Source organism: Choristoneura fumiferana, chromosome 12 (assembly GCF_025370935.1).
Source record: "Choristoneura fumiferana chromosome 12, NRCan_CFum_1, whole genome shotgun sequence".
In the NCBI taxonomy this organism is placed as follows: Eukaryota; Metazoa; Arthropoda; class Insecta; order Lepidoptera; family Tortricidae; genus Choristoneura; species Choristoneura fumiferana.
The window spans coordinates 968895-1040983 of record NC_133483.1 but is presented as its reverse complement, the minus strand read 5'-3'; positions in this window follow the sequence as shown (position 1 = coordinate 1040983).

Here is a 72089-nt window from a genome sequence, read left to right as displayed (position 1 = left end):
CGTAGCATAGGAAATCCTCCAACCAGATGGGCAGATTACATTATTTAGATAGTTAAACTCGCACGTATCTAGATACAGCTTCCAACCGCACCAACTGTAGGTCTATGGGGAGACCTAAGTCCAACAGTGGACATCCTACCGTCTGATGATGAGTGTATCAAAAAATTATTAAATTGGATATCGTCGTGATACTAACCGGTTAGTTAGTTTGGGATTGTAATACCGGATCCAACTGCTTTTCCTAAACGTAGGACCCGTTACGTTTAATATTGATGGACGTAATTTCATTAAATATCAAAAATATGAACCCCTACTTCGTAACTTTCGGAAGTGATTATCTAAAATGCAGAAAGTTCAAGTACCTTAGTTTAATTATTACAATAATTTAGGCGACTGAGTTTCGCTCGGGCTAATACTCGAATACACGTGTTTTCCAAGGATAAGATTAAGGGGCTGTTTCACCATCCATTGATTAATGTTAACTGGCGGTTAGGTGTGATGCCGTCTCTATTTGTTTTGTTCGAATAGACGGAGACGGCATCACATTTAACCGTCGGTTAACACTAATCAATGGATGGTGAAACAGCCCCTAAACGAACTAGATCTATATTGTCGCTCCCAAACGCTACTAGAGGGTGTCTATTAGAGCGATTCCGGGTTTTCCGAAATAATTAAGTAAATAAACAAAAAAAAAAACGCATTACTAATTTAATGTAGATTTTGTAATTAAAAGGTTTTAATGCACAGTTTAAATAAACACACACCAAGTCTAAACTTAGGTTATTTTACGAATAACGATACGAACGATATTTATAACGTGTGATTACCACACACATATTGGAAGATTTTTGTACGATGCCTTATTAACCTATCTGATGGAATTTTAAATAATAGACACAAAAACGTGTTGGACTTGCGCAACGAATCGAATTACCAATCAAAATCTTCATCTAAATATTCATAGATTTCTCAGCTTCTAGCGAATTAAATTTAAATTAATTAAATCGATGCCAAATTAAAAATCGATTGTATCTATTAAAGAAATAGCGCGTGAGGAACTCTATTATTGAATTTGAATTGAAACAGTGATTAGTACAAAGATCAAAAGATTCAATGTCAAAAATCAATAATTAGTACTCTTATGTAAAGATATTGCGTGATACATAAGACTATGACCAACAATTTGAAATAATTACATGAAATCATGTAGTAGCAAATAAAATTACAATACAGATTATCATTAACAAATCAAAAACATACGAAAAGCAATTCTAAATCGACGTGTTTGAGTCCACTACAAAAGATTAAGATGTAATAGAGAATCTTGTTCAAATGTTGAAGCCAAATGGAAACCAACTTAAAGGCGACGGTTAGAGAATCATTATGAGAGTGGCGTGGGGAACGCCTGCGCAGCCTTCACCTAGTATCTCGAAATGGCGTGTAAAGACAATAGATTCGTTTGTATACAGATGGTGACCAGTCGGTACGCAGTTTATAGTAAACCAGCTGCTGCTTGTAACATCGTCTGCAAAGAATCCGTTTATCGTCTATGCTGTGCGAGTCAAATCTTGCAAGTTGAATTTGACCCACTTTCAGTAGTCCGATTGACTTGAAATCTGGCATACTTGTAGATCTGGATGTATTATACATAATCATCAGTGACATTCCGGTAGTCCAGCCATGATCAGACTACGCAGTACGGAACTCCTCAACGGTTATTGGCATCGGTTTTAGGCATTTCCGTATCTGGATAACAATGCAAGTACCAGCAAAAAAGCTCGTTTGACCAAAATGAAATCTCTAAGAAAAAACTTATTTCGAGATAAAATCTATCTTATGTCCTTCCCAGGGTCTAACTATCTCCAAACAAAGTTTTATCTAAATCAGTTATGCGGTCTAAGCGTAAACAGGTAACAAATAGACTGATAGAAAGTCAGTCAAAATCGTTTTAGGTGTTATTATTATGCAAGAATATTTTCACAGATACGAAATTTGTTGTAACGAATAGTATAATCTTATTTTGGTCATATCAAGTTTTCGTTTTTTGAACGCGTTGTGGAAGTTTTATGATATGAGTGTAGATATAAATGTTTATTGCGAAAACAGCAGTAAATGAAAAAAACAAGTAGGTACTTATCGAATTTGCTTTCATATTGAAGTGACTACAACAGAAAATCTTAACCTTTCAAAATATACAGGCTGTTTAGAATACAGGAACACAAGTTCTTCGACCTTATTGCACGAGACAATGTACAAGATGTTTATTGTGAAAAAAGTATCATTCCAGCACGCATGCGCAGTGAAACGCTCGCGATCGAGAAATCCATAATTACTGGTCGACTTAGCAATTTGTTGGTAATATTAAGTAATACTTATGAGTTTAACATTCATTTCTCTGGTTCGTGTTGGCACGAGCGTTATAAATTTTCTTTCGTTGTTGATTGTACTGTTCCAAAGAGTAGATCTTTGTTAAACAGTGGACGTCCTTCTGGCTGCTGATCATTTGCATTTGGCATGTCAGACATGCCGATCGGTTGGCAGGCCTTACACCAGGTGGATGAATGATATCGCCAGAGTTGCGGGCAGCTGGTGAATGCAAGTGGTGAGCTGTCGTTTATTGTGACATTCTAAGGGGGTCTTGTTCAATTGTGGATGTCGTCTGGCTGATGATGATGATGATATTATCTAGGCAAGATAAGGCACCTACTACCTACCTTTATACTAAATAGTAAAAAGTGCCAAATGTGATCGAATTTAACGTCACTGCGGATGTGAAATACGAATAACGCAAAAAAAAGAAAGAAAATATATTCTATGTACTGGGACCGACATTTAAAGTACAGTGAGCAACCACTGTGGCTACACAGACAGACAGAGGTTTTTCTCATAATTATTGCGTGTGGGTAATCTACGTTTGGCTCTGCAAAACCCACCCACATTTACCGATTTTGCATGTTGTGGGAGAGCAATAGTTTATATGTCTGTTTCATGTTCCCTAGTTTAGTTTCGTATATAAGTAGGCTCATGTCACATTAAAGCTGCTACAAACCTGAAGCATTATTTCATTTGGCTTTACATCCTCTGCCACGGTACACGTACCTCAACAACCAGTAAAAAATATTATTATGGTGGTGACACCAATATCACCGAAAAAGCCTGTCCACTCAACACCAGCTACAGCAAGCAACGCTGGTTTTAGTGGAGCTCAAATTTATGTTACGCGACAGTACCAGTTGCTACATACATAGGACTAGGATTACAAATAACATAACAAACATTTTAACGTTATAATCTCTGGAACAGTTATTGCGATATTCTATCGTTGGCTGGTAGTCTCACGATACCCTCTAGGTTAGTTTCGGCGTGTCACGAAAGAGACTTAAGTCACAAGCGGGTAAAAGATAAAACGGCTTGTCTTTCAAACAGTGCAGTGGTGTAGTGCTGAATTGTTAGTTTTATTACTCTTTAGTTACTAAGCCGGTGGTTTTGCAGGTGGTGCAAGGTCCGCCCGGATTGCTACCACCATCTTGCTCGCTAATCCTCCCGTGAAGCAGCAGTGCGTGCACTGTTGTGTTTCGGCGTGGAGAGTAAGACAGCCGGTGAAATTACTGGCACTTGAGGTATCCCATCTTAGGCCTCTAGGTTGGCAACGCATCTGCAATGCCTTAGGTGTTGCAGATGTTTATAGGCGGTGGTAACCTCTTACCATCAGGAGACCCACTTGCTCGTTTTCCACCCAGTCAAATAAACAAATAAAAATAAAAAAGTTATGTCTTTGTTTTGAAGAATAAAGATTATACTTATCTATCTATCTAAACGCATCTTTTTTTCATCTTCAACATTTTATCTTGCTTCTGTGCCATTAAAGGGCAACACACACAGAAAGCGTGCGCGGGTCGGGTCGTGTCCGCCGCGTGAGCCGCGCGGTTCGTTGTATTCACACAGAGAGCGGGTCGGACCCGCGACGGGCCCGCGGCGGCTATCAATGTTGCCAGTTTAGTGACTTACAGCCTTATTCATAAAAAGTTAGAGCCTCCTTGAAGGCTCCTTGAAGGCCCGATGCTAAAAAACATGATTCATAAACGTCTGTTAGCGCTAATCAGTCGATCAAGGCTCTGCTAAAGTTAGAGGACCGTAGACCCTCCTTTATCTCCCTGCTAAGTCACAAAATGGCCGCCACAAGTTTGAACAGCTGACTTTGACAAGAGCAAAAAAACCATACCGAAGATATTTATAGTGAAGGCAGGGCTACGCAAAGATTAAAAAAAAACTGGAAAAATTATTTTCAGGAATTTGTATTTAAAAATCCTCTAAATTAGCAACAATAAATTAACAATAAATATGAAAAAAAAAATAGGATGATTAACATAATTATGGCTTTTTACACAACATAAACATGCGGATCGGAAATGGCGGGAAAACAAACATCTCGCTTTTTATTTTTTTTCCTGCTAATTTGCTGTCACTGCTGTCAATTTTTTTTTTTTAATTATCGATTAGGCCATTTTTTGTCTTTGATTTGTCAAGGTGGCCAACATAACGCGTCTAATCCGTCTATCAGCAGCTCAACAACTAGCAGACTGCTAGCAAGTGTTTATGAATCATACTTCTTGACAACCGTCTATTAAGCTTAATCAGTCTGCTAAGTAACAGACCGATCAAACCTCAATTAAGGTTTTTTTATGAATAAGGCTGTTAGTCCCTAGAAGTGACGACTTTTGCTTAAATCTTAGCGACCGCAAAAAAGTTTTGACGACAGAAATGGTTTAGGTATCTGGCGACTTTTGGAGTACAAATTAAAACAGTTCTAGAACCAATAATAGATACGACATTTTTGTCAACTCGACACAGAATTATACAGTGCCGCGAGATATATGTGGAAAATGACAACGCGCTTGCGCACCAAGGTCAAACTTTATTTGCTTACTTAATTAAATCCAATTTATGTAATGATGGGCGATGGATGAAATTTTTAAAAGTGGCTGATTTTTTTTTATAGACAGGAATAAGCTTATACTAGTCAATGGAAAAAATAACAGATTTTTCTGTAGTACCTACCAATTAATTAAAAAAATAAAATTAATTTTATTCTCGCCTAAATGAACTAGCTACTGCGCATGAATACGGTTTTTAGGGTTTCGTAGCCAAAATGGCAAAAACGGAACCCTTATAGTTTCGCCATGTCTGTTTGTCTGTCAGTCTGTCTGTCCGTCCGCGGCTTTGCTCAGGGACTATCAATGCTTCAAAGCTGTAATTTTACATAGATATACTTATTATGAAAACTATCCCAACAAAATGATACAATGAAAAATTTAAAAAAAAGTTTTTATGGGTACCTCCCATAGAAACCCTCATCCAACCCTATAGTGTAGGGTCTTTTATATTAAAAGCATTAGGGGGTTACTATAAGATGATTTTTCGATTCAGTATTTTTTTTGCGAAATATTCAAATTTAAAGTAAACATTTTCATTAAAAACGAGTTTTAGGGGTTTTTAACTTAAGCTTTAGGGATAAATATTTTTGAGAGTTGGTAACACTGCGCTCGGCTCGCGCTGTTTGTGACGACGGGCGACGGGCGCGGGCCCGCGCACGACCCGCGCCCGCGCCCGCGTTCTGTGTGAAGGCGTCCATATACCGCCATGCAAATACGCCCGTCGCGGGCCCGCGCACGACCCGCGCCCGCTCTCTGTGTGTGTTGCCCTTAAACGTTCACACAGCTACGTCCGTGTAACACTACAATATGGTAACATTCAGAACACACTGATAAACACAGGATGGGCGTTCATAATCCTTTTAAAAATTATGATGATGCTGAATAAAAAATTCTTGCCGTGCCCAGTTTTGCATTAGGACGAAGATATCTCTCCGTCTGGATATTATAAAAGGCAACTCAGGATCCTCATGTGAGGGTGAACAGCAGCGCTATCTGTCAAACTAAGAGCTTTAAAACTCCAGCACTCCGCAGTTTGGATGGATGACATGGTTTAAGCCACAATCACGGTGGATGCAAGCCGCTTCCAACCGAAGCAACTGAAGGTCTATGGGGCGCTTATGTCCAACAATAGACGTCCTGCAGCTGATATGATGACGATACTGTTTGGAAAGCTAGGGCAAACCCACACTATTTACCCAAGATACTTTTTTATAAGATAGTCGTCATTACCAAGCTTTTGGAATTGACAGCACTAGGTGCAATCACGCTTTGCTTGTTCCTTGGACCGGTCCAAAAGGGCTAACGGTGCAAGCCACAATGCACCGTACTAATGTTTGACGTAACTCAGTGTAACGGTTCGCGTCGTGCCTGCTTGTAGACGAGTTGATATACTTAAATAACCAGTGTACTCAAGGGCCTATTTATTTAGCCTATTTTGAGGGTCCCCCCCTCCTCTAAAATCTAAACCGGTGGGTGGAAAAATTTGAAAAAAATCAGGATGGTAGCATGTACATCAAACTTACAAGGAAAACTATAGTAGTTAAGATTTCTTGAGAATTTATTAGTAGTTTAAGAGTAAATAGCAGCCTAAGGTATAAAATATACTTAAACTTGAAATAATCCGTACAAAATACGAAATCCTTAGAAAAGTATTACTTAATTTTTTCGCAATGGCCAAGGTATTTTGGGCGTGTCCGACACGCTTTTGGCCGGTTTTTTTAGAACGGATTGTTGCCTCAGACATCTTTTACAGCTTACCGGCGAGAGGGCGAGCTGCCAGATGGGCTGCTCAGCAGTGGGTTGATTAGCTGAGCATGCCAAAAACTGCTCCTATGGAACTGACCTCGGACTTTGGACGCTAAGGGAGAATTTTGCAATCAATCGGCATTTTTATTCAATTTTTTTTTCGTACATCGTTTCAGAAAGACTACGTTAGCCCCGACTGAGAAGAAATGACAAGAAATAGTCAAGTTGAGGTAGGATTGGTAGGCATGGAGCGCGTTGGAAACAAAATTAACTGGCTTACCTTACTTCCGAACTACCATGCCATTCATTATGTTTACATACATACATTTATTTATTTAGCCCTTGTTAAGATTGGCTTTTTTAGAATATTTTTGTATTTTTTATTTCAATTCCAATTTTTTTTTTACTTATCGGTCATATCGTAAAACCTAAATTGAAAAAAAAAAGTTGATTGCTTAAGTGGCTAAATAAGAAAGTAACAAGCAGATATGTGGTGCATAGGGGAAATTCGTGTCTTTATCGTTTTCCAGCAGTGGTGTAACGGTATAGCACGCGGCACGGAATGCCGGACCTTGGTTCGATTCCCAGTGCTGGTCTTATTTTTCTGGTTTTTCTGTGCATCTATGTTTCAGTTTGTATTTTCAATTTAGCCCTTGTTTCACCCCATGACGGGACTTAGCTGGATTTGGCATTTGCAACTTTAATAATTTCCGTTTTCCACGGAAAGTTCCACCGTTTCTTTCACCCGTAGTTCAATGTCTCCAAAACGGCTGAACCGATTATTTCACCGCAAGCAAACTTGCTTTTACGTAAAGAAAAACGCATCAAAATCCGTCCACCCGTGTTTGAGAAGCACGATGCAACAGACGAACCAAATAGTTTTGCCTAGACAGTCCCATCCCAACTCTTACTGGGCAGGTTTAATTTTAAACGGAAGTTTTCCGTCTAAAATGCTAGCTGGTATAATAATGATCTTGTTTGGAATAATTATTTTTATATTCGTAGTTGTTCAAACACAAAACACGTTTATTTACGTTTCATCTTTGATAATCATTAGATCAAAGATTATTTCATTTAAGCATGTGTTTGCCATTAAAACTGTCTGGGTGGTCTATAAAAAGGAAAAAACATTGCGGTGACATGAAACGAATATTTAAGAACAACATTATGGGATTTTTAATACAAAAATCCATAACATTAAATGAGGAAAATGGAAAATTATATCAAGATAGTCATCAACATACCTAATTTTCGAGAAAATAGACAAGAAAATATGCGTGGAATATGATAGATATTAAAGATGAATATTACCGTATTTCACTACTTTGTGTTCAGTTTCTATTATCTTATCTGACAGTTGTTTAAGATGCGCGTCCTATCTATTAAACAGAGACAGTAACACCTCTATTAGGTTAAATCCTATCAGATCGATATCTGTCATTTATTAGGAACCTAACAGAGAATAGTGAACCGGAAATAATCCAGTTAAATTATCAACCAAACACATTCAACTTAACCTTTACTGTACAGTTTTCGCAACACGGTTAAAAGTAAAACTCATTTGACTAAATTAAAACCCTTAAAACCGTTCGCCTATTTAATTATTTTTAATTACTTCTCATTTAAACCGAGACAGCAATAAATTAATAATTACGATTCCGACGCCTATTAATTATACACCTATCAATTGTTTTGGTTCTGACGACTATAATGACTATTGCATGTCAAGGTCTTTACCATGTCTAAACCATGACGGTAACTTCGTCCAGTCATTAATAGTAGTAATTTAACGGTACGATCTTTGACATGACGTTGGGTCATAAGTCATCATCATCTTCAGCCTATATACACCCCACTGGTGGGCACAGGCCACGATCCTCTGCTTGAAGGGCCATAGGTCAAACTATGCTACCACGGTTTTCGTGACGTCATATTATGAGTATAATCAACAATGTTACGTTCTTGTGTATAACCGATATATTTTTACTACGCACTAGCCTGTTACCCGCGACTCCGTCCGTGCAGAATTCGTTTATCCCTATCCCGCGGGAATTATGTAGTTTCCCGGTATAAAAACTATTCTATGTCCTTCCCTGTAAGTCAAACTATCTGTGTACCGAATTTCATCTAAATCAGTGGTTTTGACGTGATGGAGTAAGAAACAAACAAACAAACAGACTTACAAACTTCGCATTTATAATATTAGTGGCTATCTAGTAATAGATATCCTAAAATGTAAAAAATAGCCGCAACTCTTGACAACTCACTAGTTACGGGAGGCTAAGAGGTGGCAACCCTTTTTTCGTTCCAGTTTTTTTAAACTAGTATCTCTTCTATATCTGTGGCACTTAATTTAACTTTCAGACAGATGAGTGCCATTATAAATAATCATCTTAAGTAATTATAGTAAAGACAATTGCGTCAATATTCTGCTAGAGTTGCTAGACGATTTTGCGGAGTTCTATGACCTCCTACGTGGATTGTTTTATGATGAGTTCTTACAACATAATGTTATACCGAAACCCAGTCCGTTTTGGCAAAGGCGTAAATAAAGAGTGAAAAAGACCACAAGTACAGTTAACCAATTTGATTCCTAGCTAAGCCACCACAGAACCTTACCATTTTGACATTTTACGTCATCCAAGAAGCATTGCTATAGGTATAGACAAACCAAAATTATTTGCTACTAGTGTTCACCCTCGGCTTCGCACACGTAAATCATTAGATACAGCAGCTGAATTGAAATTTTAGAATTTTTAAAATTCCCGTGGTAATTCCCGAAAATTAAATCGTGGTTTCCATTCACGTTACATTAAAAATCTTGTCACATTTCTTGACTCTAAGCCCAGCGGTTGCTGTTTCGAGATTTTATCCCTATCCCGTGGGAATATCGGAATTAGAATAAGCCTATCTTTTATTCCAGATGTCCAGCTATCTACATACCAAATTTCATCCAAATCCATCCAGCCGTTTCAGTGTAAAGGAGTAACAAACATACTCACTCATTCACAAACTCACATTTGTAATATTAATAGGATAGCAAAATTATTTACTATAGTGGCCTAGGAATCAAATTGGTTGACTGTACATACTCGTAGATGTTCCCATAGCCATATAAAGCTTAGTAAAACTAAGCGATAGCAAACGCCGGTCGTTGCGCAAACGCATAAAGATCGAAAGCTGCGTAAAAGCCCGAAGGCTGGGAAAATAGGCTCTTGCAAGCAACTGGCTGTAAAATGGAACTTACTTTTCACACATTGAGTTTAGGAGTTTTAGGTTTACTTAATTATAGTGGTTGGGAGTGAAGTTATAGGGAGGTCGAAAATGACCTGAAAGGATGGTACGGCCGTGCCCCCAGATAGGAAATAATTGCTAATCCACACAGGTGTTAATTAGGAGAGCAAAGTGAACTGTGTTTAGAAGAAGTTAAGAATCATCCGTAAACTATTTTATTTATCTTATATATTATATAAGGGTGGTCAAATTCTTCGAAATGTTCGGGTATTAAAACCATGAATACGTGGTTGACTGGTGTGCATGCATGCTTTTATATCGACGCTTGAAAGGTGAAATTGACTAAGCGAAATTTTTTAAGATAGTGAATTATAGACATGTTTGGAATCAGTAAAATTTACTTATATTTTACTGATTCCAAATATGTATACAACTCACAATATTAAAAAAAAATCGCTTTGTAAATTTCTCCTTTCAAGCGTCGAAATGTATTCGTTATTGCTTGTGTTCGGGTAGCTTCGCAATGTCTTTTCGTCCAAATTACCGCAGTGTTTGAAGTCAAAAGTCTTTGACCAGTGTGTGTTTCCAGTGATGACTTACAGATCTGAGACGTAGGCGCTAACGATGGACCTCATGAGGAAGCTCAAAGTCACCCAGAGGCCTATGGAGAGGGTTATGCTCGCGGTTTCTCTGCGGGATAGAATCAGAAATGATGATATCCGCAGTAGAACTAAGGTTATCCGACATAGCCCGAAGAATTGCGAAACTGAAGTGGCAATGGGCAGGGCACATCGCTCGCAGGACTCATGGCCGATGGGGTCAGAAGGTTCTCGAATGCCGTCCACGGACCGGGAGACGAGCTGTCGGAAGGCCTCCAACAAGATGGAGTGACGACCTGGTTAAGATCGCCGGATAGCGATGGATCGGTCTGAGTGGAGAGCCTTGTCCAGCAGTGAACGTCTATCGGCTGACATGATGATGATGATGATTGCTTGTACGTTCGTGAGTCATTTTAGCGCTCAACTGACCAACTCGGACGCATCTAACTGGAGCGGATCTATGCAGCGCGCGCGCCGGCCGCTCACTGCATTCACTACTCGTTATTACTCATTGTGGGGTAACACTAGAACACTACTCATCCTGTAAAGTAAAATGTGAATAACCTAACCAATTAAAAAAAACTTGAACGACCCTCGACATAGTTATTTCGAAGTAAAAGTAAACAACAAGAATAAACAACTAAATGTTGAACATATTTCAAATATTTATTTGTCAAACATGAGTTCCTATATACAATTATTAAATAGATTTTATTGTACTGGAAATGTTAATTTATCACCAAATTACAAATCATGATTATTATTATTATTAATTATTATTATTATTTCAAATTATGTTTTCTCCTTGGTTAAGTTTGAAGTTTTATTTTGTAATAAATGCATCATATTATTTTACAAACAACAAAAGAAACATTTAGCTGAAAAGGCATATCTGAGCGTTCTGATTATTTAGACCGTATGTAAACTGGGTTTGGGAAATTACTTGTAATTTTTTTCCTCTTCTTCTTACAGTACCATCTTCTGTTTTCAATGATCGTCAATTATCATCATAGCTATACATATACTGACCCTGGAGAAATCAGCACAGAATACTGTTATGTTTCCCCCAATTTCACACACAGGCGCAACATTCAACAAAAGTAATAATGTCTTAAAACTAATTAACTAATAGTTAGATAGTAAGCGTACATCTGGCCAGAATTAGTGAGATGACATAGTACTGCTCTCCTTGCGCAAGATTATCATTTGCTAAAGAAACTATTCGTTTGAAAGTTGTCCTATTAATTGGTGGAAGTGAAATAGCAATATCTGATTAGAATAATTCCGCAGAGCTCGTTGAAAACACTTCTTATTATAAATGTATTCTGTCTTTTCGGCAAAATATATTCCCTCTGAATATTTCCTCTGAAACCGTATGTTTTTTTGAACTTTTATAAAAAAACCTTACCTAACCTACCTACTATGTTCTATAAAACCATAAGAAAATACAATGACAAAAATTGTTGGTTTCGGAGAAGATAAAAAGTCGAAACTTTAAACTGTTTAAAGACGAATACAACAAAAAGCAGTTATTTAATGCGAGAAAGTCATTTCCTTCACAGACATAAAAATCAAGTCTTTTCACAGTCTATGATTCCCAGTAAACCTAACATTATTCTAATTCATATTAGACAATGCAACTAGTTCTTGCTGTATGCGGAAAGTGAAGTCCACACAAACACTGTGGGAAAATACTAAGCAATGGCTTTAGCAATGGTCCCGGATAAGTACTGTTCCCATGTTTTTATAATCGTTTAAATTTAAGAATAAGACTGTTGTAATAAACGGAGACTGGAATTTCCGTGTCACTTTTGAACTATCATGTCATCGACGTATCGAACTATGGTCGGTTCCCTATACGTATTTACGTTTTCATGCTAGTGTTCTTTAGAGTTAAGTATATACGTCCTACTGCTCGGGGACGGGCCTCCTCTCAGAATGAGAGGTTTTGGGCCGTAGTAGATTGGGAGCCCTCACATTTCGGCCTAAATACGCCGAACTGCAGGGCACAGGTATCCTCTCAGAATTAGAGTAGGCCTGAAGAAGCTACAGGTTTTAAATTTAACGCTTCAGGTATTTGTCGTACTCGTAATACATTGATTTTATAACAATAAACCCTCTTGAAGGGGGTTAAATAAATGATAAAATATTGGCGCAATAATTTCGGAGATAAAAGGGAGTGATAATATTTTTTTCGGCTTGGACGAAGTTGCGGGAAAAACCTAGTCATTACAATCATCACCATCCCAGCCAATATACATCCCACTACTGCGCACAGGCCTCCTCTCAGAATAGGAAAGCTTGGGCCGTACTTCCCACGCGGGTCCAGTGCGGTTAGGAAACTTCACACACACCATCACCATACCAACTCAGCACCATAGCACGTCATTACTACATGTACCAAATCATTATTACCTTATATGACAATTTAACCACAGGAACTGGGTGCAATGTGCAAATCCATTTTGCCACATTTGACCCGATCATTGCATATAGCCGGTAAAAGCTGTGTTTATGAAGTCTAAGATTTGTGCTTAATTTCCTTTCATGCAATTCGCTAGCTGCGTTTGCGCATGTGCGGTGAGGCAATGCATAGGCTGTGTGACCCCGTTGCCGGTCACTAGCCCAACTGCTACCGAGATATCAATACAACCATAGAACTTATCGGCCTATACAAGTATTATCAATATAACCATAGAACGAATTGGTTCCTATCGAAAATACAAACTGAAACATAGATGCACAGAAAAACCAGAAAAATAGACCAGCGCTGGGAATCGAACCCAGGTCCTCAGCATTCCAAAAAGGATTTTAACAAAAAGAGATGAAATAGAAATAGTTCTAGATGAATTAAAAGACAGCGGAAACTCTCTCAATGTAATCTGTTTCTCCGAAACATTTCTATGCTCTGGATCTGAAAATAACCTTTTTTTTAAAGACTACGAACTTGCTTCATTTTTCTCAAGAAAAACAAAGAAAAGGGGTGGAGTCGCAATCATTATAAATAAACATTTAAATTTTAACGATATGCCGGAAGTACAAAAACTTGCTTGTGAAAAGGAGTTTGAATGCTGTGCCATCGAGATTGCAACCTATAATTTAATAATTGTTTGCTTATATAGAACTCCAGACTCGAATATAAATGTATTTTTTGAAAAATTGGATAAGCTTCTGGCTGTTCTGCGAAGTAAGCGTAACAAAAGAGTTATTATATGCGGGGACTTAAATATAAATACACTGGTTCAAAATACTATAACCAGGGAATATTTTACTTTGCTTGCTAATTATAATATGTGCAATCATATTTCTCAACCTACACGTAAAAATAACTGCATTGATCACATAATTAGTAACATTAAAACCGCAAAAGGCGAAACACATCAGTTAGGACTATCAGACCACGACACGTGTCAAATAATAACATTCCCAGTGTATGTAAAAAGTGAGAAACAAGAATTTTATATTTCGAAAAGAGACTATTGTACTGAAAACATACAAAAGTTTAAAAATTGTATTAAAAACCTGACATTCTCAGAAATGTATGATGAGAAATGTTCAGACAAGGCTTTTACTGTTTTTCACGACTTACTTATACTATTTCATAATTTGTGTTTCCCCATAATTAGAACAAAAAATTCTACTAAAAACAAAAGAAAAATTTGGTTGACTAAATCTTTGAAACGTGGTTGTGCTGTCAAAAGAAAATTGTATTACCAGTATCAAAGATGTTCAAAAGATAAGGAGTTGAATAAAATCAAACTAATTAATTACACTCGAACTTTAAGAAAATGCATTGTCCACTCCCAAAGGTTATGTAATACAAAATTGATCGAAGGGGCAACGAATAAATGCCGAGCTGCTTGGAACGTTGCTAAAGGTAACTTCAACCAACAATCCAGGAAGGAAATTTCATGCATCGTAGATCGAGACAAAAACCTATTACGCACTCCCCAATCAATAGCTGAAGAATTTAATGATTATTTCATTAATATAAATAGCACACCTTTAAAAAGTAATCAGCTGCCTTATAAGAAATCTACATATGCATTTCCGAAAAGCATTTTTCTTGTGCCAACGGACCCTTACGAAATATTTAAAATAATTCGTTCTCTGAAAAACACACAGTCCACTGGCTATGACGAAATCCCATCCAAAATATTAAAATCAATATCATCTATAATATCTGTGCATTTATCGTATCTTATTAATTTATCTTTCGAACAGGGCATCTTCCCACGGCACTAAAAAAGTCAGTGGTGAAACCGATATTTAAAAAGGGGGATAAACTAGAATTAGGTAATCATAGGCCCATAACATTAATTCCTGTCATATCTAAGATATACGAAAGAGCAATGCATAATAGATTAGAATCCTTTCTTGAGAAGCATGATATTTTAAAACCTGAGCAAAATGGGTTCAGAAAGAAAAAATCAACAACATTAGCATGCTTTAAACTAAACAATAAAATAACGGAATGCATTGACAACAGTGTACCGATAGGAGTGCTATTTCTTGATATGTCCAAGGCCTTTGACACCGTATGTCACAGGAGCCTACTGGATAAACTAGATAAGCAGGGGATACGAGGACCTGCTTATAATTGGCTTAAGAGTTACCTACACGAACGAAAACAATATACTCAAATAGATAAAATAGAAAATAACAGTCTCACTTCTTTTAAATCTAGATGCAAAATAAATTCATATGGCGTGCCTCAAGGCAGTATCCTGGGGCCATTATTGTTTATTGTCTATATTAATGATCTGACTGAATCAACTAGGCATGACTGTATCTTATTTGCAGATGATACAACGGTAGTAGTTAAGGGTACAGATCCAAATAATTTTCAATATGACTTAAATACAGCACTAAAGGATGTGACCAATTGGTTGAACAATAATAATTTAAAAATAAACTTGAATAAAACCAAATTCATGCAGTTCTTATCGTACAAAGGTAAAACACAAAAACTAGTTATCAAACATAATGACATCGGTATTGAGGAAGTAAAAAGCGCGGTATTTTTGGGTATAACTCTAGACTGTCATTGTAACTGGAAGGAACATGTTGAAGGAGTATGTAAAAAGATTGGTAAATTCGTATTTGCATTGTGGCGAATTAAACAAACTGTATCGGAAAAAACAGCTCTAATGGCCTATCACGGCTACATTCAATCAGTTTTGAGATACGGCATACTTATGTGGGGAAACTCTGTTAATGCAGACCGGGCTTTTGTAGCACAAAAAAATGCGTCAGAACGATAGGCGGGATTGGGTATCGAGAAACATGTAAAACTCTATTTATTAAACTTAATTTACTTACGGTACCCTGTCTCTACATATACGAGGCCGCTATATTTGTAAAACTCAATACTGAGCTGTTCCTCTCGGCAGACAAGCCAACAAATAGACCCCATAGACGATACCAATTAGTACTACCTAAACATAGGTTGGTTCTAAGGAAAAAAAGTGCATACTATATGTGTATTAAAATTTATAATAAAATTCCTGCTACATATAAAACATTATCCAATACCGAATTTAAGGCGAAACTGTACAAATTCTTATGTAATGCCTGCTTTTACAGCATTGATGAATTTTTTAGCTATAAGTTTTGATTTGACATTTAAATACATAAAATTTAGAAATTTATTGTAATGATGAGTATAATGATAAAAATATAATAATATTACAATTAAAATTAAGTTCTACCCAATTGTATTCCAAATATACTTGACATGTATGGTTGCTGTTAAATTTAAATGATGACGGCAATTCTATGCTATTTTGACACTTTAATCTACTGTTCTGTCTTCAATCTCTAATTTTCACATGCCTGATGGCCGAACATATTACGGATCGCTAATAATACTGTGCCTACCTTATGTATATGTACCATATGTTCTGTGAATAAATATTCATTCATTCATTCATTCATTCATTCATTCATTCATTCATTCATTCCGTTCCGCATGCTATACCGCTACACCACCACTAAACAGGAGTTCAGACACGAATTTCTCCTATCCACCACATATCTCAGCTTGTTTGTTTCTTATTTAGTCACTTATAAGCAGCGACACTAGCGATATCTATGCTGTAGCCCTCATCGAGAAACTTTCAGCACTCCATTGAAACTAACTGCTCACCCGGACAAGAGATGACGTTATTAAGCAATCAAATTAAGATTGGTTTTGGGGAGTCTTTTTGTATTTTTTATTTCAACTCCAAATTTTGTTACTTTTACGGTCATCCCGTAAAACTCATATCGAAAATGTATGGGTTTTACGGGATGACCGTAAAAGTAACAAAATTTGGAGTTGAAATAAAAAATACAAAAAGACTCCAAAAACCAATCTTAATTGGTTCCTCTCAAAATGAGAGAGCTTAAATTTTACATACTCCATTGACTTTGTTCAGAGGTGCGTGAGGGGTTTGTCACAATGTTATCCTTGACTTAAAGCTTTTGTAAAACTACATAAGGTAAACGTCCAAGTGCTCGACACCGACACGCTAATGCCCAATAGACGACACCCTGCTGTCATCTCTATTGCTAATGACATAAGATTAAAGATGCCAACTATTAAGACAGTGACCAGCACTCGTACGTTTACCTTAATATGTAGTAGGTAAACTATATTTGAAGCGGAGACGATTTCATAAATTCTACCTTATAAGGTCGCGGGTGAGCAAAGTTTATTGATGTCATCCGCAAAGTAACGTCTGATTTAAAAAAATAGGAATAAATTCATACAATTTCTGCGCACACTTTCAAAACTTTTAAAACAGAGACAACCGAGCCACTTTATAACAATCCATCTCTGACCCACGTCATTCCTTGACAGATAAAACAGTTTAACAAGTAACCTTTTTGCAATTATTTTAACAAACTATACATATTTCACGCGCTTCTGACATGCATCTACGAATTAGACAGATCAGACACATACGAAATAATCCATCATAGGAACGTGACTTCTCACTGAATCAAGCCAGGGTGTATACAGTCACCTGCATCTGTCACAGCGGAGCGTGCGAAAATATATGACAGGCCATACCGGCCTACCGGTCTATTTCTAGAAATAGAGTCGTGTCAGATATCTAATATTATAAATGTGAAAGTGTGTATGTTTGTATTTTTTGATTTTTGGCATAGAGATAGTTTATGGGCCAGAGAGTGGCATAGGCTACTTTTTATCCCGGAAAATGCACAGTTCCCGAGGGAACAGCGCGATAACCGAATTCCATGCGGACGAAGCCGCGGGCAAACGCTAGTATAAATATAAGCAAGCTTTGTCGCGTCAGATATTAGTGCTGGTGAGTGTACAGACAAAGCCAATGGTAGTTCAGTCGTTTGACCGATGGCCTCTCAAGCAGAAGATCGTGGGGTCAAACCTGGTCAAAACCTCTCAGTTTTTTGTAATTTTACCATGAGCTTTTTGGTGAAGGAGAAGATCCTGAGAAAATATGCATACAATGGTGCGTGTGAAGTTCCCAAAACTCTCTGATTTCTAATTTAAGGGTAGATTTTTTTATCTGATTACGACGCTGCCTGTGCTATACTTTTTATTCTAAGTCCTCCTTAATAACTACTTATTTTTTAACATTCCGTTCTTTTTAACTCCCGGTTCAGTTCATGACCGATTCGAGTCTAAACTCACTCCCGATCTTAAACATTGTTTCGGTCGAAGCTGCTCGAAACTAAAGGAACTAAAAGACCGAACTAGTTCATTTGACGGATTGGCCGAGACCGGAGCGCTCCCTTTCAGGACCAAGCGAGCGCAACTCTAGAGGGTACGCCTATCTCTAGTAGTGGAACTTACAGCGTTTTCACATTATCCGATCCGATATCGGTATCGGACGACGATAGAAAACATCCGATAGCCGACACCATGTGCTGCTTTCACATATGTAGGTATTTCCGACAAAATATTTTCGTCACGGCCGGCTCAAAATGGCCGCCACGCATCAAGCTCTGCGCATACAGAGACAATTTAGATACACGCATAGCACACCTGGGCGCCAAATCCTTGAGACAAGAAATGAAGAAAGAAAGAAAAAAATGCTACTCATTGGCGGTTTTAACAGTTTTTCTCAAACACTGAAGGGAGAGGGCGCCACCATCAAGATTTTGCCCCGGTTCGAAAAAATCGACGATCCGGGCCTGCAGATAATGATAAAGCTTCTTACTTTAAAATGACACTTCTGCTACGAATACCGGTTCTTAAAGGACCTTTCAACCCTCAACTAACAACACGTATATTTATTTACGTAATTATTCAGCATGTGCACACAAACAGGGTCAAAGATCAATTACTCATTGTTCGGATGCACGCAGATAATCTTCATCTTGAATCGCCTGCGCAGGATAATTGTCAGATTTAAAATGCGGATAGATTGCTGTTAACGTGGACGTTTTATTTCTGAACTTGGAATCGCTTTGTTTAGTAACTACCACGTTATTACCATATTATTATTCGGGCACATAATAAACAAGCCTAAAGGTTCGCCTTTGTCGGACACGACATGGAGGACATCATCATCATCATTACCATAAAACTAACTGCAACTTTTTTTAGGGTTCCGCTAGGAACGGAAGCGGAATTCTATTACGGTCGCTTCGCCGTCCGCCTGTCTGTGGCAGGGTGCATTTTTTTCGCTTTAAAAACAAATAATATAAATTAAATAAAAAATATTTTTAAGTAAAAATTAAATAATATTTTTAATTATTAAATAAAAGTAAAAAAAAATATTTACAAAGTATAAATATTTTCCCTTAAAACCGACTCATAAGTACTCGACCGATTTTTATTGTTTGTTGACATGCAGTATATTTTCCTCTATTTCTCGTATCATTTCGAGTTCGAGGTTTGTATATTTAACCGTTACAGAGATCGAATGCACACGAAAAAATAAGAGAGTGTCATACAAGAACTGCTAATAAGATTTCATTTTCAAAGCAATACAAAGCATAGAAGAAAAATAAAAGGATAACAATATGGACCTCCTTTAAATAATTTTCCTCTAGCTGCTTAGGTCAACAAATAAAGGTTGTAGTGTTGACAGCTACTAGGTAAGTTACTGTGCTATTTTTTTAGATCGAAAATACAAACTGAAAATATAGATGCACAGAAAAACCAGAAAATGACCAGCGCTGGGAATCGAACCCAGGTCCTCGGCATTCCGTGCCGTGTGCTATACCGCTACACCACCGCTGGACGACGATACAGACACGAATTTCTCCTATGCACCTCATATCTCAGCTTGTGTTGTTACTTATTTAGCCGCTTAAGCAGCGACACTAGCGACATCTATGCCGTAGCCCTCATCGAGAAACTTTTCGCTACAAAAAGACTCCAAAAAACCAATCTATTTTTTTTAGCCCAACATATCCCATGTAACAAATCACTGTCTTTGTTTCAAATGCATTCCATTATTCCTTAAAAAATTCAAAAGTTAAACTGGTTTCATTACCATTTTTGTAACAACCGGGATGAAACATCGCCAACACAACTGAATAAGGACAATTGATTCTAAAACTATTTGAATGTAACACATGCAAGTTAAAGATTTATTACAGCAAATATGAAATTCCCAGCGAACTGGTGCGTTGAATTAGCATAAAAGCTTAGTAGGACATTTTCCTCAACCAAGTACCTATTATGAGATGTTTCAATACATATTTTACTATAATACGTAGTCAACAAAGGTTGGAACAGTGTATTTAAATGATCTTAAAAAATGAAGACCAGGGCCTAAAGGGGAGGGCAACCCACAAAAGTGGGGCCCCGCAAAAGAGACGTCCACTCCTTTGTTACCCCAAAACCTCCAGACATCTAAATCCGGTCCTGATGAAGACGCAAAAAGACTTAAAATTTTACTAAAAAACGGTTAATTTTTCTTCGGCCGCGTGATTCGACAAAGTTATCCATTGTTGGTATCTATTGTCGCGTAATATTTATTTTCATCACACTTGCTCGTAAACAGTGTCGTAACATGCAGGCTAACTTGCTTGCAACCCCCCAAATAATACCCTCGACCTTAATGTAGGTACTTGTCATGAAACCCGTGGTCGGAAAATGAGTCATTTCCCGTACTAATTTTCTTGTCATGAAGCCCAAGGTCGGTAAATGAGTTTTTTACTGCATGGTGTGCTGCAGCGCCTGCAGCAGCCAAGAGCGCAGTCAGCAGTATCGGCAATTTTTTACAAATATACAATTTTACTCGCAAATGTTTGTCGCACAATCATTGTATGTCGCACGGGCGGTACTAGAATTACGAACATCAACTTATTAAAGCCCTCAGTCTTCGATTTCGGGCTTCTTATAGACCCTCGTTCGTAATTCCTTATTTACCGCCCTTAAGACACAATGTACTATTATATTCATCAAAAATACTTTTCGTAGATGGATCTAAAATTGTTCACCATTTGAAACCTCTGAGCCCTAATAGCTGTGCATACGCATTGCAACCCGACGCACGTGATCCAATTGGCGAGCAGCGTGTGTGGGAATTGCTGCTTGCTAGTGTTACTGGAGACTAAATAGTATTTAGTATATGTTTTCAGTTAAATTAAGCTATGTGCTTTACAGAAATATATTACTTTTTTGGGTTCCATACCTTAATCGGCAAAAACGGAACCCTTTTAGGTTGTCATTCGTTCCTTCTGTGAAGACCATTTTGCTCTAGACCGCGTGAAAGTATCAAGCTGAAATAAATATTAAATACTCAGATCTGCAAAGATCTAAATATTGATAGTTAAATAAAAGCTTAGAAAAACAAAACTTATTTTTTTATGCACCATTACTAAGATTAAAACGACTCTCATATGCAAATTATGATCATTACCTGCCACAGAAAAAATGGAAAGGAAATGACAATAGCACAAAGGTTAATCGCAGTACATCATTACCATCTCACTTTACGCATGTAACCACAAATATTTTACGAAACAGTCATTCTTATCTTGGACAAGACAATTCGCCATTATTTAAGTACATGTTTTAATTTAACCTCACTTTCACTCCGCCATATTGTTTCCGTCAATTATGGCTGTGAACTCAATTTCACGCCAATTATTGTGTTAAATTTCCAAAACAACTTGACCCGACGTTTGAAAGATACCACAGTAACACGGGTTCCAAATTACGATGGCGGATGAGAACATCTTAATTTCTATAAGTTTTAATGTCAGGTAATGAATGACATCTGGTGAAATTGTGTTGAAGTTTGGAAATGACGGTGTTATGTAAATGTTTGAATAAAAGGTTACATTTAACAATTATATTGTTATTAGTTTTTTAGGGTCCCGTTCCTGTAAAAGCAACGGAACTTAATTTAAACCATTTTGTTATTTATTACCACTATTTACTTTGAAGTTATAGAGTTGAAATTAGTGATGAAATAGGTACGGTCAAGGACTTTAATTCATGAGCCACCATGGAACCATTTCACAGTAAACGTCATAGTGACATCGCATTAATTGACAAGGAAAATCGTAATGATTTTTTCCCTTGAAAAGTTTCCATGGTGTCTCATGAATTAAAGTCCTTGAGCGTACTGAATTTGGACCACTTGATGTCATAAAAAATTAAGTTCCTGAGTACACAGGAACCAGGAGGTGGTAGGACCTTGTGCAAGGTCCGCCCAGATTGCTACCACCATCTTGCTCGCTAATCCTGCCGTGAAGCAGCAGTGCTTGCACTGTTGTGTTTCGGCGTGGAGAGTAAGACAGCCGGTGAAATTACTGGCACTTGAGGTATCCCATCTTAGGCCTCTAGGTTGGCAACGCATCTGCAATCCCTTGGTGTTGCAGGTGTCTATGGGCGGTGGTGATCTCTTACCATCAGGAGACCCACTTGCTCGTTTGCCATCCAGTAGAATAAAAAAAAACACTGTCAAAAGACACGACCTTTTTAATTTGTGTTTACAAACTAAAACTGCGGGTATCAAAACCTTCAAGATACTTCTGGTTGACATATAATTTGTATAGAAATACTAACTGTTATATACAAAGTTGTTTTAGCTAGCTTTTAAATTTGTACGGATCTTTAGTGCGCGAGTCCGACTCACACTTGGCTGTTTTTTTTCGCTAAGTAAGATTTTCATTTAATTGAGTAGCGGCCGACTAAGCAAACAAAATACAGTATGTATTACCGTTGTGTAAGGTTATATAATATGCGTTTGTGTCAAATATGTGTCAATGTATTTCTTTATTTTCTTTGTGCGACTTGAATGGCCGCTTTAGAATTTGTTATAATGCTTTCTCGATGTCATCATTGTTTAGCACTCATTCATTTTGTCAATACCTGCTGAAGTCGAAATCATCGCAATAGTTTACATACATACAAACTTAAACTCTTTATTCCACATAACAAGTTGAAAATACAGTAGTGAACATATCATGAATAATTTTTCCAATCAAACTGGATTAGTTCATGTTTCTAATGTATTGAAATATCATTTTTTTTCACATTTCGTTCTTTTTAAAGCATGTTACTGTACAAAGCTGGAGTAAAACGGATCATTTAATCTCTAGGGAGTAAAAAATGCCTACTTTTTATCAATTTATCATCTAGCTTAGACAAAACAAATGCAACCTGTCTTCTAAATTCTTCCTGAATATTTTAGTAGGTGGTTGGGTCTTTCACTTATCATCACCATTATCATATCAACCGTAGGACGTCTACTGTTGGACATAGGCTTTCCCCGTAGACCTCTGCAATTCACTTTCCAACCTCGTAAATATATTTTCGACTTTTTAATTACAGTTAAAAAAATGTTTCTATAAATTGATTGACGTTCAAAGTGTACCGCTTCAAAGGTATGTAAGACCCATATGACCATACATTAAGTCGAAAATTCAGATGAAAAACTTTAGAGGGGCATTCAGTCTAATTAACCCATGTCAAGAGGTTATCCTCTTTAACTATAATTAATTAATTAATTATTTGAAATCATTATTTATAGTAATTGAAACAGCGCATAATATTTCTAAGTAAACGTAAAAAACTGTGAAAATATCAAATAACATAGGTTTAAAGATCATTTATTCTCATTAAGAATTTATAATTCACTTATTATGATAATTTAAAATGTATGCAAAAACCACCATTCTAAAAAGGTCAATGTATTTAAAAACCTCAGAATGCAAATGTATCACAGTCAATAAATACCTAAGGACGTATACCAGTCTATTTACATAATAGAATGTACGGGTGCGGTTCTTCCGCTATTGTTCTGCGGTTTGTAAGTTAAGACCGACAGACAAACATACTTGTCACCGTTGTTTACCATGTGTGTAATGATAACATCATTAATTATGTTTGATTGACTGCTTCATTAGGTGTTGCTGTGATGATTTACAGTGCCCTCTGGCAGGGCAGTTGGATAAAAATGGTACAGGAAGTATGAATGTGAAAATCGGCCAAGTTTTTTGTCCGTTTGCAGTTAACCTCTGATGGTTTTTACAGCTTTTTGTGGACTGTCAAATAAGCCGCTTAGATATTATGCTTTATTGTTTAACACACTTGGAAAGAGAATCCTTTTCACCATTTCTTTCTATCATAGGGTGTAGGATGAGTAAAAAGATGATTAATGCGATCACAAAAGCCCGGGCGTTACACAATATGGCCACAGTTTTAATTTAGCATGCCATGCCATTCCTATCAGTGACGTAGCAGCTCGTAGATAAAGTCTCTTACCTCATGCAGATACTGCGGCGTGTGTCATTAACACGACTGCATATAATACAGACAGCATGTGAATAATTATCATTACCAATCTCTAAGAATACACTTCCATAAAATCGGGGACGAACAGAATTGACCAATCTGATTAATTGAAATCCACGTCACATTTTCATTATCAGGCGAACGAGGTCGTGGATTTCAACAGTGGTTGGTAGAATTCTGAAACAAGTGAACCACTTCCTGCAAGGCCGGCAACGCATCTGCAGTCCTGACGGTGCTGCGGATGTCTATGAGCACCGGTAATCACATAACATCAGGTGAATCGTCTGCTCATTTGTCTGCTATTACATAAAAAAAAGCTTATGATCCCAGCCCATATACGTTATACTGCTGGGCCTGCTCTGTAAAAGAGAGGGGTGAAGTGGGGATTGTGAGCTTCACACACGCCATTGAATTGCTTCACTTTTTGCGCAGGTTTCCTAACGATGCTTCTTCTTCACTGTAAAGCTCATGGTAAATTTCAAATGACATGAAGAAAAACAGAAATTTACACGCTGGTATATACTTCCATTTCCAAAATTTGTGAAACGGTTTCGGCGTGAAAACTTAACAGATAAAATACTTCCACACTGATCTGGAACTTATTTTATGCGTCATTTACTTCTGATTGATTCACTAACTGTACATTTATCAGTTCGTGCCCTATCGCCCTTTACTGCGCCGACTGTCACGCTTTCTGACTTAACATAGCATAGAATCCGCTTTCTGAGATCATGTATAAATTTAAACATGAATGCAATCATGCTGTCATATTTTAAATTTATTTATTCGATACACATAAAAATACATAATAGCGATAACAGATTCATATACAAAAATAAAACATTAATCATAATTATAATAAAAAAAACAGTTACTTATACAATAAAAAAAAAGACAAAAATCACAAAAAAAAGAGAATAAATTATATAATAAAGTAAAACAAAAACTACTCCATACCCGTCCGCATCGTACTTGGCCCAAACGTACCCATTACTCCAGCGGCATAGCCCCGTTGTATGGCCAACGAGACCCGCTGGACCAAGTACGACCCAGAACGGGGGTCATTACCATTTGTTCATTAAATCCGCCAATATAGCAAAACTACAATGGAATGTAATGGATATGAATTACGTGAAAAAAAAATGGAGACCGTCACTCAGTCAATCAATAGAATAATTTTCATTTTATTTCTCATACTCTTAATCTTCGTCTTTAGGTTGGATCTAGGCGATACAAAATCAGTTAAGTCAATATTTTTAGCCCTTTCTTATTTGGCTATTTTATAAGAGCTATCTTCATAACAAATTTTCAGTTTCTAGTACAAGTGGAAGTATCTACCTATTTTTTGATTAAGACTATTTGTATAGCGTCGATTTATAAGTTTGTTTTTTTTTCACTGCTTCAAACTTGAGTACCTATTTAATATTCATTTTACATCGATACCTCCACGCATTCCCGAGAAAAAGGTCTTAACGGGCCAACAAGTAAGTGATCTCATAAGGATTTTTTTTTTTCCTTTATAGGTACGGAAACCTAAAAAAGCTAACTCACCTTTAAGTGGGTATGTAATATCAAATCCAATTAGTTTAGATTAAATCAAGCTCAAGATTATTAGGTACGATTTTTTACTCTAAGTATTAGAGCATTGAAATACAATGAAGGATTCGTCAGAACTTAAAATAGGCTACGTGAATGTTAATGCACCCGCATATTTCTGTTATCTCTGTCATTCATAGCAATAAATGATTTGCCTTATAAAGTAAAACATGGTAAACAATGTGAGATGCGATATACCTACTTAAGTGATACTTTTATAAATTTGTTAACAATAAAAATATCGGACTCTTCAAAACTAAGCGAACTCAGTAATAGTATTCAAATGTTTAACATTTTTAATGCTTAAAGAAAATACTGACTAAATGACTGACTCATCAACACCCAGGCTATCCCATCTAGTACCTACAAATCAAAGCGAGTTCAAATTTTAGCATTTTTGAAAATTCCCACACGATAAGAATATCTGCAACGCTGGCTAAGTCTTTAAATACTTATATCTAAAAAGATTTCTTGCTGACTGACTGACTCATCATCGTCCAGCCCAAATTTTTGGAAACACGAAATTTGAAATTAGGAAAATGCCACAGGATAGGACTGAAATGAAGGCGTACGCTTTTAGTATGAACAGAAACCGGTTAAAATTTACAATTGCCTCATTATCCAGGAATGTATGGTAATAAACAATCAATAATTCTAGCCTACCTAGAAAGGTTACAGCTGTTTAAGATGCCAGTATTGCATGCAATAGACTTTATTTATACCACGCGTGATACCGTCCGGATTGCTTTAGATTGAATTGTTACTAGGTTTTATTTCTGTAAGCGATCGATCGAACACGTCAATGTAATGTAACTCAAACGATACTGTCGCGATCTGTGACTATGGCTGTAGGCGTAGTCAGTCAGACCTGCCAGTAACCTTTGCTTTGTGCTATCCATCTGACAGCACACCGCCCCTTTGTGATATGTGGCTCTGGTTGAGAAATTATTATGTGGGACTCCTGTTTGATAATATGTTTGTAAGCTTGTTTATTAGTTGCGGGCGTGGTAGATGGTAATGAATTGCAAACGTGGCCAAAAACTTTCAAATGTTTATATCATTACCAGTTATAATTTTATTAACGCTTTGCGGCATTAAGAAGTAGAAGTTGCTGCGTTTGAACCCAATGGCAATACAAACAAACTTATAATGTGTATTATTAGATACTAAACACTGAATGACTATCGCCAGCGGCGAGGCTGTATTCCATTAAAGGCCATATTGTCTTAAGCGCTCAGAATCACAATCATATTTACGATTTCTTTCTGTCTGTAGGATAATGGTAGAATGAGACGGTCAACAAGATTGCAAGCGCTTGCAGTAAATCTAGCAATTGTCTCTGAGACCTATTGTCTAGCACGCTGACCATCTCTTTCTAACCTCGTCTGTTCCAATTGTGTTAAAGACAATAAAGCCTCTGGGTTTTTAATCAGTGCAGACACGCTATCCGAAGCAATAGCATTTTATAGCATAGTGTTCACTAGTACTAAATGTATTTTATTAAGTATATGTCGAAATCCTGGGAGTTTAGTCCATGGACGAGCGCCTAGGACGGCTTTCTAATTGCCTCTAGATTTGCAACAGTTGACGTTTATTAAGTTCCGAAGTAAGTTAAGAAAATTGTTACGCAAGGATCAGTATTATAATGCAAAAATATTCCTTTCAAATAATTTATAACATTTGCATGCTAGTATATGTTTATATAATAAAATTAAATAATACTTATTGCAGAATAAGTTCCAAACAGTAAGTCATAATTATAATCAACCATCTTTTTGACTGTATTATTCTGTGCAAATAAAGAAGTTTAAAGTTAAATTAGATATATTTAAATATAACACAGATAAATTTATACCCATAGACAAAGGGATGAAAGACATAGTCGAAGATCGCGAGATCTAAAAGTTTGGTCTGTAGAGTCACAAAAAACAAGTTAAAATATGGCATCGGAAAATTAATTTAAAGTCAAAAATTAACATTCAGAATCCGAATACAATCATGGCATACAATGTGTGGCTATTTTTGTAACAGAATTGGTAACAAGAAGACGGAAGACACTGTGTACATTGTTGCATTGGACAATTTAACAATTCTATTGTGCTGCCACAGCTGAATGTACAAAATACGTGTATGCAGAGAAACACGTCACACTATTTATTTATCTTTTGTGATTCAGACAGCCATTATTTATTAAAATCTCTAAAGCGAAACATAATATTTACAAAACGTCTGTTATATCAATAGCGTTCGACAATACCCATAAATCCATAAGTACTTTAACCGTAGCTCTTTGCACTTGATGTTTAATTGAGATTACTTTTAAGCTAAACGTCCTATTGTTTGACATACTATTGCCCAATAGATGACACTCTGCTGTCACCTCTATATCTAATGTCATAAAATTAAAGAAGATAACTACTGGGAGTAACTACAATCAACAGCGTTCGGACTCGGACGTACATATACCTTATTATCAGGATAAAATGGCACGTTTTAGAGGATTTTTATATTCAGCTGTGTCAAAGCAGTGCAAATAATCATAAAATTGTGGAGTACAATCACGCTTAAATTAAAGTAGTAATATCAAGTTCTTTGATAAAGGCAAAAAGTACTAGAGAAGCTCTTTTAAATTATCTATACTTTTAAATATAGCATACGTCTATTTCGAAGCTTGTTTATAAATAAGCGACGTCTTTAAGAGTTTCTTAAAAAAAACACGCTAGAACAAAACGGTTTAATGACAAAAAATACAAAACATGCACGCAACTAATCATTTTTTGTAATAACCAATATTAGCGAGTTAGTTTTTGGCACAGCGGAAATGCTGCGTTACCACCTCTTGGTATAGGTGCTTTGTATTACAAATATTATTACAATGAACCTCATAAATTGTGCCTAGCTACTTCCTACAATCCTTTATAAATTCAAGAAACAAAGTCTGGCCTCCACACAACCATATTTTAAAATAATTATTCGTGTCACCTGAAGCGAAAAGCAACAGAGATTTACGAAAAATTGTGACCGGTAATGACAGCGTCAACCAGTCATTACCATCCCCGTCCTCTTCAACCTGTCATTATTCCTGTCATCATCAGCGAAGCGAAAACTTCCTCTCGATCGCGTGGAGGTTATCTTTCCCGTCCGTTTGAGTTTCTATTCATTTGGATGAAACGAAGTAGAAAGCCATGACAAAAAACTTTATTAATGATCGGAAAAACGACTGTAATTCGTTTATAAATGGGTCCTAAATTTTTGCCAAGTAAAGTGACGAATTTTTCAGCTTTTGCTTAATAACTGTAATACGCTTAAATGAACGTTTTACTAAATTATCATTACCATTTCACTTCTCTCCAACATCAACTCTCTTTGCCAACATTTGACTTGAAGCAATTTGAGCGAATCATTTGAGTTGTCTAACAGCTTCTAGTTCCATAGATTATTTTATTATAATGTCAAACTCTACTTAAGTCAATGCTTAAATCAATGTCGCATGTTTCTATTTTGATACCCATCAAGAATAAATTAACACAGGACGAGTTTGAAGAATGCAATACAAGGTCTGAATGGTCCAACAGTAAGAAACTCGAAACGCATTAGACAATGTTCTTGTCGAGATAAACAATATAATCGACATTTCAATCTGAGTGACAGTTCTTGTATTTATTTGCATGTGATTTGCTGAGAGCTGCGGGCATTTAGGTACCAGGGAGGAGCCTTTGTGCTGCTAATTTCATGTTCACATTTGCCAAAGAAATCATTGTAAAAATGTTTAAGAAAAGGTTCCACCCTGGAACGTGATTGGTAGAGAAGAGACTTATTGGGTATACTGAGCTGTTAATAAACTAACGTCACATCAGTGTGCTCTTAGGGCTCCGTACCATAAAAAGAAAATATAAACCTTTATACAGCGTGTATTTTTTATATAAACGCAAAAAGTAACCAGACTCCAAAGATCGTAATTATTATGGTAATCATTATTTTTAATTTTTTCGAGCACCAATGTAATGTTTACCTACAATAATTTGATATGAGAGAGAAGCAGATCTGTGACAGCTGTTACGTCAGCAAGTGCGACGTTTCAAATAAAAACAAAGTAGTGATCACCTAGTGATACTGATACATTGCGTTCAAATTTATTTTTTAAGGAAAAAAATATTTTATTTTTGCTAAAAGATATGAAAGTATGTTTATTAGGATCTTTAAAGTTTGTGGTTGTAACCTTTCTGTGACGGGCTAGTTGGCGACGTGCTAGTTGATCGTAGTGATGGTCGACTCGAGTTACTAACTCGAGTTAACTCGGGTTGGGCTTAACTCGAATCAACTCGAGTTGAATTCTCTCCAACTAGAGTTTGAAAGCCGAATGAAACCTACATGAAGCGAAGTTTGCCGATCATATGAGACTGCATAAATAATATAAAAAATGAAAGAATTTAAACATAAAAATATCATTTGTTTGTCTGCTCTATTTTTTTTTAACTATTAGTGCGAATGTGAGGGAATAAATTGGTAAAAACTTTGAAAAATCTCTGTTTCATCCGGTTAACTCGAGTTACTCACCTCAAGTTCAACCCGAGTTACGTGAATTTTAACTCGAGTTAAATCGAGTATTGTTATTCCCGAGTTGGCACATCACTAGTTGATCGTAAGGTCCGTTTAACGACTTTGACATTTGCGTCACGTATGCGATTGGTTAAATAACTAAATGAGCCAATCGCAAGCAAGACCGTAACGTCAAACGAACCTCACGATACTAACGCCATCTAGCGATATTTCAGCTGTCAAAAAACCGTCATTACCATCATTTAAGGTAATAATATAATAATGTTTTTCTTTTCAAATTCAAATTCAAATTCAAATGATTTATTCAGTAAATAGGCCGCAATGGGCACTTTTACACGTCATTTTTTAAACTACCAGCGCTTTCGGAAAGACCGTCATTGCCAAGAAGAATGCGCCGCAAGAAACTTGGCAGAAAGTCATTTTTTCATAATAATATAATTACAAATAAAATACCTTAAAACTTAACTTACTTAACAATTATAGAAAAAAAAATACAAAAAATAATAATAATAAAAATACAGAGATGTATGGGGTCCCTTAGTTACAATACTAAACACTAACTATATCTAAACTATATCTACGTTCAGTGGAAGTGTAGAATGCTTCCACCGTCATAAATTTTAAAATAATAATAACAATAATTTAGTTCTGAAATATACATTTCAGGTCAAGTAACCATTAAGCTTTTGGATTTCGAAGGCAAGTTCACGTCTGCAGTCTGCAATGTTTTCAATCAATAACCCACAAACTGGCAGCTCATACACAACTCATACGCAACTCTTTAGCATCAGATCACGGCTATATGTAAATTGCTACTTTTCGCGCCTTTGTTGTGCCCTCGCATGACTTCAGGGTTTAGGTTTTGAGGTTAGAAATAATTGTATGCAGTTTTAGCACGCCATATATTTATAATAATGCGTGAGATTAATTACGATTGTTTGTTTGTTTTTTAAAATTTATACCCTTGTCTATCGTTTTTTAGGGTTCCGACGAAGGATCTAAAGGGAGACCTATTAAAAATAAAATAAAAATAAATATAACGGGACAATTCACACCAATTGACCTAGTCCCAAAGTAAGCTTAGCAAAGCTTGTGTTATGGGTACTAAGCAACGGATAAATATAATTATATGGATAGATACATACTTAAATACATATTAAACACCCAAGACCCGAGAACAAACATTCGTATTTTTCATACAAATATCTGCCCCGACGCGGGAATCGAACCCGGGACCTCAAGCTTCGTCTATTGCTGTCACTCACGTCATTATTTTCCTCGTCTGTCTGTTAATAGAAAGATAATGTCACTTTGGTTTTACATCCAAACGGTCTTCAAATTTACACAGTATAAGCATCATGTTGACCCGAAGCTATATAATAATTTATTTATGTGACAGACAGATAGACACATTAGTGGACAGCAATAGAGGTCCGTTTCCACCCTTCGGATATAAAACCCTAATTGAAAACGAAAGGAAAGTTTTATTTGTACGACCAGATGGCCTAGTAGTTAGAGAACCTGACTACGAAGCTTGAGGTCCCGGGTTCGATTCCCGTGTCGGGGCAGATATTTGTATGAAAATACGAATGTTTGTTCTCGGGTCTTGGGTGATTAATATTTATTTAAGTATGTATCGGCTCGCACCTCTGAGTTTTTCGAAATTCATGTGCGGAATTACATTTGAAATTTACCACGAGCTTTGCGGTGAAGGAAAACATCGTGGGGAAACCTGCGAAACCTTCAATGGTGCGTGTGAAGTTCCCAATCCGCACTGGGCCCGCGTGGGAACTATGGCCCAAGCCCTCGTGTTCTGAGAGGAGGCCTGTGCCCAGCAGTGGGACGTATATAGGCTGGGATGGTGGGATGGTATGTATCTATATCTATATACTTATATTTATCCGTTGCTCAGTACCCATAGCACAAGCTTTGCTAAGCTTACTTTGGGACTAGGGCAATTGGTGTGTATTGTCCCGTGATATTTATTATTTATTTATAATTTAAATTCAACTACCAGATTTAAACATTTACGCGAGAAAATCCGCGGTTGACAACTAGTCCACAAATAAAGAAATATTCAAGCTTTTCCATAATAAACAAAAATATTTACATCAAAATTGTAACCTACTCAAGAGCTACTTGTTATTGTACCCAAAGTGAATGTTCAACATAGGTACTCATTATTCTAGTTGCACCCCACAGCAGGCATTGTCATGGGGCGTGACTATATCTTACACATTTAGGCCACTGCTCTCGCAAGGTGTAAGCGTTAGTCTTATTCAAATTAGTTAGGAAAAAACGCGTAAGTGCAAATTAGTGTTTGTCTCACATGTAATACGTACATTACGTTACATGCTAGGGTTGGCGCTGAGGATTGGTGCTACTTTAAGCCCTTGGGAGGAAAATAGGAGGACATAATGTGAATAATTTGGATATGACTTCAAAATAAGCTTTATAAATAGACTGAAGAATTGCTCAGCAAGCTATGGAGAGAGCTATGCTCGGGGTCAATAAGGGATTGAATCAGAAATGAGGAGAACCTAGAAGAACAAGGATCACCGACATAGCCAAGCGCGAGCGAAGCCGAGGACAAAAGCTAGTATATTCATATTCATTTATTCGCTTTTAGTGTGGATAACAATCAAATGGTCTTAGTCTAAGTGTTAGCACACACTAAGCCAGTTCTAGCATGCAAATATTGGTATTGGTGTAGTAATTTTTGAAAACAATAGATGCGGATAGTTCGTGATACGAGTGCCGGTACTATAAGTGATCAAGTGCGGGTAGTTCGAAGGACTAGCGCTGCTTGGCAGACTTGACACCCCACACTTCAGTCTACTCGTGACCACGGCCACTGCAATGTTGCCGAAACGTCGAGGTAAATATTACTCGTGTGTGTTAGCGTGATAAGTCCCGTTGGTGATATTTTGACTAAGAATAGATCAATGAAAGATATATTTAAATGTAAATTCGTTAATTTATGTGACATATTTGTGGATTTACTTAATTATTGTTTCATACTGGAAAACAGCATGGGATATTTGCACGGAACCCCCGTCTCCTCGCCTGAGATTAGCTGAGATTTTGCTTCATAACCTTCTTCAACGCCCTTTTAAAATGGAACAAAATTGTTTTACAAGTATGACCATTTTGGGCAGCCCTACTAAATTACCGTATTAAGAACTTATAGCGTAATGCTCTAGTAACAGTAGCTTAATTATACCTCCAGCGAATAAATAGACTGGTTGAGTTAAGACCAGCCTTTATTAAGTTAAATTTGCGAAACACTAACTTTAGTTACAACAAGTTGTGTTCTAAAACTACTTATCTGTGAGATCCTGTAGCTAATTGGATCTGTGGACGGAACACACAAGTTGAATGGTAGAAACAGCTCTCTGATAGGCTAAATATATTCTCCTAAAAAAAAATTAAAACCATCAGTTTGATGAATAGAAAATACTGGATACGTTTCTTTGTCAATTAAATAAAAAATATGAAGAAATAATAATATAGGTACATAACATAGGTATATAAGTAGGTAGGTGTATAATATAGGTAGTTCCGTGTCACGGCGCCCTAGTCCAAAACTTTGACGCGTTTCATCTTTGTAATTTTTTGTTTGCTTGACGGAAGAAGAAATACGTATCCAATAATTTCTAATAATCTAACTGATAAACTACTATTATAGGGCTAACGGAAAAAAGGATCTATTGACCCCAGTACGCGCCGGGATTCGGCCGATTGTAGGCCGTTACCGCCGTGGAAAAAAGCAGCTATGCCATGGCCATCTAATTGCCTAGTATTACTGACCGTCATTGTAAATACAGTACAGCCATATAATGCCGTCTGATGACTCACTTCCGACAGTCATCTGCCGGTAGATGTCATTTTGGAACTAAACGTGCTATTTTTATACCAGACGGGCAATTTGGTTTTGATGGTGTTTTTGTGGCTGTTTTGTGTGACCTTGACCTTGTTCTCACAAATCGCTTGGCTAAGTGATTACTTCTACATCAAAAAGGTATGATATAAGGAATTACATTTAAAAAATCGAAAAACTCGGCTGCCTTAAAAAAAACTTTTATAAAATAAAACCAAAAAGAAAATAAGTTTCTGTTTAAAAAAAATATTCAAGTTTTTTTTTTGGTGACTGTACTTGCATTGTCAGCAAACTTGCAAGTTCATTTTGATGAACTTCCAATGTTGGGTTTGATTTATGGTATACATTTACTCAAAAGGAACAACGAACAAATAAATAAAAGCATGTAATAAAAACGAGTCTAAATAGTAGTCTAAAACTTTGCCAAGTAAGTAAGTAATTAATTTACTTCAACAACAAAGTTGGAATACTTGGAATTTTCGAGCAGATTACGATTTGTCCCGACTGTTGAACTTTATTTAAGTTACTTACTAGGCCGAGTTTTAGCTTTGTTTATTCTTTTTGGTATTTTTTAAAGTTGATATAGGACAGTCTGCTTTTTTGAGTTGTTTACCAAAAATGTTCTTACTTATCTAACTTTATTAATACTTCGCACTACTAATAAAGTCACTGACATAGCTGGAAAAATATGCAAATTGAAGTGGCAATGGGCAGGCCACATCGCTCGAAGAACGGATAACCGTTGGGGGAGAAAAGTCCTCGAGTGGCGACCAAGAACCCGAAGACGAAGCGTTGGCAGGCCTCCCACCAGGTGGACTGACGACATCGTGAGAGTAGCGGGAAACCGGTGGATGCAAGTGGCGAGTTGTCGTTCATTGTGGCGTTCTAAGGGGGGGCCTTTGTCCAGCAGTGGACGTCTTCGGGCTGATGATGATGATGATGATGACTACTAATAAAAAAAAACAAGAAAACCTATACCTATAATGACGTACTTATAGACAAACCCACACTTGTCTAGTCGTAAAAGTAAAAGTCGTATTCCAAATGCTATGGACCATTTATTGCAAAATTCAATCAAACCAACAAAAGCCTGAACAAAAAAGATTAATGAGGACTCTTTAAAAACAACGATCTAGTTTAATTAACACGAATAAACATGCCTATTAACTTGTAATGTATACCTTGGATCATTAAACCCGGTGAAGAAAATATAGCATCAATCATACGTAACTATATGCCGAGTCAATTATACTTGGCACATCTACATATATTTCACAATAAAAAGAGTTTTATGTTTCGTAGTGTTTTAGTGAAGATAGGACTGCATTCATTGACAAGCGGAGCGATTTAAGGAAAATGACGTAGATTTAGTTTGATTAGATGGAAATAGTCTAGACTCATGTATTGGTAGAGTCGATATGATAATTTAATTTTTGGGTTTAAAATTATTTAAAATCGTTGACGGAATTATTACAATCAATTTCATAGAATTTTTCTCTTAACATATCTCGAAAGATATTTTTTACCGTTTCTACACTTTTTATTTTGCACTATACTTCATCAAGCTTTTACGCTATCTATAACCCATATCATTTATCTGATAATTATTTATCACTTGCTTATTCACAAGAACATCGTGTACATATGGCTTATTATAGATAGCACAATCCCTTTACTTAGGATGTAAAAACGAGACCGCAATACTAACTCTATTGCTACGACAACAATCTACCAGCGCAGCGCTACTTACGTGGCTGCCAAAGTGTAATACATTGCCTGTAGAAATTAAGTCACTCAAACACTCTAAATTTTTGTCAGCTCTGAAAAAGTTTGTTATCGAGTTATGTCCCAATAGCTTAAATGAATATTATAATTTTAACTGTTAGTTATTAAGTGAAATGTATCTAGCTACACCCACTGGGTAAAATTGTATTAGAGGTGCAGTTGTTTTAAGATACTTGATATAATTTGTAATTATTTTAATAAATTTGTGTGACTTAATTGACATTAGATATAGATAATATTATTTAATTAAGACTTTTGCGTGCCATATTATGGCGGAGCATGCATTCATGTAACTGCACCCACCTAACATGTACAAGTAACAGTGATGTTCCAGATTTCATTTCACTCCTCAAAAAAAAACATTGTAAACCATCAGAGACAAATTAAAGTCTCTATATGCACTGTGACTTAGCTAATTATCATAATATACGTATACACCCGCTCTTCTAACCCCTGAGCACAGCCTTACATGAGCAAGCGCAAGAAAAATGACATTCGCGCAACGTCTGTCAATAATTGGGTCACTCGCACTATTCCGAACTAAACTAACTTGTTTGTTGCGTTAATTCAAGGTCGGTGTTAGTACAGTTTTGATTTGGAGTCGTTTAATTACATATGATTGTGACTGGTCGCATCGCCAAGTGACTTCACTTTTTTTTTTAAGTAGCCTGTATAGTGTCCCACTGCTGGGCAAAAGCCTCCCCTCTTGACCTCCACAACTCTCGTTCTGACGCAATGTCAGGCCAGTCCTTTGCGTACGTGTCCAGATCGTCCCGCCATCTCCTTCTCGGTCTGCCTCGATGTCGCTGGCCGTTCTCCGGCACCCACCAAGTAACTGTGCGAGCCCACCTTTGTGGGTGAATGCGACAGACGTGTCCAGCCCAGTCCCATTTTAGCTTAGCAGTCTTTTTCCCAACGTCGGTTATGCGTGTTGTACTTCACTTTATATTAATAATATTGATTATAAATATGTATGTTAGTCTGTAAGGTATTTATTGTATGGGCCAAGTTGCCCGAAATAAATGAATTTATTATTATTATTATTACGCAAGGCATCTCCTGCCAGGACGCTCTATTTTAGCCGATATTTTTATTTTGCTTACATCGTCAAACGCGAGTTCTCTGTTAAAATAAACTTACAACGTTCATTAACTCGATGGAGATCCAGATCCACACACACTAATGAAAAAAGTGCAAAGGAGCCAGATCGAACGACTGTGCCCTTAGTCTAAGTTATCGGTTACAAAATACGTCTCGATCGCGTTCGCGTTAAAATCTCAATTTGTATAGAAACACGAACATCGCAAACGTTCCGCTAGAGGCGCTGTTCGTGTTTCCATATAAATTGAGATTTTAACGCGAACGCGATCGATACGTATTTTGTAACCGAAAACTTACACTAGGGGTACAGGAGATCAAAGGGCTGGCAGCTATCGCTTTCAACAAACTAACCACGTTATACAACGAGGGAATGCTGCCTTGTATAACGTTACGAGTACGCCACTGGGGTCTTTTTTACATTTAATTTAGTATTAAGTAATTATTTAACCAGGCCAGGTGGAGGGATAAGCCGTGGTGGCCTAGTGGGTTCAAACCCCGGCTCGCACCTCTGAGTTTTTCCAAATTCATGTGCGGAATTACATTTGAAATTTACCACGAGCTTTGCGGTGAAGGAAAACACCTGCACAAACCTGCGAAGCAATTCAATGGTGTGTGTGAGGAAACCTGCACAAACCTGCAAAGCAATTCAATGGTGTGTGTGAAGTTCCCAATCCGCACTGGGCCCTCTTGTTCTAAGAGGAGGCCTGTGCCCAGCAGTGGGACGTATATAGGCTGGGATGATGATGATGATGATCATTGCCGAAACCGGCAGCCGTTTAGTAAAACCGACTTTGTCAACATTCACACGCGATCATCAAGTTACTGTTCTTTTGCATACAAAAGCCATAGCAATGAACTGGAAAATATGTCGTTTTTAATAAACACGGAAGTGCAGCGGCACGGTATGTCACTGCGCATCATTCACCTGTGGTATTCACTGACTTGCTTGAAATAACATCAGCGGGAAGACGTCCACTTTTGAACAAGGTTGCCTTTATAACGCCACAATGGACGAACTACTCACGATAGCGTCATTCATGCGTCGCCAGGGGGGGGCAGGGAGGGGCAGCTGCCTCCCCTCTAGAGATTCTAAAAAAGTTGCCAAATGTAAAGCAACCGAACCAGTCCTAAATCTGTGACTTGATTTGCTTGATCGATCATTCCTGTACGTCGTAACCGAAACTCGAATGAATTCACCAATTCCAATAAATAGGTACCTACAATTCATACTGCTCATCCTCCATATCTACTTACCCCCCCTCCCCCCCTGGGCCATCGGCTAGCGACGGCCTTGGCGTCATTCCACCTAGTGGAAGGCCTGCCAACACCTCGTCTTCCGGTTTGTGGTCACCACTCGAGAACTGGTCTCTATTTCCATTCTATTTTTTATTTCTAAAAGTGAAGTGTATACTTAACCACTACCATGTAACGAGTGACGTATCAGTATTAAACTAGCTTTGCCTTGTATACGCGCATTTGAAATGAAATGAAATGAATGAGATGAGATGAGATGAGATGAGATGAGATGAGATGAGATGAGATGAAATGAAATGACACTTTAATGCCTAACATTAATACTTATCAAGTTACATTTATACATTTTTATTGATAATGTTCACAAAGATTCATGTTTATAGTCATGTTGGCACTGGGTTCCAAACTCAGCATAATGCTGATCACATGACGTGACCAGCGCTGATTTTCAGTTTGGCCCCTACACGAGGGGTAATTTTGGTTGAAGTAGTGGTTTGCGTTGTGTTTGTGTATATACATTTATATGCATGTATGTAAGTATGCTATATATATATACGTATGTATTTATCTATGTCTATATGTATGTATATGTATTATTCATTACTGTCCGCTATCTATCCACAGACTTCTCACTGACGACGAGGATGGGATACGGACTTGTAAAAGAAAAGTAGAAGACTTTCAAGAAGACAGAAATTGAACAACTCTATTGCAACCTACAGGGAAAACAGTATCACTAAACAACGTCCCATTATGGGCACACCAACGCGTCCTTTAAACTCTGGGAAGCCTGCGCGTGAGTCGAAACTCAATGAAATATTGTTCTCACAATCGCACGTAGATCGTTCCTTTTTCTACCGTAAGGCGAGAGTTACAGAAATGTTGAGCATCGCACGGCGCATGCGATTGTTCAATACTAAGAAAGAAAGTAAGGCTACGTTGTTTTGCTTCCTAGAAATTGGATAAACATATCTAGTCTAGTATCTATTTGTTGACGGCTTGATAACTTTCCAGAATTTAAGTTTCTTGAAAAGTTAAATTTTTAACTGAGGTCAAAAGTTTCTGTTAAAAATTAAAAATTTCATTTTTCATACAAGATTTTTTGCTGACTGTACTTTTTGTTGACGGTACTCGCATTGTCATTTAAACTGCATATCCGTACCAAATTTCAAGTCGATACTATTAACCATTGAGGAGTTCCCTCCTGCGGAGACGATCCTGGCAGGACCACAAAGATGTCACTACTAGATTATTGTACTGTTACCAAATTTACATAAGTATATCAAATTTCAAATCAATTGGACCGCTGAAAGTGGGTCAAATTTAGCTTCCAAGATTTGACCCAAACAAATAAAATAAATAAACAGGGCAAGCTAAAGAAAAGCTTGTAAAAGGAGGTTCTCAGTTCAGTTATTTTTTAATGTTTGCTATCTCAGAATTCTGTAATTTAATAAAATTTTGAAAATTACTTTTTGTTTGGGAGTATTTTTAAAATTCTTATTTAGTCCCATTTAAACAGAAAATATACCACTTCAAAGGAAGTTCTTTAATTCCAGTTTCTTATTTTTCGTTAAAATGATAAAAAAAAATTCTTACTACTTACCTAGGTTTTTTAAATCCTTATCTACGCTCTACTAACTGATAAGCCCAAGTTTTTTTTTTTTTCATTTTTGAAAATATCTTTTGAAACTCAAGAAAAACTATGTTGAATTGGAAATGCGAATACAGACGGAAAAATTACCAACATAGTAAATTCTCATAACTAGTAAAAAATCTAGTGTGATAGTTTTTTATACACGGATGGCATCATTTACCTAAAAAATATATTTTCATAAGTATTCATAAAAACCAATCGCTTTTCATGAAGTTCCGACAATTCTACCATCCACAAAAGTTTACACTGTTAAATAGCTGTGTGTGCAGAAGATTCCTTTCGATTTTTTCCTAAGCCTACTAGCAACCACACAATGATTTTTATGTACTCGTAAACAACAGTGAATCCAGTCAAAATCGTGACATACCTCAAACAAAAAGATTAAATTGTGTAAAACAAACCCGATTAAAGATAAAATCGAAATGCCATTCATAACGCTATATTGTCACGAATGCGGTTCCTCTCGCTCTTATGACGTAAGTAATTCAGTCCAATTTAACATGTGTGTGTGATGTGGGCCGAATGAAACGGACCACTGGCTCGTGAAAACTGCGCATGCGGCGGCGCCCGAGCGACGCGAGCGCTTTCCAAAACAATGGCCAACTGTATTTGGGAGCAATACTGAGAGAAGTTCGTATCGTACCATCTCTCTCACTCTTGTATTAAATAATATTAGCGTCAGCAGGACAGCAAGATACGAAGTTCGAATTTTGCACTTCGCAGTATAGGGCCAGGTTTTTTTAAGGTTCCGTACCCAAAAAATTGTTAGGTTAGCTTTTATTTTTAACTAGCCTTGTTTGTTGTTGTTTTTTGTTTCCGTCAAATCAGGCAAGTTCATTTTGACTCAGTTCTAGTCATGTTCCAGTGGTCGGATTGACATGAAATTTGGTATGCATATGTAAGTTAAATAACAATACAAGTACAGTCAGCAAAAAAGCTTTGATTAAAAATGAAGTTTTTCACAAAATCTAATTTTTGTAACAGCCCGATATTAGATATTTTCAAATAGTACACTTTTTGTACTGATGCAAATTAATAGTTATATATTTTAAAATTCATGCTGTTGAATGTCGTCGTCGTCTTTGTGATGATTAAACTTTCAATTTTTTTGCCTTTGAATATTTATGCATAAAAATAATTGTACTAAACTACATTACTACATTTGATTTTTCGGTTCAACAGTAAACCGAAAATTTCTATACTCTTATAGTTCTAGGTTGTCATGTTATATCACCACTTTGTATCCAATTAGCGTATCAGTTTGATAAGTCACATGAAGCGTTCACAATCGCAGCATTCTTATCCAATTTCATGGTCCAAAATCCCACCAAAAGAGACCGTCATGGATGAATGAAAACAAATGAACGGTCATTCACATACAGATAAAATACGTATTGTGTATATGAATGTTGCTGGCGTGGGAAACGGCACACGCTGACAGCTTGCCAGTGGGATCATGGTATTAGGTGTATGAAATGAACAATATGACAGCTTGAGGTAGCTGGCTCTATACAACGAAATACAAAATTCAAACTTCGTATATTGCCGTCCCGCTAACGCTTATATTATTTAATACGAGACTGAGAGAGACGGTACGATACGAACTTCGATTCTTGGCGGACTACCAGGATGTGACTACCAGATTATTGTATTGACATAAGTATACCAAATTTCAAGTCAATCAAATTATTGGAAGTTGGTCGAATTTAACTTGCAAGATATGATTACAGACAGACAAGGGGATAGGTAAAACTAAATAAAAGCTTGTAAAAAGATAAGCTTTCTTTAAATAACTGGGAATTAATCTAATTGTCACCGTTATTATGTCAATGAGTGATGGGCCTTTGTTAGTGAACGTTTAATCGTTTAATGGTCGTTATCCGCTAATTATCAGATAATTGCGCTCCACGCTTCTTTACCATTGAGATTAGTGGGTCTCTCGCTTTTCCCTATAGCTTCTTATATAATAAATTATTGCGGAAAGTGTAGTCAAATCTTTATTTTCTTGACGAAGCTTATTTACTTATTGTTAGCGTCAGTTTGATCTTTAAGAAGTTCTTTCGGCTTACAGACAGATGACCGACGCAGAACTGAGCGAGTGGCCAAATATATGGCTCTAGATAGAGAGATATGAAGGTCAAAAGAGAATGAGAGAAGATGCACTTTGCCCACCAGTGCGACCGAGTTATAGACTAAATAGCCGTGGTGGCCTAGTTGTCTAAAAGGCTTCACAAGCAGAGGATCGTTGGTTCAAACCCCGGCTCGCACCTCTGAGTTTTTCAAAATTCATGTGCGAAATTACGTTTGAAATTTTACGGTGAAGGAAAACATCGTGAGGAAACCTGCACAACCAGCGAAGCAATTCAGTGGTGTGTGTGTAATTCCCAATCCGCACTGGGCCCGCGTGGGAACTACGGCCCAAGCCCTCTCATTCTAGGAGGAGGCCTGTGCCCAGCAGTGGGACTTATAAAGACAGCTCAAAATATCTATCCTTGAAACAAAATTAAATCGTTAGTGTCAATTAAGCCAAAGAGAAAATCTAGATTAAACTAATCTTGAGTTAATTAAAGAATAACGTCTAGCTGTTCGCTCCGCAATCTGCAGCGTAGTTCACAGGAGATTCGTTTCTATAATAATATAGAGATTGAATTACATACTATCACTATCAGAAACCGGAGTTACTTTCACACTAATAAAGAAACTATATGTTAAATAGAACCGGTTACAATTACAAAAGGGTTTGGTTTAGAAAGTTTGGTTTCTTAGTGTCTGGACTCCGACGCCATTGTTAAGTCTTCATTGAATTGAATACGTAAGCTTTTACTTTGACTTAAACTGTATAAGGATATCAAGATGCTGTCACTTAAACAGTCTTTTTAACCCCCAACGCAAAAAGAGGGGTGTTATAAGTTTGAACGCTATGTGTGTCTGTCTGTGTTTCTGTCTGTAGCACCGTGTGACCGTAGCTCTTCAGCCGGTGGACCGATTTGAATGCGGTTTTTTTATTTGAAATCATGTTTTCTAGCGATGGTTCTTAGACATGTTTCATCAAAATCTGTTCAGCCGTTTCAAGATTATCAGCTCTTTTGTTCGCTGCGGTAGGAAACTTAGACGCATAATGGGTATTTACTTTACTTTCAAACATGTGTGGGACCTATTTTTTTTTTTATTTGAAAGCAGGTCTCCTAGCAATGGTTCTTAAACATGTTTAATCAAAATCGCTTTGTTTTTGAGATATTGAACTTTGAAGTGACAAAGTCGGGGGTTTTCCAACTTTTTTGTTGGTCAGGTTATTTGTGTAACGATTCTGTACTTCTTCGCTTTAATGCAATCGCACCAATGTACACTAGAGTTCAGTTTCACATTTATTTATTTTATATCTTTCAGCTACATACTTAATACATATACATTCTTAATTTACCCCAGATTCAATATCACTTACTTACTTTATCCAAATCATGTCCGTATTAAATCGAGTTCCAGATTAAACTGGTGCAATACCTTCTGTCTCATAAAGTATGCCACGCCAAAATCGGTGGAATGCATAATATTTACCATTATGGCGCAAATTGCCGCCCGCGTTACTTTCACCTCCGACCATCACGGTCCCAGCACGATCGCCACAGCACTATCCATCGAAAAACCGCTCGTAAACCGTGAAATGAACCCGTCCACAACGCGCAGTGTATGTCGAATTTAAGATAGACTCGATTATAACAGTTATGCACGATGGTTGCGTAGCCGTTGACCTACGGACATAGTGTGGTTTATTTACTTCCGTCGAAAGTGTATTTATATTCACGAGAACTTATATTCATGAGAACAATAAGATTGCTCTGACATAACTCGGCTTTTCAGACACTATTCAAACCTTTTGACGTAACGCGTGCAGACTGTACATACCTGAAACGAAAAAATAATTATTAGGACGGACTCTTGCTTGATGATTCTACTTTGAAAATTGAGATATTTTACACATCTCATCTCCAATTGCTTAATTTATTTAATGGCAGCATTTTACAACACCACAATAATTATAATAAGGTACAGAAAACAGAAGTAGATACAAAAAGAAAACAAAATAAGCAAGGGTGGATCACTTTAGAGCGATATCTTCTCAGCAGCCTTTACGACAAAAAGAAGCAAAGAATACTCAAACATTTAATTACCTATTTCTCATCAGATAATTCAATAATGATTTTAAACATAACTACACACCGAAAAGGTCAACTTAAATTATGTAATTACCATTTCAATTTTAACATCTCAAATCATTAACCAGTGACCATTTTCACGGTCAAGTGATTTGTCAAATTTGACCTTTACAGTAATTGTTGTATTATGTATCGTCATCCATCATCTGGTAATTGATCGCTTTAAACTAGATCATCACACATGACTGATGGTCACCGTGATGATTAAGGTAATATGGTCTTTCACATCTGAATATGAATGATAACCGTTGAGATATTAATTGAAACAGTATAACGACTTAGACTCCAAAAAACCAATCATAATTTGATTGCTTAGTAGCGACATCTCTTGTCTGGGTGAGCGGTTGGTTCCGAAAGAGTGTGACGTCTCTCGATGAGAGCGGAACATAGATATCGCTAGTGCTGCTGCATAGAATGAATAGAGAACTCGCTTGAAAATGTAGAGTTCACACCCGATTTGGTCTATAGAGCAATTCAAAGTTTTGATGATGGCACGGCAATGGGACCTGACGGAATACCTGCAGTTTTACTCAAGAAGTGCTTAAGACTCATCGCCCCTCAGCTAGCCCATATAATGACCTTGTCATTTACCCAGCATAAACTACCTCTTGATTGGAAGAATGCCACAGTTACCCCCATTTACAAAAAGGGAGACAAGCTTTTGGCTGGAAATTATCGCCCTATAAGCCTTACCAGTATAACCTGTAAGGCAATGGAGAAAATTATCGCTAACAAGATTAGAGATTTTGCCACCCAAGAGCAAATCATTATTGAGGAGCAGCACGGATTTACCCAGAGGAGGTCTACTGTAACTAATCTTCTGTGTTGCGTCGATAAGTGGACGAAAAATTGGAATGAAAGACTTCCGACTGATGTGATCTACCTCGATTATGAAAAGGCTTTCGATCGTGTCCCAATAAAAAGGCTCCTCGCCAAACTCGAACATTTTGGTATTAGAGGCCATCTTCACAAGTGGATTGAGAGCTTTCTGACAGAAAGAACTTTTTGTGTTCGGATTGGAGAACACTTGTCGGATCCTCATGGCGTCCACAGCGGAGTTCCGCAGGGCTCGGTGCTTGGCCCAGTACTGTTTGGGCTGTTTTTGACGGACTTGAATCAGATTGTTGAATCAGGATTGTTTCTATTTGCTGATGACACAAAGATTATGGGAAATCCACTTGTCAGTCACAACGTCATTCAGGGGGACCTGGACCGTATTCTGCAATGGACAAAGGAGTGGCTTTTGACATTGAATGCTGATAAGTGCACTGTACTTCATATTGGCAACAATAATCCCAGGTATACCTACTGTATTGGTCCAAAACCCTTACATCATGTTTTTTCTCAAAAGGATCTGGGTGTAATCATTACTGAGAACTTAAAATGGGAAGAACATATATTAGGTGTTACTAAGAGAGCCAACTCCCTGTTATACGTAATTCGAAAGGCCTTTCACTACATGGACAAGAACCTCTTCCTTAAACTCTACAAGACTTATGTGAGACCGTTGTTGGAGTATGCCTTCCAGATCTGGAACCCATACTTCAAAAAGGACATTACCCTTTTAGAAAGAGTGCAAAGGAGAGCTACAAAAATGGTACCATGTCTGCGTAACAGGGGGTATGAAGACAGGTTGAGAGAGTTGGGACTTACCACCTTGGACAGGCGGAGGCAGCGTGGTGATCTGATCGAAACCTACAAGATATTGACCGGACACTATAATGTACCTGAACTAAGTGACATATTTACACGGAGCATGAATGAGAGGCTGCGAGGTCACTCTCTGAAACTGATACGCACTCTAAGTACAAGCAACCCCAGGCGCCATTTTCCTGGGGCAACCGCGTCGTGAAAACAGTGGAACAGTTTGCCCGAGACAGTGATCAGTGCACCTTCAGTGAATACTTTTAAAAACAGACTTGAGATAAGTACTTTTGAAGACAATTACACAAGTGAACAATGATATGCACGCATCAGCTATAAGCTGCCTGTGCATTATATAAATAATTAAATAATAATAATAAGTTAGCGTACGTAGTAGAAATAAGCACACCTGAGATATGTATGCATAGGAAAAATTTCGTGTTCTAGATCCTGTCCAGCGGTGGTGTAGGGTTATAGCACGCAGCCACGGATTGCTGAGGACCTGGGTTCGATTACCAGCGCTGGTCTCTTTTTCTGGTTTTTCTGTGCATCTGTTTCAGTTTGTATTCCGATATGGATTTTACGAGATGACCGTAAAAGTAACAAAAATTTGAGTGGAAATAAAAAATACAAAAATACTCCATAAACCAATCTAAAAAGATTTATGCAGCGATGGCACAAATATCAGTGTTAAGAAGTTAAGAAGGAGCTGACTGCAGTTTAGAAGAAAGTTAAGATGGGAATGAAAAATAAATTAGGCAAGAAAGTACTAAAGTGTGAGACAAAGAAAATGTGAGAAGGAAGCCGCGAGATGGACTGACGATTTATCCCTCACCAACTGGCCAGTGACAACGAAAAAAACAAATACCACAGTTAAGAAATTAAACAAACACCGTGACATCGCGAACTTGTTCTAAAACATCACGTTTTTACCAAACATTCTGACACTTGCCTCAAACTGGACGGCACACGCAACCGTGTAAATAAAGCACATTGTCTTATTCCACTCTATTGGAGTTCGGCGTTTCAACATTAACTTCTTGATGCTTTAGCGATTTCTTTAATTACCTGACGTAATGAGAATCGATCTGTTATGAATTAATGATGGAGTATAACGATTGCTTTGTTTTCATCAAATGGGAATAATACGATAAAATTAAGAGTCGGGATAATAATTACCAAGGGGGGAGCAAAGGTAATGAATATGATTATTATTAAAGGTCCAGGTCCATCCTCCATCAAAATCAAAAAATCTAAACATTTATTATGTAAACAGGCCGCAAAGAGTTCGTTTACATGTCACCAGTGTATGTTTGTCGGAGCGACGGATTGACGTGATTTTTAGCATAGAGATAGTTTATGGGCCAGAGAGTGACATAGGCTACTTTTTATCCCGGAAAAATGCACAGTTGAGGGAACAGCGCGCGATAACCTAATTTCACGCGGACAGGCTGTTTCGATGTATTAAATTATAAATCAATCATTTCTCCGTTAGTACAGTGGCGTTTAGAGGTTTTATACATAGGTTAGTAATACCCTAATCAACACGTTCTATTCATGTGTTTCCAGAGGGTATTTCTGACTTGACTGTACCTGTTTCATACATAAACACAATTGCACGTTTTGAGCACGCGCGGTGTTGTCAAACAGCCGTATCCATAATACTTAGGTATAAATATACATAATAAGGGCGTTGTGTCAGTCATACTAAAAATATCGCTCCATACAACGTTTCAATGAATGCGAGAGGTCGCTGTTGGATAGATGGTGTTATTCAAATGAGAACAATGCTGTGTCGGCTATCTTTCATGGCTGACAATTTGGTTTTTGTTTCATGTAGCTTTATTTATTTACTAACTGGGCTTTACTACGAAGTGCAAATTTCAAACTTCGTATCTTACCGTCCCGTTGACGCTTGTAACATTTAATACGAGAGTGAGAGGGACTGTACGATACGAACTTCGATTTTTGAATTTCGTAGTAGTCACCCTGTTGCCCGCTACTTCGTCTCTGAAGCTATCCCGCGGGAATCATAGAATGGACTACTTTCTTAGAAAAAACGAATTCATCTTCCAGTAAGACTATACCTACATACATCTTACTTCTATTTTAAATTATTAAAAAATACATGTAGAAACTTTTTGTTTGTGGCTGTTGACACCTAATTGCCTTGGTTTTAGACGAAGATTTTACTTTAGGTAAGCACTAGAGCATAAAAAGTCATTTTATGTCGCCTAGATCCAGCACAAACACGAACTTTGCGAGCATGAGAACTGAAAATAATATTTTTTTACTCCGGAAAGTACCAAAATTTTGGAGATATAAGTACGCTACGTATTAATCCAGCTTTTAAACTGTCATTGTACCAAATATCATCCAAATCCGTCGGCCACTTCAGCGTGACAGAGTAACAGACAAACTTTCTCATTTATAATATTACTTAGTACCTCTATATGTAGAAATGCTTTTAGAATGACATATGCAGTACACTGAAATATGTATCAAGCGCCGCATACTAATGCCCGAGACAATAGCAGCCATCTTGGATGCGTACGCGCAACGCAGTGACGCAAACGCACGTCCAATTGATTCAGCACATTGTGACGTGCCGGCGAATTAATTATATAGACAAAAGGCAAAGGTAATTAAAAGTGGGCCAGTAATCTATTTTGGTTTTGATTAAATTTTGCAATTGTATTACGATTGTGTCACTTTGTCACTACTATAGCTGCCTGCGACTTCGCCTGCGAAAAATCCTTTTATCGCGCATGCGCGGGAACTATACGAATTTCTGGGAAAAAAAACTATACTATGTCCTTCTCGGGATCTTTAAATATCTCCATACCAAATTTTATCACGATCTGTTGAAACCTTTGAACGTGAAATCATATAGCGGTAGTGTATAATTACTTTATTCTATGGCGGTAGTAAAGAAACAAACATGTTCACTATCTCATTTATTACAGTAGGTAAGATACAGTGAATTTTTATTAAGCACAATAATATAGTAAGCAGTACTTATATAAAACAGAGGTAATAAAGAGAAAAAAATCCAAGATAAGCGTTCAGAGCTTCAGACGCTTCTGAGCGCTCTCTTCCCGGCCACCTTTATAGTAGAAAAAAAGTATTAGATTTCAGCAGATAGTGCAATTTAACATCATTTGACTAAACTCCAATTCATAGATTATGTCCAACAACAACAACTCGATATACGTATCCGTAGTAGTACACATTTAATTAGTCCGAAAGTTATATGTATCCACATCCGTCGGGCTCTTCACTACCGCATCAATTCCAGCAACTCTAGAGCCGTACGGTTTGTTGAGGGACGACGGAAAAAGGCTGGATGGTGCCACCTTAGTGCCTTCGGCTTAAGTCGTATTTCGTCCCAAATTGGGACGAACTCTGGCGTGGGACGCAACGTGTGTCAACACTCTTGCCGCGTCTCACATCCAGAGCACCGCGCTCAGAGCTGGGGCGGCTGCTGAACAAGCTCAGATAAACAAGCGCCGCAAATACTCAGCTTTAACAAACTATCATGAGTTTGCGGCGCTTGCTTTTGAGACAATGGGACCATGGTCACAAGACACACAAAACTTTTTGTTAAGGATCTGTCATCTCTTCTGGTTTTGGCCTCAGGTGACCCCGGCAGGGCTATTTACTACGAAACTCGAAGTTCGTATCGTACCGTCCCGCTCGCTCTCGTATTAAATAGTATAAGTGTCAGAGGGACCGCACGACACGAACTTCGAGTTTCGAGTTTCGCAGTAGCCCTACAGGGCTGCTGGCGCTTAGGTACCTCTCGCAAAGATTAGGAATGACGGTTCAGAGAGGTAATGCGGCCAGTGTCTTGGGGTCAATGCCTGTGGCAGAAAATCTTAACGACATTTTTACTTTGCAATTTTAGTCGTAGTTTATATTTAGTTTAGTTTTGTAAATATTTTTTTATAAATACTTATTAGTTACTTAGTCCAGTAAATCTTTATTTCAGGATTTGTTAATTATTTGTTAAAGACTAAATTGTATCGCAAATAATAAAGTATTGGTTTTAGTTCACAGTGGCACTTAGGACCTAACACAAGGATGCTTAGTAGATTGAATAACTCTAACAACATTTATTTAAATATATAGTCTCAGCTACTCCTTGGAAACGAGTATCGAAACTACGTACGATTACTTACTGTGTGGGTTTCGTACATCGTAAGACAAATGACTGCGCTGCGACCGGCGACCTTACATACTGACTTCGGCGCTTAGAACCACAGAGTACTAAAGACTGGAGACGTCACTTTTTCGCAATGAAATATGGTAGCAAATGAACAAGTCACATGTTTACTACCACGGCCCAATTTCCGAAGGGCATTAGCCTAATAATATTAGTATTTTGTTTCATTTTCTCATTCAATTTACGAGACAAAACACTAATTTTATGAGAAACAGGAGCCAACTGGTAGTGAGCACAAATGACAAACCATAGACAGCCGCAATATTAAGCCGAGGTTAGACTTGCAAGAAAAATCGTGCAAGTTGCATTACATTGCGAGGCCGTAAAGCCAGCGAGTTTGTAGTGGTCAATCGAGCGCCGCAATGTAATGAAACTTGCACGATTTTTCTTGCAAGTCTAAAATCGGCTTTAGAATGCAATAATTATAGTAAATACGTTTCCAGCCTGACCTGTCGCCTGTGCCAATGTGGAGAGGAAAATACCTACCTAGTAATATTACTGGCCGTGGTGGCCTAGTGGTTTAACCTATTCAAACTCAAATTAAAAATACCTAATGTCCCTTAATCAACAGCAACTATCAAAAGCTAGTGTCAAATCTTCTAAATAGTAATTATTGTGTAATCTGTGAAATAACTAAATATTTCTCAGGACTAATGTGATTATTGCCTATCATTTTTGGTAGGTAGAGGACAAAGCGTGCCATCTCCTGATATAAGTGCTGTATGTTTAGAACCCACTAGCACAACAGGTGCCCTAGCCTTGAGTTACCGAATGAATTACCAACTAAATAGTTTGCCAAACAGGTTGTTAATTCAATATAGTTTCTATGTCGTTAGGTAGAAATTTACAAGATTTTGATGTCAACGAGTGTCAACGTTACAGATCGAGAAAAGACAACTCAGAACGTTTTTTTAATGCATTTTTAAGTTTTATTAAAGTCAATATCCCAACAATTTTTATTTTCCAAGGTTTTTTAATCCAAGACTTCAAACGAAAAAAAATTTAGAAACTGCTTTGAAAAAAGTAACTATGACTTAAAATAATTTCTTTGCTCACCCGCGACCTTATGATAGCTACGTTTATGCAAAATATGCGTGTTCATGCAGTTCCTCCACCTCCACGCTGTAAAAACACACACAAATCTCACAAACTCATCTATCACCACCACCACACTACACTGACACGTTTCGAACTCAACCAGAGCTCAACTTCAGAGCAACACAACAAACAAAACACAACAACCGTTTTAATTTGTCACTGTAACTCCCTAAGTACCCACCTATGTTTCTCAAACAAAACAAAACTACCCACAAAATATTAATAAATTTTAATCGTCATATAAAACTAACTTGATTTTTTATTTACTTACTATCAGCTTTATTAACTGCTATTGTTGAAATTAGACCCAAGCCGTAGCAAACAGCGGAGGGCAATGTAACGTCTGATTCAATATATTACTTCATGGAGAGCGAGCTAGCTCTTTTATAGTCCTCTGCGAGGGCAAATCCGGGGACCTAACCTATTCACATTATGCTCGTAATAATTGAGGACGAAAAACTAATTTATGCATGACTCTAAAACACAGAATCGCTAATTAAATATTTAATTACGTGCCATCCTAGTTCCAAATCCATCTGAATTCGCTATTGCCTAGGTATTGCGTCACAAATTTCTAATTTATTCTCATATACTAAATCTAGCTAGGATTAAATGCAAGCTGAACAGAACCAGGTCATCACTATTGTCTAATAGAAAACTTCACGACATTCATTATTAACCGATGCCAACCAATTTAGGAGTACTTAATCATGCTAGAGGCGATCTATTGAGTTAAGACGCCGTACGATGAATGCTGAGTGAGTGAGGTGTCGATATACGGGGACAGAGATTACGCAATGGATATATTGATGGGTTTGTGTCGACATTGGATGCGTTATATTAGTAAGAGTACTCGTAATTTGACGTGTCGATATTTAGAACAGACAATGTGAGCTAACATAACATCCCAAACGTATTGGAAGAGGGAAACTAGATTCGTTTTTAAAAATTCACCCTTGAAAATTGTTGTTATTTTTATTTACCTTTGCAAATAACCCTCCGGCCGGCCGACAACGTTGTCCGACACGTCGGACTATCAGGATTTATTTATTCTAATTAGTCAGACCATCGGACCATGAGGATATTTATTCGACTGGATGGCAACGAGCAAGTGGGTCTCCTAATGGTAAGAGATCACACCGCCCATAGACAACTGTAACACCAGGGTATTGCAGATGCGTTGCCAACCTAGAGGCCTAAGATGGAATACCTCAAGTGCCAGTTATTTCACCGGCTGTCTTACTCTCCACGCCGAAACACAACAATGCAAGCACTGCTGCTTCACGGCAGGATTGGATAGCGAGCAAGATGGTGGTAGCAATCTGGGCGGACCTTGCACAAGGTCCTACCACCTGCAAAACCTGGATATATAAAATTCCACTTGTTACAACCCGCAAACCTCGAGGATTTTTAAATTACGACTTTGTTCGATCCTTACTCTATGAGGATCGTTGAATTCAACTTGGATTAAATACGATATTGAGATACCTGACTTATTTCAAAATGGCTGGCGTCCTATTAGTGGGAATTTTTGAGCTGGTAATATTTACCGATGTGCCATTATTTAAAGTCTAACCCCTTATTCATAAACGACAATCAAACCTATTTTAGTTAAAATGCCGCTAAAATTCGTTTGTCCTTATCTGTCACTTCGACATTTGTATTTGTTAGAAAGGGACAAAGCATTTGTTAGTTAACATAGGCTTGTTAAGTTTTATGAATAAGGGGGTAAATATGTAATTGCGCGACAAAGAAATATACCGGGTACCTATGGCCTGTAATACGAGTAAAAAATTAAAGTATAGAACGTCCTCGTCAAACTAAAGCAACATTAGTTCAGCGACTTTTAAAAATAAATGGAGTCTTTGAATTTTCCTTTTTTTCATACAAATTAAATACTGCTATAAATGTACGCCATCCTAGGGCTGACGTTGCCTGTCACGCTACAAACATCAAACACTTTGCTTTACATTGCTTCTTCGAATTTTTTTTTTGTACGACTGGAAGGCAAACGAGCAAGTGGGTCTCCTGATGGTAAGAGGTCACCACCGCCTATAAACATCTGCAACACCAGGGGTATTGCAAACGCGTTGCCAACCTAGAGGCCTAAGATGGGATACCTCACGTGCCAGTAATTTCACCGGCTGTCTTACTCTCCACGCCGAAACACAACAATGCAAGCACTGCTGCTTCACGGCAGGATTAGCGAGCAAGATGGTGGTAGCAATCCGGGCGGACCTTGCACAAGGTCCTACCACCTGCAAAAATAAACTAAAAAGTGTAATAAAAAATAAAAAACAATTATTTTTTAAAAGTCGCTGACTAACGAAAGAAAGAAAGAAAGAAAGAAAAGTTATTTGGCTCCAAAATGTACCAAAGCTAAGACTAGAACTAGCACTAAAACTATGTTACTAGGTGACACAGCAGGATAAAGGGTCCCACTCAGCATGTGTTGCCGCACATAGTGCAGTAACGCTGTTTTCTGTGGAGCCAAACAACGTTGTTCAGTGTGAGGAGCATGATCTATGTTTTATTGAATTATTTGCTCACACTACAAGACACACCCGGTATGACCTTTATTCTATTTTTTTCTATAAGATTTAACACAGTAGGCACAAGTAGGCTGCAGTTTGAAACAATCATCAAAACAAGGCAGCAGCCATGAAAATGTCAATCTGATTGACACCATCAATGCACTAAACGTTACGGCATTGTTATGTGTGTTATACAACCGTGTGTGAATATTCAGACTTCATACATCACCGCAAACTTAACACGACAGTTTCAGTGGCGCCACTGACTATAGATAAACCTAAAATTACCTAGAAGGAGTTTTAGTTTCAAACTTTTCCGCAGTTTTCAATAAGTTTGTAACACAGTGCTAAACACTGGGAGGTCGAATTCAATGCCAATTGATAATGTTTGTTATGTCATGAACTTAAAAGGACTATGTACACGGCTTTGTTTATATTTGTATTAAGATTCATTTAAACGGTGGTAAGCTATTAGTGGCGGAGAGGAAGATCTACAGGAAGATTCTGGGACCTACAAGACAAGTGGATGGAGCCTGGCGTGTCAGGAGAAATGTGGATGTGGAAGACCTGGTGGGCGAGCCCAACATTATAGGCGAGAGCAAGTCTGCGCGGTTTCGTTGGCTTGGCCACGTGGAGAGAATGGGAGAGGTCGTGCGGCCAAGAGAGCATACCTAGGACAACCGACTGGAAGACGGCCAATCGGAAGGCTATCGCTGGCTGGATGAAGTCCGAAAAGACCTGTGCGACATGCAGGTGGCAGACTGGCGCCTTGTTGTACAGGATAGGAACAATTGGCGGAGTCTTGTGTCGGAGGCCAAGATCCACTTTGGGTCGCTGAGCCGGCGAAGTAAGTAAGTAAACGGTGGTAATATCGTGTGTTTTGCGGGGCCGCATGGCTATGCGTTTATAAGTGATCGGTCGTTAGCAGCAATGGATGGCAACTTGCACAATTATTCTTAGAGTCGCGATCGCAATGGGAGAGATATTTAAACGAGATGGGATATGTCAAGGAAGACCCTTTCAAAGCCACAATGAACGACAACTCCCCATATGCATCCACCGGTTACCGATTACGTTTTAGTTGCATCTGCTTCATTTAATAACATTTATCAAAAACCCTCAATACGCTCTAAACTGTGAAACTGGGTTTCATCAGTCAGAAGACGTCCACTGTTGAATAAAGGCTTTCCCCTTCATCATCCCAGCATATATACGTCCCACTGCTGGGCACAGGCCTCCTCTCAGAACGAGAGGGCTTAGGCCATAGTTCCCACGCGGGCCCAGTGCGGATTGGGAACTTCACATGCACCATTGAATTGCTTCGCAGGTTTGTGCAGGTTTTCTCACGATGTTTTCCTTCACCGCAAAGCTCGTGGTAAATTTCAAATGTAATTTCGCACATGAATTTCGAAAAACTCTGAGGTGCGAGCCGGGGTTTGAACCCACGACCCTCAGCTTGAGAGGCGATAGGTCAAACCACTACGCCACCACGGCTTTTTTTCCCCTTAGACTGTCATAATGAACGACAACTTGCCGCTTGCATCCACCGTTTGCCGGCAACTTTCGCATAGCCGTTACTCTACTTGGTGGGAGGCCTACCAAGTCTTCGTCTTCCGATTCGTCCGCTTTCTGAAGACCCGTCTCCTCTAACGACACAAAATTATAATATCATTTTGAAAAATTATGAACAGGTCTAAACTGCAGCGCATGTAGAGTAGAGGTACCTTTTTCAACATAGACAACATATTCATGTCAAGATAATTAGTTGAACTAGATCAGAACCTTGCCACTCCCGGACACATAAGCTTGATTGGTTTACAAGTGTCCATATGTGGCCTCGTGACTGTCCTTTCTATGTTGCACTGACCGGCCCTTGGTTAGAATTCATAGAGTAGATAGTAGTATAAGTAGGTAGTGGTTTTATTTCTAGGTCCCACTTTATTAACTGTGACGTCACTACCAACAAAATTGACTACGTAACTGTTGGTACGGAACCCTAAAAACCAAAGGATTTTTAACCCTATTACTAAGACTCCGTTGTCCGTTCGTCCGTCTGTCACCAGTCTCATGAACCGTGATAGCTAGACAGTTAAAATTTTCACAGAATACACAATACAATACAAATATTCTTTATTGATCACCAAAAGTAGTACAGAGACATTACAAAAATAGAAAAATTCTGTATTTCTGTTGCCGCTAAAACAACTAATACTAAAAACAGAATAAAATAAATATTTAAGGGGGGCTCCCATACAACAAACGTGATTTATTTGCCGTTTTTTGCTCGATATTAATAACGACAACAGATAGACGCTTGAAATATTCATTGAATATTTAGTCGTATATTAACTTTAAGAATAAAGATATAAATTTAAATTAAATTATTATTATAATTTTTTTTATACGACTGGATGGCAAACGAGCAAGTGGGGTGGTTTAATATTTAAAGATCTCTCAATCACTCATCTACACCTATAATAAAGCCTCACTGTTAGGTACAGACTTCCTCAAAATGAGAGATTTAATTTCCATTAAGTATACACAACCCTGCGAAGTAATTCAATGGTGTATGTGAAGTTCCCAATCCGCACTGGGCCCGCATGAGAACTACGGCCCAAGCCCTCTCATTCCGAGAGGAGGCCTGTGCCCAGCAGTGGAACGTATATAGGCTGGGATGATGATGGAGATCCAAAACAAAAACGAACGAAAGCGCAGCGGATAAGTTAAGTAGGTAGACATATTTTAGTCATTGTCATTGGTATCCTATTTAGCAAAGTTAGCCCTTCATCTCACCTTCGTAACCAATAATCAAAATTCCTAACACACAAGCTCAACAAGATTAACATCTAAAATTATTCATTCTCGATGCTATCACTGTAACACAAATACTGTAATTCGGTATTGGTTTAAGTGACTTAGCGATTGCCCGATAAATCCAATGGGTCTTATCAGAGTAAGTATCTAGAGTAATTAACATGCATGATTGCATTTCAAATGTCGATTGTATTGAATATAGTTAATGTATTGTTAACAAAGACAAAAGCTCTTTATGTTTCAATTTCGTCGGTGATGTTAAAAATTATTAACTACTAGCTTTTACCCGCGCCTTTGCTCGTGTAACCTAGTTAAGTTTTAGATGTAGTAGTCGAATTGAAATCTTACATAGTTCTCCTGCAAATTTCCACAAATTACATCGTCGTCTTCATTTACGTTCTATGACAGCACCCGTACGTACGTAGAGTTAGCAATTAATTAATTAATTAAGACTGGAATTTTTCATATCTCTCTAGGAAATATCGGGATAAAAAGTAGCTTATGCGTTATTCCAGACATCCAGCTATTTTTTTTTATTTTTTTTATTGATAAGAAACAAACAGTCTTATACAGAATTATGAGCAGACTTAAATTAACACAATATAGACCTATAGTTTCCTTAAAGGTTTATATTAGCAGACAGCTATTACAAAGAATGAAATGATAATAATAGAATTTTGATAGGTATATATGTAACAAACATAAAAAAAACAAGTCCAGACTTGTTATGTATTCACTTCCCTGAAAGTGAAACTAGATAGGAAACCTGAAAACAAATAGTCTGAAATATAAATTAATATAATAACTAACCTAAAGCGTGGTTACGTACCACATTTGACCGAACTCCGAAAATCGGTCTCGTATCTTCGGCATAGCATCTCAGACTCGAAAACTACGTTTGAGTCTGACCAAACATCTGTAACTCTTTTGTTTCATTTAAAGCCGTCCGACTGACCGTAATGCGTCGTTGGTCAACGGTCATTAGTTAATAACTTTCTACTGCTAAACAATATTATGTTTACAATATTGTGTATTGTGTATATTATGTAACTTATGATCACGATTTCTTACCAAGTTACAGCTCTAAAGATTTTCATTTTGGACATCTGACTATATATATCTGGGAGCGCCAAAGTTCGCATACTCTTCGCTAGTCATACAGTAATTTTTGTCCGAATCATCGTTTGTCATAATTTTTTTCCCACTGTAACCTTACACTTTTCTAAAATTTTTAAATGGTCATCAAGAAAACTATAGGTTAGGTTAGGTTTGTTTTATAATAATTCTGAACAATTATTGGATTCAGAGAAAAAATAGTTATGACAAACGATCGTTCTGACAAACATTACATTCGGAGTCCAATAAGTATGCGAGCCGATATGGACCCCTTATATCTACTTACAAGGAAACTGAATCACGTACCAAGGTGGAAGCTTTTCATAACCAATTTCACTATGATTTCTTTAGCAGATGTATGAGATGTAAACATGACATTAGTAGTATAAAGATTCCACCCTGGTACATGATTCAGTTTCCTTGACTGTATATCCCAAAATGTGAACAATAAGTGACTGATGGAAAACATACAGCCGAAATTACAAGCCCTCGTCATCATCATTATATCAGCCATTGGACGTCCACTGTTGGACATAGGCCTCCCCCATAGACCTTCAGTTGCCTCTGTTGGAAGCGACCTGTATCTACCGTGAACCCGCGACTTCAACCAGGTCATCCGTCCATCTCGTTGGTGGACGTCCTACGCTACAAGACCTAGAGACTAAAAAATTGGCAGACATATCCGCAGTATCATTGAAGTGCACGGGCCTATTTTTTCTTATAAAGCCGTGGCCAGAAGCTTATAAAACAAAATTATCTTCTCTAGTAACAAATGGACCATCACTATCATGAAATTGTCACTTTAAATCGTCGAGTAAAACGATAAAGTTCCATTTTGAAGTGTATCTCTTCTTTACCGATATCAAATACAACTCTGTCATATTATGCACATAAATGTACTCGTATGCAAACCATTTATGGTACAAAAACAAAGAAACAAACAGATCTTACCCTTTTAAGAGATCTTTCTTTCAGTGGATGATGTCTACAAAAGAGATGTGTTGAATGGAGAGTTATTAGTTTCGTGCAAGTAGTCTTCTATAGCTTTTTTTATTTCGACACCTAGGAAATATTTAGCAGAGGTTTGGTCAACGCCATATAGGACAGCTGTTGGGCAATTGCTAATCGGCTATCGCTTAATAAGAACTGTGGCTTAGAAACTCATTAGTCATGCTAATCCTAGCTCTTTAGTTGGAGGAAAGGTCTTTTGTTTTTAGATTAGTATTGTTGTTGCTCGCAACATCGCCTGAGTAATAAAAAGATCCGTTTTCAATTAGATACCTACATAAATCGCATATCCATCATTTCAATTTATACCTTTCATAAATTTTATGAGGTCTAAAGCAAAATGAGAAACCTATTATTTTGCGTTAGTCTTGATCTAGGAGTGAGAAATATGGGAACCCTGCCTCAGGCAGGTCTTTTGGTCAGATTTTTTATAAGTTTTTTATTTATTTTATTAGTTTTTTTTTTGTTTAAATATTACATGAAAACATATACTACTAATTAACTTTTATTTATAGAATAGTATAAAAGGTAGATTAGGTACAATAAAAAAAAATCTAAAACTACAAACATATACTATATTAAATTAACGAGCGAAGCTGCGGGCAAAAGCTAGTTAAATTAATAAATGTGATACACATATTATGTAAGCAGTAATAAAATATTATATAATTTATGTTTGAAGAAGAGTGTTGGGCCCGCGTGGGAACTATGGCCCAAGCCCTCTTGTTCTGAGAGGAGGCCTGTGCCCAGCAGTGGGACGTATATAGGCTGGGATGATGATGATGATGATGTTTAAAGAACATTTTTGTGATAATAGCAAAATTTATTAATTATTTAAAAATAAACCATTAGCACTACCTTAACATTTGTCCCATATTAATTTAATTGCAATATTTTTTAAGTTTTAATGAATTCAGATCAGAACATTAAGCTGTTTAGTGACCTTAATTAATTTTTAGACACTTTGTATGAAACATTTCGCCTTCCGGTATGTGGCCGCTCCAGGACCTCACAGCCTCAACGGCCATCAATTCTCAATAGTTCTTAGAGCAAGTGTCCCACCCACTTACCACTTAAGGTAACAGCAAGTTAGTGTAACGTCCATAAATCAAGCTAAGAAAAACTCATAAGTCTAAATTAAGCCGTTCCACCCAGCAAATTAAATTTTAGTCGTCATCATAGCTCAAACCCCTTTGACTTTGAAATGTCACGTAAAATAATGCCCCCCATTAGTTCAGCTCTAGGACAGTATACATACGTTGTAGAATATAAAACAAATAGTACAAGCGTTTGTATAGCGTTTGGAAAGTCGACGGCCTTAGAATGCTTCATTAATATTTTCCGAGCTAGAAACCGCTTTATAAGGAATTAGACGAGTTACTCAGCTATGGCAATGAATTTTTGTAGACCTTTAAAATTGTTTTATACGTCAAGACTCTGTTTATGAGCGTTTTTTTATTACACTAAATAGGGTTGCATGGGATAATTAACATGATAATTATCAGTAATCTATATCTATCAGATATCTCTATTCCTGCTTATAAATAAATTAATTACGCGTCCATTATGACATTATGCATAACATTTTATTAAAATATGCATCCTAACGTGCTAATATAGTGCGTCACTTTTTTGGCGTCATGTATCTTTTGTGCATCCGAACATGTTAAAATAGATATACATGTCATATTGCTGTAATAAAAACCAAATAAAAATTCAACAATTATCAATACACATAATTATCTCCTTTCCAACGGTGACCCTTTTTAAAATAACTCTAAAATCGAAGTCTACTGGGTTTTTCCTGTAGGTATCTGGAGCAATCAATTGAAAATGAATGGATGAATGAAATAAATAAAAATAAAAAAAATCGCTAGTCATTGGGAGTAGTTAACGTGAATAATTTGACCAAAATCACTGGCTCCTTTGCTTGAAAAATCCTAATGTTACTATGATAATAATGTTCAGTTACCTACTCATTCCGAACAAGTTTTACCAGCTAGCATCAAATAACCATATACATTACAAGTGCAATAATCCACTCGTGATGTAATTTGGACATCAGCTAATCCCCGTGTAATTCATACATCATTCGAGTTTTCATCATAAATAATTCATGTGTTACGTATGAACTACTACTGACCTGTATTGACTCTATTTTACTGCACGTTTTTCTTCGTTGCAAACGTGTAACACTTTCTTTACTAGTTTGTTATGAAAAATAATGAACAGAGGTCAATAATGGATTTGAAAAAGTAACTTTTTTACTTTATGTAGATGGTGTGATATGTAGCTGGATATTGAAAGTAAGACAGGCTACTTTTTATCCCAATGTTCTTAAGGGATCGGGGTGTAAGTAAGCATTAGTAAGCATCTCAAAAGTCTTCAACTTAACATTTTTTAAATCGAAGTGTTAATGTTACAGTCACCAATACCAATATCTGACACAAAAAGCGTGTATAAATATATCTGATACTACTTTATTTCCAGGTCTAGGACGTGTCAGAAATGTTGTAAGCTCCGCTGTGGCAGATATTAATGGATATGCTACCAAAGAAAATGTTTATTCCAACAATTAGGTAGGTATATAATGCATATTACACTGAATACGTATAAAATTAAGTTAACAGACTATTGTTCTATAAAACGTGAACCTATTTCTAATGTTGTTATTGAAGGGTTAATTAACTTTATAAAAATCCCGCCTTAACCTAAAAGTATCCTGCATGCTACTCGATCCATTTAATTGCGGCAAATGATTCGGGACAAAAATGCTGACAGTGTATGACTCAGCGCTGTTCTTCAGCGAACTTTACAGTTTGCGCCTCCAGAAATTTTTGTAAGCTCCGCTTTGGCAAACACCTAATGCAGGCCGACTTAAAATATTTTTAATTCTACGTAGAATGTTGCACTACAATAATCTACCACCTGATAATTCATGCTCTCGTCCAATTGTATGTAATAGGTCGTAGATACATTATGGCCGTTCTTCCTGGGTTCACACTTACAGATCGAACATTAACTGCACCGTAAAATCGGACACGGCACCAATCACAGTTACTATCAAACAATTAAATACCCAATCGCGCAAATCTTGCAAAAGATGAAGGGAATGACGACCGGAAAAATTGAAACCACTCACAATTTGATGTAATAGATATGATTATTGCGTTACATAATGACAAATTGGAGTCAACTGACGGTATTTATGCGATGATCAGATTCGCTTTACATCTGATAGTTTAAGTCACGCAATGGACAAATCAGTGTTATTGGAGTTAATCTAGTGAAAGTGTCTGATCATCCATAAGTTGTGAGTTATGGTGTGATTGCTGTCAATTTGTGGTTTGTGGTGAAAACGGGAAATGTAAATAAAGCGTTTCCGATTAGGAAGGAGAGTAAAGTTAGTTTGAATCGAGGTTTACTGTTCCGTGAACAGCAGGGCTACTACGAAACTCGAAACTCGAAGTTCATATTGTACCATCCCTCTCGCTCTCGTATTAAATAGTATAAGTGCCAGAGGGACCGCACGACACGAACTTCGAGTTTCGTAGTAGCCCTGCAGTACCGTGTCCTAATCCGAAATCATATACCGTGTGGAAGAAAGAAATAGTGAAAACGTTTCTGAATGCATTAGTGGAAACGCTTCAGGTCTTTGCTTTTTTTTATGTAAAACTACTTCAATCCTGCGTGTGCAAAACTCCTGTAGAAACAATTTGGCTAGTTTATAGTTTATTGAATCAGACGTTACTTTGCGGAGGTCCATATTAATTAACTAAAATAATTTCTTCGCTCACCCTAACATCTATTGAGTCTAACATCTGGTAGTATGGTGTACGGTTGTGATGCTCTCAAGATGAGCTCATTGAGTTCGAAACGCGTCAGTGTGTTGTGGTGGTGGTGATAGATGGGTTTATGTGATTTGTGTGTGTTCTTACAGTGAGGAGGTGGAGGAACTGCATAAACTTGGCTATCATAAGATCGCGGGTGAGCAAAGAAATCCTTTTAGTCCTTTAGCTAGTTTTTCATCCTATTCCGCGGAAAATTCCGAAAATTCCTTCTTAGGGCAGCTCTATTGAGCTACTACTTTACTAACTGTTGAGGGACAACATAATCATTAGGATGTCCGTGGGCTCTAAAGGTTAAAGAAGAAAGGAACAGATAAAAACTGACAGTGAAGCTGTCGACAAAACCGTGTACAACATTTTAAACCTGGGATAATCACGTAGGAATGCAGAGCCCAGACAAAGGTTAGAAAGCGGTCGTCCTTGCGGAGAAAGTTGGAGAAAGTATCGGTCAACGGGAAATATCTATAGCAAACGCTTTAAACCTGATCAGAACCGGTATTTGGATCGTGTCGGATAAAATAGGACGAGTTTTAACTATAGGAGTGACTTAATAAATACATAGTGTATAAACAAAAAAAAACATACAAAGTAGGAATCTGCAAATACCCAGTATTAGCCCTTGCTACTAAGCAAAATGTTCGGTAAACGTACAAGTACTTACTTGTGTCACTATCCCAATACTTGGCGCACCTTCAGAATACGGTATTTGACAACTCCTGATTTTGCCGTATCTTAATATTATTATGAAAATATAGATAAACCGATAATGTTTAGCGAAGAGACAATTTAAATCGGTTAAAAATTGGATTTACTTATAGTGATTTTTTGAAAAATCTATATACCTGTCTCTTTCTCAAACGCTTTTCTCTATGCAGCAAGTATGGCGGTACTGGCGTGTGACAGTCATGCCAGTATGTCTTTCTCTGTCTAATCTTGAATTTCAAACCTTTATAACTTTGTTATTTGTAAAGGTAGCTTAAAAAATATGTTTCTATTCGATAAGAGGCATTGTGTAGTTTTAATTTATAAAACATATACAAAATAGTCAAATACCGTATTGTACAAACTTTTTGCACCAAAACAACTAGGTATAGTTTAAAAATTACATTATTTCGAATTGAGTCAGTACAATTCTGAAGGTGCGCTTGGCATCTTTAAACTTATGTCATTAGCACAAGAGATGAGGTATACCTTGCACAGTGTGGATATATTTTGGATATTTTGCGAGCGCAGGGGTGGCGCGTAGTGCGCGTGTTGCGGCAGCCACCGAGTCGCGTGCCCCTGAGAAGATGGGCTACGAAATAGCCCGAAACAGTCGAGTTAAACTCGATTTAAGACATGAGTTATCCGTTACAATATCATTTAATATATTTTGGATGGTTACTAACATGGACAGATAGACAAAAAAAACAAGATTTTCAGAATTTTGTTATTGGTTGTGTTATAAAAGTAACCTTTATAGCAAATGTCACGTTACTAATTTGATATTTTCGAATGGATTGGTTGAGGGCGATGTGGTGCAGTTAATAGCATAGGTAGATAGAAGATAGGGTTCGAAACCTTTCGGCACATCACATCTGAAAACGTTTAAAATAAAAATAAATTCTATCTGGGCTCCTGCAAAAGACGAATTCGGATTAAAACATAAACGTAAACATCTTGTTTCACACTGAGCCACTTAAAAGCACACTTTATTACTTAACTCCAAGTATTTAATAATAGAATGCAAACAATAAAACACAATGTAGGAAGACGATATCTTCCGGATGCGTACGCGCTTCCGCGGTTTCTGCGTGGGCCATTCAATTACGTATTTTTATAGTAAAACTAAATTTAATATTGCTTAAATATTTGGGGGCTACTAAGAAATAGGAAAATCAATGTTCGTATCGTACCGTCCCTCTCTCTTGCATTAAATAATATATAAGCATCAGCGGAACAGCACGATGCGAAGTTCGAATTTTGCACTTCGTAGTACCTATATTGGGTCAGGTGAACGACGGTTTTTTTACTGGCAAAATATCACTAGATGGCGTTAGTATCGCAAGGTGCGTTTAACGTTAGTCTTCTTTCCGATTGGCTCGTTTAGTTATAAACCCAAAAACCAATTTTAAGCGGGACACAAATGTATAAAATTGACAAACGGACCTTAAATATTAGCGCCAACTATATAGTCTAATCCGAAACTCAACTACCATCCCTCACACTCTCATATTAAATAGTATAAGCGCCAGAGAGACGGAACAACACAAACTACGGTTTTAGAATTTCGTAGTAGCCCCGCTATCGCAGTTTATGTTATTCTTATGTTGGTATAGATATTGATAATAAATCATTAACATTATTTTTTAACTTGTTGTATACTACTTTTTTTTGTTTTGTAACTTGTCATAATTATCAAAAAATTGTCACATAGCAAGGTAAAATACAATCTTGGTGAATAAGTTAATCTAATAAATGCATAAAGGAAACCCTTTGTTTCATTTTTTTTTTATACCTTAAGTTTTTTGTGGTAAGTAATGAAATGACCTTCATATTTAAATTATAAAATGGTAAACTAGTGTTAAAATTAAAATGTTGTTAATGTTTAAATTTAGGTAAAAAACTTAAATGTTGTAGTTATGCAAATAGTCTAAAAACGGAGGCAATTATAATAAATAACGCAATTAAGATGTCACTTAGATAAAGAACGTTTATTTCGTCTTATTTTTAATTGCACTAAAAATGAGAGTTTGTGACTGGCTAAATAACTAATTGAGCTAACCGGTAACAAGACTATAACGTCAAACGAACCTTACGATACCGATAATTTAAACCTGTCAAGAGACCATCTATTTAATAAAATCACAATAAAAAGCAATATTTAGTTTAACTACTTTTATATAGATCAAATAATGCCGAAATTTGATCACATTAAAAACAGCTGTTAGATTGTTCTGTAAAATCCTATTTTAAACTGTATTGACTTTGTTTGACCATTAAATGTGAATCCAAAGAACCGTAAACACGATGAAACGCGAATCTGAAGAAACGCGAAAACGATGAGATGCGAACCCGAGGAAACGTGGACATGACGAAATCGATGAAATACGCGTCCGCAAAAAAACACAACTTTACAGTTCGTTCAAAATCGGCCTGCGCATTCGTTCTGGTTTTAAAAATGAACGTTATTTTTCTTACAATATAGAAAACGAAATCAAACGGGTTCATTAGCATCACAAATGCGCAGGAGTTTGTGGGTCGCTGTTTCGTGAAGTAAACAGATTTTCCTGTTTTTATCGGCTTGCACTTGAAGATGTTTCCGTTTTTATGTGATTTAATATACAGAGACGAAAATTAACGATGTAAAGGAAGTAGGTAAGGAAATAATTAATGAAATGTTTACGATGGATGGCACTGAAAAATTTGGGATGTCGGAGATATTAATGTACTACAATTTTCGTTATTTATTTCGTTTGATCATAGCGGGATTCCATTTAAATTTGTTGCAAACTTCAGTCTCCTGTAGACTCAAATTCTTTATTGAGAGTCCTTTAGAGACTCGAGAGTTTAATATGCATTTAAGCTTTACGCTTAATTAAGCTGTGATTAGAACCCAAATAAATATTATATGGGTCTCGTGCTTACGTCTAGTATTCAGATTACAAAAGTGACAATTTCTGATATTTTAAACCCTGAGCCATAATATTAAGACTCGATTAGTCTCGAAAGGACTCTGGAAACTTTAAAGTTTAGAGTCCAACGTATGAGTCGAGTCCTACCTATATATAACAACTGGTGTCTTTACCGGGACTTGCCTTGAATCCTATGACTTGAGACACATTTTAATTATAAATTATATTTAGTTTATTGGCCATAGGCATCTCTTACCACAGACCCATTTCCAGTCAGCGATTTAGAAATGTTCCCACGTAGTCGCAAGAGGATGTAAAAGCAACTTTGCTGGTGCAGCTTAATGTCACACGACACGATGTTGACTGGTCGGAAACAGGGGGCACGGCGGAGAGAGCCAAGTCCTAAACATTCTTCGCCAGAAGTGAGTATATGTGGTCGTATTGTTTAGCGCTCTGGCAAAAAAACAATCGTAAATAAAATAATACCAGGTGAATATGATGGTCCTGGTACTTTTCGAGAAATCCGTTTTTTTAAAGAAAAGCAAGAAAATACCATATACAATACAATTAAAAATTGAATTAGTACATGCTATATAGTTAAAAGAATACTTTTGAATTTTAACTGTGTATTTTTACCTAACACTCATATCTTTAAGATAAAGTGTTAAGTTAAATAAACGTAAGATACACAACTTCATGTTAACCATCAGTGCACATAAGAAGAAAAAAATCACAAACATTTTTTTTCCACAACTTGGGCCTACATTTCTCCTTGGAGTCGATCGTTTTCTATAACATATTACGTAAAGTGGTAAATGTTATTATTTTATAGCCGAGTTCACCTCAATCAGGTTTCACAGGCGATTGATAAGGAAATGCCCATAATAAGTATGTATTTAATGACTTCAAATTATAACTTAAGATTTTATGAGCTATCGATGAGTTGATTGGAAAGTGACGAGATTCGCGAGATCGGAGATAGAAGCAAGGATGTAATCATGTCTCTCTCTGGTGAGATGATCAGTAATAGAGAGATGAATCGTCATAGACACGGTGACAGCGAGAACATAATATTAGGTCGAAAGTGCTACGAATGTAGAGATTTGGTCGGTACAAATGGGTCTCAAGAAAGCCAATAATTAGCCCGACCATTCATTTATATACACTATTTAATTATTATGTTATTATAACACCTTTAAGCTAACGTTTTTACAAAAATATCAAAAAAAAACATGAAGTAAGTACAAAAAATTAAAAAGTCGAAAGCCCTAATTTTAATATTAAAAGTTTTTTTTTAGCAGGTGGTTTTTTTACTCTTTTATTCACATTACAATATTACATCACCTCAAGACATTATCTAATGATGGACGTCTTTCAGATAATTATCAAAGTGTTGATTGGCACTCACCAGACAAGATAAATTTCCTCACGAAGAATTCCCTGAGTGAAATATCTTCACAATCATTCAGATGCTTTCAAAGTTGTATCATAGAGCTATAAACAATAAAGGTACTTGCAACTATATGTATGATCATTGTAAGCTCAAGGTAGGGTCCTATCTAAACCAACTGATCAATTAACAGATAATATCAATCAATTGTTAAACAGAAGCGTCATCAATCTACAACTTGTCTGTCCGTCTGTACTTATCACATTAATTAATCGTTAAAAATAATTATCGCTTTTAGAACGCAATGCAAAATGGTGAGAAATTAGCAGCCACACCTACGCTTAAATTTCGGTTGATTGAGATTTTATAGTTGATAAATCATTAATTTCTAAGACAACTGGTTTGTTTTAACTGCAGAAATCAAACGCATAAATTCTGTTTAGTATTTTTAGCCTAATTAATATTTCAAATGCGGTAGACGTGGTCGTAATAAATGGTAATTGCTTTACAAACCTCTTTGAAAGCCACTTGAAATCCATACTAATATTATAAATGCGAAAATGTGTGTTTGTACGTTTTTGTGTTTGTATGTTTGTCCGTCTTTCACGTCGAAATGGAGCGACGGATCGACGTGATTTTTGGCATAGAGATAGTTTAAGGCCAAGATAGTGACATGGGCTACTTTTTATCCCGGAAAAATGCAGAGTTCCCGAGGGAACAGCGCGCGATAACCGTATTCCACGCGGGCGAAGCCACGGGCAAAAGCTAGTAAATTATAAGTATAAATATACTTTTAAGTACCTACATATACAATTAAAGTCATCGTTATGCCAATTTACATTATCTGCATAATATTTTGGGTACTTATTCAGTTATGCGAAGTCATGTTATATGAATTAATAGTTATGCGAAATAACGTTATGCCAATTTGAATTACTACGTTATACAAATTAACATAGACCAGTTGTCCTGATGATCTACTTGCTTACCCCCCATCTCCGTATGCCAAAAATCACGCTGCATAGTGTTTCTGCCTAAGTTTTCATCACTATACCCAACAAACAGGCATAACAAGTTCTACAGTGTTACGTAAACGAACACCGATGGTATCTCCGTAACCTCCGACCCCTGCATTTGCCATGCCCTTAAGTTTAACAGTAATTGTTCACTTTCGTTACGTGTTCTTAACGATCCAGTTACGTTACGTAACACATTTCTTACTTTACTTGCAAGAGTTACGGTTTTCTGGTTCTGTTATTGACTGTTATGTTTTTATTTTTAGGCCTAGTTAACAAACCGTTTAGATTGGCTGTGGCGCCTGGCGCTTTCTGATTCATTGTTACTGTTATGCGTTGTTTGAAGCTTAATGTGACAATACATTCTTAACCCCGACGCAAAAATTTGCTATAAGTTTGACCGCTATGTGCGTCTGTGTGTGTCTGTGGCACCGCAGCTCTTAAACGGGTAGACCGATTTGAATGCGGTTTTTTTTATTTGAAATCAGGTTTTCTAGCGATGGCTCATAGATATGTTTTATCAAAATAGGTTCAGCCGTTTTTAAGATATTGAGCTTTGAAGTGACTAAGTCGGTTTTCCAACTTTTTGTTGGTTATTGCAATATTCCCACGGGTTAGGTATAAAATCTCGAAACGACAACGCTGACTTAGGGGCTGTTTCACCATCATTGATTAGCGGATTGACGGTTAAATGTGATGCCGTCTCCGTCTATTCGAACAAAAAAATAGAGACGGCATCACACCTAACCGCCAGTTAACACTAATCAATGGATGGTGAAACAGCCCCTTAGACTTCTAAAATTTTTCACGGCTGGTTTCAACACTAGGTACATAGGTACACATACATTGTACGTACATACATCAATCATAACCACAATTATGTACATTTGTTTTTAAGATTTTCCATAAGAATTTAGTAAATCGCGACTTCAATTCAACTGTCAGAGAGATAAAGTTTACTATCGCACTAATTTAATCAATGCGAAGGTTTGTAAGTCTATTTGTTTGCTTGTCATATCATTAACCTTTTCATGTCTAAACCGCTGAACCGATTTATATAAAATTCGGTATACAGATAGTTTGAGCCTCGGGGAAGGACATAGGGTGGTTTTAATCCCGGAAAATTGCATAGTTCCCGCGGGTTAGCAATAAACTAATTCTACGCAGACGGAGCCGCGTATAAAATCTAGTATCTAAAATTAGTTAATGGTACCATCTAAAACTAATCAGAAGAGTCGATCAGATTTTTCATCACAAATTAATTTAAGTGAAATCTTTTTTCGCGTCGCATTTGTCTAATTAAAAACCTATTCAGACCGGTATCTAGACTCGATGCTTTGGCCTAGTTAACATTTGCTAGAAAACGTTTAATTCGTACGAATGTAAGTCAGTGAGCCATCTAAAAGCCATTAGTTACGTAAAGTTTAAGAACCGTTCTAAGTGACTCCGTAAGCGTAAATTAGGGCGATTATGTCGGCCACCTGTCTATTTTAAAAGGTTATTTGGCTCTAATAAATAAAATATGTTGACACCTTTTTCTTAGAAATAAGTATTGACAGAGAATGTTGTATTTTTTTCAATTCGCCGGGATAATAGATCCATAAATGAAAAGACCAGTGGGCAGACCGCAAAAGAGATGGAAAGATGATATAAAAAAGGTGGCGTGCAGCATCCGGACTCTAACTGCCCAAAATAGATCGGAGTGGAAGAGGTTGAAGGAGGCCTACACCAAGAATTTGGTAGAAGAAGGCTGAGAAGAAGAGAAGAGGAGAAATGAAAAGAGACCAAATGAAAAGATGCACGGCTAATTTGCTTCGAATGTTTTCTTCGAACGGTTGGGTTTTATTTGAATGTTGTTTACAAATGCTTCGTAACCCGCAAGTACCTAGTTACTTGTTATGTACCTACCTTAACGTGTTATGCTGTTTGACTAATGCTTGACAAATATAGACTTTCTAAAACCTAGATTTACTAAAGCTTGACATAATACGTCTCCTGATAGGTAATCGATCTTTCTTTCTAGCTAGCATAAACTAAATTATTTAACAATATTTGCAAAGAGGATATAGTAATAGTAGAATAAGCAGGACGTGCGCGTTTTGCAGCCAGCCGCCGTGTCGCATGCTCTTTGAAAAAGCACTACGAATTAGCCCGAAACATGTCGAGCTAGGGTCTATATTGACTGGTCGAAAATTGTTAGTCATAATGTAATGTTTGATATTTACTGACAATTTATTTTTCAGAATTGTTATAAAACAAACCTAACCTAACCTATAGTTCTACAGGACGACCATTTAAAATATATTAAAATGTTTGGTTCCAGCGGGAAAAAAACTATGACTAAGAATAATTATGAACAACATTATGACTTATTAAATTATAGCAGTCGAATGGATCCCATCAAGATAAACTCGATTTAAGACGTGAGTTATCTTTTTTTTTTTCATTAAATATTAATGAGTCTCACGGTACTTTCATGTTCAGAGGATAATGACAAAATGATAACTTCGTAAAAATGCTAAATATTAGACCGCAATAAAATACTATTGCATGTAGAAATTGAAACGTTTCGATGACTTTGGTGACAACCACCTACACCTTTTCTGTCAATATTTTCAATAATGCTTCTACTAATCAACGCCATTAAAAAGACACTGAAAGAAGAAGAATCAGCACCAGTTAATAAAATGTAATAATCATTTAATAAGTTTATAAATTTTGATTTTAGTTGTGTATTGTTGATGTGATGTTGTCTACGGTCCGTTCATTTCTCAATGTAAATGTTGATGCATGTCTGTCATTTCATTAGGGGTGCGGGGTAGGTACGGGTTAGGCGTGTTAAGTACTTATTATATTATTTATTTTAAGTGGTCAATGTAAATTGCTTTGTACTTTGTCAGTGAGTTTATTAAAAATAAAAAATTAAAAGATATTTTGGGCAGTCAGCAAATTTTGATACTTAATGTAAATTCAGCTAGTTTACTAAGAAATATACGGGTCAGGCGCAGGTACCTGTTCGGCATGTTACCGACTCACGCGCCGACCTTTGAGGAGAAGGGACTGCTAGGCAACAACAGTATTAAAATTAACTTTATTTGTAGATGATAAGGTTTAAGTTTGGTAAATACTGCATGTTGTATATACGGATGAAAATTTAGTTTAGGATTTTGGAGTTGATTATGGTGTTAGTATACTGTTTGTTTTGATGCAGGAATTTATTACCAAGGTTATACTCGTACCTTGTATAAAACTGACCACTAGCTTTCCAAGAGCTGAATATGTTTGTATATATAAATCTTAATTGTTTATAAAACACATTAAACCTTCAAATAAAGAAAATCGCATTCGAATCGGTCCACCGGTTTAAAAGCTACGGTGCTCAGACAGACACACATAGCGGTCAAACTTATAAAACCCCTCTTTTTGCGTCGGATTCAAAATGGTACTGGTTATGGGAAATATTACCATTGCAGTGTGCCATATTAAATTGATA